Below are 72,089 nucleotides of genomic sequence, written 5' to 3'. Positions count from 1 at the left end.
ATTTATTTGTAAAAATATTTGAAAACCATTTATCATTTTCCCTCCACTTTACAATTATGTGCCACTTTGTGTTGGTCTATGACATAAAATCCCAATAAAATACTTTTACGTTTTTGATTGTAACATGACAAAATGTGGAAAATTTCAAGGGGTATGAACACTTTCTCAAGGCACTGTACACAAAGGGTGAACTGTACTAGTAAAGTATGCTTAATTCTAAATCAGAGTGCCACCTTAACGATGACTTCACGTGACAGCGACCCCTGCCTGTAAGTACAGGCATTAGCAAATGCTACAAGTGAGTCCCCACTTGGGTGCATTAAGCCCCACCCACAGACTTTGCAACTTGATGGAATATCTCCTGTGTGATAATGACCACGGGAATTGCCCAGCCACTAGGACAGAAACAACCCAATTACAGCAAAAAAATCTGATAATGAGGGACACTTGTGAATGTCAGCATTACACATGTTGTGGTACCTGATGTCGTCAGTAATAATGTGGTTCAGGCACTGCTTATTAATTCTGCCTGAAGCCGGGTTTGGCCAATAGGGTTTAAAAAAGATCTTAAAGGTGACACTGAGGCAGCCGATGCCACTGCTGCTCCTCCTTTCAAGGATCAGAGATATATTGGTCATCACAAGGAATCCTGACACCATTGAGACCTGTGCCAAAGAAGTTCTTATGCAAGGCCTCCTCAAAGTCTCACATTGTGGGCTTCCCCAGGGGTGGTGGCAGGAGATCCAACATTTTACACTTGATGGGCAGTCTTATATTGTGGCTAGCCAGTAAGGTTCCTTAACTTCGATGATTCAAATCCTGGAGTCCTTGTGCAGGCATTTGAGCAGAAGGCCGGTTTCACATTCAGGTTGTATAAGATCAGTGTGAACTAAAAACTTTTAAAAAGCATTTGCATTCACACCAATTAACTTGTGATGGATGACTTTTTTCTCTACGTTTGCTACTCTATAATCGGTTCCCTTGTGTGTGCTGGATAATAGGATTCTATGTTCCTGTCTTTTGGTCCATCTGCAGATCCAGCTTCAATGTACTAAGTAATGTAAATCCATGCTGCCTAAAATGATACACTTGTTACTTTTTGTTTTCTTCCCAATAAAAAATGTAAATAAAAGCATTTGCAGAGCTTTCGGCAAGCTTTGTTAACCACTTGCCCACCGCTCACATTGAGCGTACTGCGGCAAAGTGGCACGATCCTACGTCGCTGGACTCCTCCCCCTGTAGGCGGCGCTCCCGCTGTTTTCATTCACCAGGGGAGGAGCAGCGGCGATCGCCGCTGCTCTGCCCCGATCGTCGGGGAATCGAGTGAGGAGATCCGCCCGCTTGTGTAAACAGAGCGGGCGGATCTCCTAAGTGACAGGGACTGACAGATCGGAGTGTTCAGCATAGGTGGACATCCGATCTGTCCCTGTCTCACAAAGTCACCTCCCCCCCCACAAGTCAGTAAGCACCAGGCATACATTAACCCCTCCCTCTCCAATAAAATTAACCCCTTCACTGCCAGTGTCATTTTTACAGTAACAGTGCATATATATAGCACTGATTACTGTAGTAATGTCACTGGTACCCCCAAAAGTGTCAAAAATGTCAGTCAAGGGTCCGATCTGTCCACCGCAATGTCGCAGTCCCGCAAAAAAAAACGCAGATCACCGCCATTACGCGTTAAAAAGAAAAAACACCAAAAATGACAGAAATCTTTCCCTTAGTTAGTAAACGCAATAAATTTTGCGCAAACCAATCAAAATACGCTTATTGCCATTTTTTTTACCAAACATATGTAGCAGAAAACAAATTGGCCAAAAATTTAAAAAAAATTAGATTTTTACATTTTTTTGGGGGGGAATTTCATATAAAAAATGTTAAAAATATTGTTATTTTTTCAAAATAAACGCTCTTTTTTTGTTTATAGCGCAAAAAGTAAAAATCGCACAGGTGATCAAATACCACCAAAAGAAAGCTCTGTTTATGGGAAAAAAAGGACGTAAATTTTGTTTGGGTACGGCGTCGCACGACCGCGCAAGTGTCAGTTAAAGTCGCACAGCGCCGAATCGCAAAAAGTGGCCTGGACGGAAGACAGCAAAATCCTCCGGTGGTAAAGTGGTTAAAGTTGTAAACTGTCCTTTAGCCCCAGTTTGTAAATATTGATGTAGCCCCCTCAAGTGTGCTACTAAAATATTGCAGGCAAAGTTATTGACTCGTTTTAAAGTGAATCTGAATCAGGGTTTATTACAGATCAGGCTGTACGATTGAAATAGGCAGGTCTCGGGTGCCTACCCCTTGATCTGGAAGTTTGGAGAAACTTTAAAAGTTAGTGGGAGGAGGCAAGGAGGTTTGATCTGCATACTTAAGGGAACATGGCCAATCCCCAGGTGTACTGTCCTGGCAAGGTGGCTAGGTCAGCCCCTAAAAATGTCATGAGTCATGCTGCCAGGTGAGTCGGGTGGAAGATGAAGTGCTGAGGAGGCTGTCAGAGGCCTAGGAGGGATCCCCTATGTCTAGGGAAGGCCCCTATCTCCAGGCTGGGCTTGGAATGGCTTAGAAAAACCCTTACAGCATCACGGTGCTTAAAACGTCTTGTGTGGACAAGTGGAACTCTGGTTTTACAAGGAAAACTGCAAGAACATAAATACATAATAAACATGTAAACCAACAAGTTATTTAACTTCATCTGATTTCCATAGAAACAAAAAAATTATTATTTTTGAGCCTGTAGCAGAACTGTTCCAGAATGATGCTGCTCCAGTGCAGGTCTGACACCAGTGAGCCATCACAGTAATATAGATAGTTTCAGCTGTCAACATACCCCAGTCCACTAGCTGCTGAGAGGAACAAGAAGTAATCTGCAAGTAAAAGAATTCAGATTCTCCTGCGGCTTACAATTAAAAGAATCTGGAATGTAAATAACTTGGAATCATGTGAATGTACTGGTAATTTTTATCCTGATTCTTGTTTTCCTTTAATCCACTGCCTGCTGCTTCCTAACAGCTCCAGTAGGAGGTCCTAAACCCATTTTGCTTTCTTTCTAGCTTTCAGTCAGCATAAACCATTTAATAACTAAAACGGATTTAGTTTGACCTTATTTGCACTACCAGTGTGTGGAAGCCCCGTATAAATCTGTCTGCTTTCATGAGGGTGTTATACCTTAAAGCAATCTTTGTACAAATCAAGTAAAGGTCATACATCATTTAAATTATACTATTTCAGCATCCCTAATAATTTTACTTTGCCTAGGAACGGTCATTTAATTTATTCAGTAATGCAAAGAACGTGCAAAGACTTTATTAATTCTCAGCCAGAGAGGGAATTAATTTTTATGGATTTGATTGCAGTGAAATTAAACTGTTATTTATTGTAGGTTTTGGGGCTTTGCACCGTTTTGTGAGCTTTCATCAACTGAATGATGGGAAGTAATCTCTGGAAGCTAGGAAAACTTCAGGCATATATAAAAAACAAACAAACACCCATTCTGGTTTAATTAAAAATTAAAAATCAAATGTTTTTTTAAAAAGCACCATAGTTACATCGTTTGGTTGAAAAAAGACACAAGTCCATCTAGTTCAACCAATTACAACGAGTGTAAATACCTAATTCTGGTATCAGTCTTCTGTAGCTCTCTGTATAGTAGCATTGGGAGCGGGACGGGCACAATCAGTTAACCACTTTACCACCGGAGGATTTTCCTGCTAAAAGACCAGGGGGTTTTTTGCGATTTTTTACTGTGTAACTTAAACGGACAATTGCGCGGTCATGCGACGCTGTACCTAAACGAATTTCATGTCCTTTTTTTCCCACAAACAGAGCTTTCTTTTGGTGGTATTTGATCACCTGTGCGATTTTTTGATCACGCGCTATAAACAAAAAAATAGCGTAATTTTTGCAAAAATAACAATATTTTTCACTTTTTTTTATATGAAATTCCCCCAAAAAAAAAATGTAAAAATCAAAATTTTTTAACATTTTTGGCCAATTTGTTTTACGCTACCTATGTTTGGTAAAAAAAAATCGCAAAAAGCGTATTTTGATTGGTTTGCGCAAAAGTTATCGCGTTTACTAACAAAGGGAAAGATTTTTGTCATTTTTGGTGTTTTTTTTTTAACGAGTAATGGTGGCGATCTGCGATTTTTTTGCGGTACTGCGACATTGCGGCGGACAGATCGGACCCTTGACTGACATTTTTGACACTTTTGGGGTACCAGTGACATTACTGCAGTAATCAGTGCTATATATATGCACTGTTACTGCAAAAATGACACTGGCAGGGAAGGGGTTAACTGTATTGGACAGGGAGGGGTTAAGTGTGTCCTAGGGGCGTGCTTCTAACTGTAGTGGGACATTGCTATTGGTGTAAAAACAAAGATCAACGGTTCTACATAGTAGAACTGACTGATCTTCATTTTTACACAGGGAGAACTGACAGGCGGCTTGTTTACATAAGCCGCTCTGTCTTTCTCCCGCTGTGCCGGCGATCGTAGTGTGACCGGCGGACATCGGGTCCGCCAGTCACACTCCCGCACTCCTCCGTGAACGAGCCGAGGCGGGTGCGCGCTCCCCCGCTATTGGCTCTAGAAGGAGTGACAGGCGAGCGACGTAGACTTACATCACTCTGCCTGGCCGGGGCCGACTGCCGCAGTAAATATACTGTGCGCAGTTGGCAAGTGGTTAAAGTGCAATTAAACCCAAAAGCAAATATTTATTATATTGCAACTTACTAATTCTTAGGTGTGATGGCTGAATTGGTTTTTATGTTTAGCCTTTTTTTCCCTTTATTTTCACCTGGTGATCTGGCCAGTAAGCCTGTTGTTTTTCAACAGAACAAGTTATTCTGCAGATGTAGCAGTTACAGGATTGAGACAAACCATTTAACACAGACCGGCTTTTATTTATATAAAACCTTTATCCAAAAAAGAAAAACACTGTTTGCTGTAACTGCTTAGAAAGTGTTAGCTGGAGTTCAGCTTCAATTTGTTGTCTAAATCTGCTAGTACATATTATCAACCCCCCCCCAGAGTAACATCTTTCTGCCTGCTGCCTGGACAGATCCTTTGCCTGTTTGCTTATCATGTTTCTGCCTGTTGTCTGAACTGACCCATCTGCATGTCCAACTGACTATGTTTCAGCAAGACACCAGTCCCAGCCACCCCCTGCAGACAACTACACTCCTGGAACCACAAGAACTCTTTTGTTATTCCATTCTTTAGCCTCATGTACTTTCTGGTCAGTGAACATGCCAATTCTCATGTCAGCCACGTACCAGTAAGCTTGGCCTATAGGAATGTAGACTGTTATAGGTGACACTGCACTAAGCTATATTCCCTGACCATTACAGTACATTGGTTTTGATACAATTGGTCTCACATGTGGTATTGCCATACTCAGGAGGAGTAGAAGAATGTGTTTTGGGTTGTAACTCTAAGACTCACAATGCCTCTTAAAAAATACCCTGGGCTGTTTATTCTCCAAAATGTGGTCATTTTGTTGGTGCTTTCACTGTCCTTGTGCTCCAGAGCCTCCAAAAATGTGATAGGTAGTCAGGGAATAAGGTGTAATATTTATGCCTCGGAATGATTGAAGGTGCTATCTGTCTAGGGACAGGAAGTAACGTCAGATGTTGGACTTGAACCAGAAGTGGGGTAACCACTCTATTTGTTGTACTGATTTTATGTGCTGTTATGTCTACCAAATCTTTAGATGCTTGTAAGCAGAATATTCTTTGAATAAATTGATTTAAATAGAATACTACACTATGGGCTTTGCCTTTTGGTATTCCCTGTAACATTTCTTGGAGCGATTTTAAGGTGCTGGTGGAGGCTTAAAGAGCAGACCTAAAGGGAGGAAAGTGGTACTTGGTGGCTGTTTCATGGCATCATGCCTGAAATAACTCATTGGGATCTTATTATTTGGTGAGAGTCCATTTGCATGTGGTTTGCATTGCACAGTGTGAAGTGGATTGATGGTAATATTTATTTGCAATCTTACTGGTTGCTAAAGCTGTGGCACTTTAAATTTATGTAAGCATATTTTTATAATAAATATTTTGTTGTAATAACTACTGCACTGTGGATATGGCATTTTGGTCTTTCCATGACATGAATGAGGTGGAAGGGGTGGAGGAACTTGACTGGCCTGCACAGAGTCCTGACCTCAACCCGATAGAACACCTTTGGTATGAATTTGAACAGAGACAGTGAGCCAGCCCTTCTTGTCCACATCAGTTTTCAAAAAACAACAATATCTCTCCTGCGCTCAAGTGGTATGCGGGAAGGTGAATCTTCTGGGCGGTTTTATGACACAAATGAAGTGGTCTTGCTGCCCCCCTCAGGACCAAGGGTATCAAAAAGGCACTACAAGAAAACAATAAGAGAAGGGCGCACCGACCTTGTGCATTACCACTTAAAAGTTTATTAAAATCAAAGAAGGCTAGCGTACAATATACTCACAAACTCAGAGGCGATTTTGGCTCTGAGGAAGAGGGTCCTCCCTCGAAACGCGTAAGCCACATCAGGTTTTGAGGACGCCATCACGCTATCCAGCAGTAGAGAAGTGTCCTGGAAGCGAGCGGTGCCCATTTCCTATATGCTTGTTCATATGCTACGTTTGTGAGTATATTGTACGCTACCCTTCTTTGATTTTAATAAACTTTTAAGTGGTAATGCACAAGGTCGGTGCGCCCTTCTCTTGTTGTTTTGTTGTCCACATCAGTGCCTGACCTCACAAATGCGCTTCTGGAAGAATGGTCAAACATTCCCATAGACACTCTCCTAAACCTTGTGGACAGCCTTCCCAGAAGAGTTGAAGCTCTTAAAGCTGCAAAGGGTGGCCAACTCAATATTGAACCCAACAGACTAAGACTGGGGTGCCATTAAAGTTTATGTGCGTGTAAAGGCAGGTGTCCCAATACCAATACTTTTGGTGATATAGTGTATATATAGTGGGGGTCGAAACTTTGGGCACCCCAGGTAAAAATTTGTATTAATGTGCATAAAGAAGCCAAGGAAAGATGGAAAAATCTCCAAAAGGCATCAAATTACAGATTAGACATTCTTATATGTAAACAAAAGTTAGATTTTATTTCCATCATTGACACTTTCAAAATTACAAAAACAAAAAAAATGGTGTCTGCAAAAGGTTGGGCACCCTGCAGAATTTATAGCATGCACTGCCCCCTTTGCAAGGCTGAGACCTGCCAGTGTCATGGATTGTTCTCAATCATCGTCTGGGAAGACCAGGTGATGTCAATCTCAAAGGTTTTAAATGCCCAGACTCATCTGACCTTGCCCCAACAATCAGCACCATGGGATCTTCTAAGCAGTAGTCTAGAAAACTGAAACTGAAAATAGTTGATGCTCACAAAGCTGGAGAAGGCTATAAGAAGATAGCAAAGCGTTTTCAGATGTCAATATCCTCTGTTCGGAATGTAATTAAGAAATAGCAGTCATCAGGAACAGTGGAAGTTAAAGCAAGATCTGGAAGACCAAGAAAAATATCAGACAGAACAGCTCGCAGGATTGTGAGAAAAACAATTCAAAACCCACATTTGACTGCACAATCCCTCCAGAAAGATCTGGCAGACACTGGAGTTGTGGTACACTATTCCACTATAAAGAGATACTTGTGCAAATATGGTCTTCATGGAAGAGTCATCAGAAGAAAACCTCTTCTACGTCCTCACCACAAAAATCAGCGTTTGAACTTTGCAAATGAACATATAGACAAGCCTGATGCATTTTGGAAACAAGTTCTGTGGACCGATGAGGTTAAAATTGAACTTTTTGGCCGCAATGAGCAAAGGAACGTTTGGAGAAGAAGGGGCGTAGAATTTAATGAAAAGAACCTCTGTCGAACTGTTAAGCATGGGGGTGGATCAATCATGCTTTGGGGTTGTATTGCATCCAGTGGCACAGGGAACATCTCACGAGTAGAAGGAAAAATGGATTCAATAAAATTTCAGCAAATTTTGGATGGCAACTTGATGCCATCTGCGAAAAAGCTGAAGTTAAAGAGAGGATGGCTTCTACAAATGGATAATGATCCTAAACACACCTCGAAATCCACGGGGGATTACATCAAGAGGCGTAAACTGAAGGTTTTGTCATGGCCTTCACAATCTCCTGACCTCAAAATAATTGAAAATCTATGGATAAACCTTAAAAGAGCAGTGCGTGACAGACAGCCCAGAAATCTCAAAGAACTGGAAGACTTTTGAAAGGAAGAATGGGCAAAGATACCTCAAACAAGAATTGAAAGACTCTTGGCTGGCTACAAAAAGCGTTTACAAGCTTTGATACTTGCCAAAGGGGGCAGTACAAGATATTAACTCTGCAGGATGCCCAAACTTTTGCAGATGCCATTTTTTTGTTTTCTGTTATTTTGAAAGTGTAAATGATGTAAATAAAATCGAACTTTTGTTGACGTATTATAAGAATGTCTAATCTGTAATTTGATGCCTTTTGGAGATTTTTCCATCTTTCCTTGGCTACTTTATGCACATTAATACAATTTTTTACCGAGGGTGCCCAAACTTTTGATCCCCACTGTAGCAAGCACAAATAAAAATATAATCTTCTTTTATTTACACCCATCACATACAGGCATGCAATATTTATAAAAGGTTTGACACATTAGTAAAATTTAAAAGAAAGCAACAAAAGACAAAAACAACCATTTTACGTTTTTTTATTTAAAAGGAATAGACTATCAATACAACAAATTAAATTAGTACAATACTAGTGGCAGTAAAAATTAGCCCTTTTTTTAACAATCTAGTAAAACCAATGGCAGGGATCAAGGAGAATTTTCCATGTATTTTGCAGTAAAATTGTATTCCAATTGAGACCTTAGGGTATGCTCCATTAAAAACTGAAAACTCTATTTTGGATGCCACTCAAAAGAAGAAAAAAAAAACCCTAAAGACATGCATTAAAAGGTGGCTGCAGAGAGTGGTTGATTAAGGAAACCCAATCCAAATACCTGAAGGCATCAGCAGTTCCCCAAACATGTATACTTAGAAAACCAACAAGAACATGTTTAAATGAAAGGAAAGAGAAGGAGGCAGAGCAGTGCCGTTGATTATTTAAAAAAAATAATAAAATACCATCAAAAAAATGTTTTCACCTAGGTCATCTTCAAACGCATCACCAGAGTTAGGGTCTAGCACATTTTAAAGCCAGATTTAGGTTTATAGTCAGTTTATGTCTGACATCTAAAGTGGCCCCTGGAGGTGCCCTGATAATGTGCACACTGAAGTTTCTTGCTCTCCCATGGTTGCTGTAGGATGAGCTGGTGAAGTGTAAGAACACCAGAAGTCAAGATTAATGTAGAAATAACTCCTGCTGCTTCTACTCAGACAATGGGCACTCATAAGATGGCTTGCAGGGTAAAGCACACCAGACACATTTGGATATTTTCCAAAACCTTGCCAGACCCGGTAAAGCAGATATGCCCATTTGCTGGCACCACTGCCAACTTAATGGAATTGTAGAGCCCAGCACATTCTGTATCAGAAATCTCCCCAGATACCTTAAGTTTAGGTACATCGTAATTTTAATCCTAAAACTACAATAAACACCATCTTAAAAAATGAAAAACAAGTAGCTTGAAATTGTATGTGGTTTTATTCAAAATCGATTTTTCAGTTTTTAGTGGAATTCTCTTTAAATGATTATTGGAAGAAGTAAACTCCTCCATTACCCTTCCCTTCTCAAAGCTTATATGTTATACTCTGCCACTATGAGAAGTTCAAGTAAGTTTCTATGCAACAACCTTTTCACTTACCTTAGCAATGTGAGTAAAAATCACACAATTGCTATAACTAGCCTTGGTGGCTCAGAATCTTTTCCACAAAAAAAAAAAAAAAAAATGCTGACAGATCAGTGTGTTTCCCCACCGATGTCTACAATCAATGGCTGAGTGTGGAATGGAATCTATATGATGCGGTTTCAAAATTAGGTTAATGAATACTTCTAAAGCTTTCCTTTTCCTTATTCTGTCTTATTCCAGTAAGACCAGTGAGTTCACTGGGACAATTTGTGCATACAAGACCACCTGAAAGTTGCAGGTCAGATCTGAATGGGAATTTGTGACCACTAAAGTGAGTTATGTCTAAGTTACTCTATATAAATAAATTGTGGCTGGGCTACCAATATTGACCTAAACTGATATAAAAACAAAAAAAAAAAACAAAACCACAAAATGGCCATTTCATCATTTCATGCATTGCCTGTCTTATATTGTTAATTGGGATTACTGCACAGCCGGTCCCTAGTGGTTTAGATGTGTACTCTTCAGCTCTTTTGTTAACGATTATTATCCCTCTATTTTCTATTATTTGTGTTGGTGCTCTCGCCCAGGAGAATTTAACCACTTTACCACCGGAGGATTTTGCTGTCTTACGTCTGGGCCACTTTTTGCGATTTGGCACTGTGGGACTTTAACTGACAATTGCGCGGTCGTGCGACGCCGTACCCAAACAAAATTTATGTCCTTTTTTTCCCACAAACAGAGCTTTCTTTTGGTGGTATTTGATCACCTGTGCCATTTTTACTTTTTGCGCTATAAACAAAAAAACAGCGTAAATTTTGAAAAAATAACAATATTTTTCAATTTTTTTTTATATGAAATTCCCCCAAAAAAATATAAAAATCAAATTTTTTTAAAATTTTTGGCCAATTTGTTTTCTGCTACCTATGTTTGGTAAAAAAAAATCACAATAACCGTATTTTGATTGGTTTGCGCAAAAGTTATTGCGTTTACTAACTAAGGGAAAGATTTCTGTCATTTTTGGTGTTTTTTTTTTAACGAGTAATGGCGGCGATCTGCGGTTTTTTTTTGCGGGACTGCGACATTGCGGCGGACAGATCGGACCCTTGACTGACATTTTTGACACATTTGGGGGTACCAGTGACATTACTGCAGTAATCAGTGCTATATATATGCACTGTTACTGTAAAAATGACACTGGCAGGGAAGGGGTTAATTTTATTGGAGAGGGAGGGGTTAATGTATGCCTGGTGCTTACTAACGTGTGTGGGGGGAGGTGACTGAGTGACACAGGGACAGATCGCATGTTCAGCTATGCTGAACCCTGCAATCTGTCACTGTCTGTCACTTAGGAGATCCGCCCGCTGTGTTTACACAAGCAGGCGGATCTCCACACTCGATTCCCCGACGATCAGGGAAGAGCGGCGGTGATCGCCGCTGCTCCTCCCCTGCCCCGACTCCCGCTGTGACTGAATACAGCGGGATCGATAACGAACCACTTTGCTGCAGTAGAGCTCTAGTGAGCAGACGGCAAGTGGTTAAAGTTGAGATCTTCCTACCTGATAAGATGTACTATAGTTTTTGGTCTTTTGAAAGAAGTGCATCTTTGTATTTGCAGTGACCTGAGCACCTGTTTGCACTATTGTACTAATGATGTGCTTTTTATGATAATATCTTGTTACTTCAATAAAAAAAACATGAAATATAAAAAAAAACCACACACAACTAATACAAACATGGAAATTCCATGAGTGCAGAGGTCCTATCCTTTCCAGAGAGCTCTCACTGCTGTATTTTACCTGCAGTGTCACCCGCTGGTAAAAGCTGGCACTGTGGGGAAACAATACGATCCAGTGACGCTGGCCTTTACAAAGCTTTATTATTCCAGGACTAGATCTGCCCAGACGTAGTCTCACCCAAAAAGGAGCCTAATCATAGAGATCTTTTGGTTGAAACAGGTCAAGAGTAAAGTGGGGTACACACTAGAAATTCCCGTCCGAGGTAAAATCGTACGATTTTCAGCTAGTGTGTACACAACTCTCAGCAGCCGATGCCGACATTTTCAACGAAAAAAAACGGAGGGACAAACACCAAAATTTTTTTCGTCTGTCCCCAGCACGACCAATTTTCGTTTAACGTGTATGCAGTACGTCCACGAAAAATCGGATACGAAAGACCGCGCATGATCTGAAGTTGCTGACGACCCGCAAGTCTAGGTACAAACGTACAAAAAAAAAAAAAAAACTGTACGAGAAATTTCATAAACATTATGCACTGTCAACTAAAAATGATTAGCTGAGCATGAGAGAGAAAAATTGGAGGACATTTCGTCCGATTTTAGTCAAGTGTGTACGAGTCTTACGGTTTGGTCTGGGTGAACTCTTCTGTGATCTAGTCCTGGAATAATAAAGATTTGTGAAGGCTCATGTTACTGTAGTGTGGCCTATTTGTTTGTACATTCTATGTGTGGTGCATTGGCCAGCACCTGAAACAACATAAATGGGTAGATTGTGGGCTATAAGCAACTGTAAACAGTGAGATGGGGGGGGGGGGGTCCTGCTGTTTACAGGTTAGGTTATGATCAGGACATTAGTGTGGGGCCCGGGCAAGCATGGAATCCATTTGACCCAAAACCCCCCCTCCCTTAAACAGATGGCAAATCAGCTTTCAAACCAGTTGGGCTTTAAAAAAAAAATGGAAAAAAAATTACAAAAAACTATACTTTTAGCTGAAAACAGCTATACACTCTTATTCAGACACTTCACTGGATATAACAGCTGTTAATATTCAAAAATCTAACACAGTGTCTTACAGTATTCACAGTATTTCAAAAGGTCAAACAACAGAACATATATCACTTTCAGGCTGTTACCCTGATTTTAGATCCTACGGCAGTACAAAACCCAGCTGGACGATAAAAAAGCTAACATTGGAACACTATTCATCTAAAAATAACATGTTATAAAACAACTAAAAAAAAATTTATTTTGGTGGAATCTTAAGCTTTTGTTTTGTGGCACTTATGTACAACACAATAGGTGTATATAAAATGAATATATTTCTTTGCTAATGACTGATTCGGTTTTATTTCGTCTACACGCTGTGATCGCAGCCACGGTCTAAATTACGACAAATAGCCAGAAAATTGTCAAGTAATCCAGGAACTTACTTGTGCTTAAAAGAACTCAATGACTGCCAAAAACTATATTTTTAGTATTTAATGGGCAAGTACACCTATAAAATATAATCCTCATCCCCTCCAACAGCAAATTTGTAAACTGAAGCACACAACCCATATGTGGATTATATACAAGTAATAATAAAGTCTCAATTTTTATTTTAAAATAACAAACATGTTAACCATACCTGGTCTGTGCAGTGGTTTTGCACAATGCAGCCCAGATTCTCAGGTCCCTTGCTGGCGTGCCTGGCCCCTCTCTCATGCTGAGTGCCCCCACAGCAAGCAGCTTGCTATGGGGGCACCGAGCCGAGTCAATTCAGACATGGAGCCACGGCCTGGCCCTGCCCCTCTCTCTCCTCATTGGCTCATTGACATTGATCGACAGCAGCGGAGGGGGAGTTTGGACACCCGAGTCTCTTGTGCAACATCATGGGATTGAGATGGGGCTCAGGTAAGTATTAAGGGGGCTGCTGCACACAGAAGATTTTTTATCTTAATGCAGAGAATGTATTAAGATGAAAAAAAAAAACTTCTGCCTTTAGAACCACTTTAAGGCTTCATGTACACTACATCTCCTAAACTTGAGTTTTGGAGCTTTTAGTGTTTTTTTTGCCAAAGCTCCTAAACACAACTCCATAAAAGCCTATGTGTCCATATACACATAGGATTTTAGGAATCATTTAGGAGCTGCTGCAGTTAGAGGAGTTTAACTTCCCTCAACCTCCCTCTCCTGAATACAAAAGAATTTTGTTCAGGATAGGAACGTTTTTACTGCCGGCCGTGGAAAAAATGTGCGATTTTGGAGGTCATAATATGCTAAGTGTAGGCTATGTGTACAGGAAGCCTTAGGTTAACACTTCCCAGGAGCAACACAGGGTTTCCTGTCCCTGATTCTTCCAGCTGACTGAGCATCTAAGCACAGTGCTGAACTGAGTCTGTTCACAGAGAATTTGCTGTGCCCAGCATATGCTCTGAGCTACAGACAGGGTTTCCCCATCATTCTCTAAAGCAGGGGTGGGGAACCTACGGCCCGGGGGCCGTATGTGGCCCTTAAAGTCATTTGGTACGGCCCCCCATGCAGCTGAGTCTGTGTCTCTCAGCTGATCTGTCAGAACAAAGCTGATGCTTCCTGTATAGTTCTGGCTCCGTTCTGACAGTCTGAGTGAGTCAAAGGCGGAGTGATATCAAATGCACTCCGCCTGTGACCAATACAGGAAACATCGCCTCTTCCTCCAGCGCAGAGCTGGAGTCAAACTGACCGACGCAAACCTGGAAAACCAGTTGCGAGTAGCAACATCATCAATACCAGCTAACATCACACACCTCACCAAAGAGAAGCAGTTGTAGCCATCACATTAGGGGCGAGTTAAATGTTTGACCAAATATAACAGGCACATTTTTAAGTTGATAATTTTGTATGGCCCCCGAATAATTTTATAAATACCCAAATGGCCCTTGGCAGAAAAAAAGGTTCCCCACCCCTGCTCTAAAGCCTAAGGCAGGCCATACACTGTTTGAATCTCGACTGGCTCAGCAGTAACTGAGTTTCAAACCCTGTAATGGGCAAGCTAAATGTACCAAGTGGATAAATCAATCAACTTGGGTACAACCAGCATATTGGGTTTTACCTGCGATTATTGCTAGTAGCTATAGCCGCTAGCAATAATCACTGTATTCTCCCAGTGGGGACAGCTTCCCCTGCCCTCTCCCGCTGGGAGAAGACATTGTCTGTGTTGATGGGGGAATGGATCAACTTTTGTGCGATTTTGAGAGTTTACATTGCAGTCTATGGCACTAAAATCGCATAAAAGTCTCATCAAACTAGTGCAGGAAGCTTTTTTAAGTGGTTGCGACATTAGGTCGCATAGGTTTGAAGGGCTTCCATTGAAATATATGAGTTGTGATTTGTCATGTCACTTATAGCACATAAAGTCGCATGACAAGTTACACAATGTGAATGGAGCCATACCCAGTGAATACACCGGATTTCAGAGACATCTGGGAGCACCAGGGGAGGAAAGCACTGTATTGGCAATGTAAGCTTTCACAATGTCTACAATGGATACATTTTAAAAATTGCTGCAGATGGTAAGGAAATCTGGATGAAGATAAAAAAGGTGCTCTTCCTTAAAAGTGTTGATTATCAAAAAATAATGGATGTCCAACACATTAAAAGGAGCTTTTCAGTATAGAAATGCAGGAGCTGTCATTGACGAACTTGATTGGAAGGTCTATGCTCTAGGGCAGGGGTCTCTGGATAAATTAAATCCATCACAGACATAGGGTCGTAGAAGAATATGCAGTTCCATAGCACACAGATTATTCTTTTTACACTCCCACAGTGCACAGAAGGAAAGGTAGAAAGGAAGAATCTGGCTGGTTGCTATGGTCAACACAGAACATCACAAGTGACTATCCATAACAACTGTGTTAATACAGCAGCTATATGACCATACTACTTTTTCAGGCAGTGTGCATCTCTGACCCATGTGTCCATTGACTGGTCAGCAGTGTACAATTTACAGGAATTTCCAGCCAATTACAGTCTATAGTTCCAAGTCCACTGACAGTCAGAATCCTGCAGCATCAATATCTTAAGTATAGACACACCTATGCCCTGGGGTATGTAATGTGGTGCTCGAGAAGCAACCTCTACTGCATGCCACTAGAAGGTGGTGTCCTGCATAATGCATCAGTCTATGTCAAGGGTCCAATCAGGACAGAAGCCACAAAATTCCAAAAAGCAAGTGAAGCTTTGGGGAACATGGACTGCAGTGCAACTATACAGGATTTTGGTGTGGTTGGGGTAATGAGATCCACATAGGTGTCTGTTCTGGGAAATAAGAGGACATTTGCACTATGTTGCTGTCTCACTGCCTTCTTGAGACCCATGCTATGAACAGGGGGTGATAAAAGTAGATGCCATATACAGAACTAATGTAGGCTCACAAATCCGATGCACCATGACCTCACCCATGTGGGCCTCTGTAACTAATGCATAATATTCCACCACCTCTTATTAGGTAAAGGCATTCACTGAACTACATATCCTGGCGTGTGCTGTTCAGCCACAACTATATGTGTAAGTGGCCATCCAAGCTTGACCTTAAGACATGTGCGTTCCTTGTCAGTCTATGAATACAGGATCATTCCACCAAATGGCTTCTGTCACAATGCGTAAACTGTTGTATATCTTCATATGCATATTCAGTAGAATACATTTATGGAACATTACTTTCCCATGTTTAAGGACTATCATTAATACACTATTAACTATTCCAAGTACTGTTACCTTCATTTCCCTGAGTTTCCAATAAATTCTATACTGTGGGATTGTTAGTCTTATAAACTTGTGGCTACAAAATCTTGTAATGCCCATTAGAATTACAATTCAGACTTCAGTGTTCATGTTCTATATTAGCTAAATTATACCTGTCATGCGTTTTACTTTACCTATGGCTGAAGCATGCAAAATGACATGCTTGTCAGCACAGGCCATCCTGCAACCTTTTATCATGGAATTTCCCCCCCTGCATACATGCGACCCTTTCTAGGGAGACACAGAAGGGGCTGAGCAAGTTCCTATTCATTACAGAGGACCTGATAACTTGGCTGCTGTGCTACTACAGGCAGATCCTGACAGGTGCTCCTAAAATTTCTTCCCGATGACAACGTTTTCATATTCCATTTTCAGTCAGACCAGTCATTCTCATCAAATTCTGAATCATCTTCAGAATCGCTGTATTCAACAGCAATCCGCCTGGAAAGGATGGTTGCTACATCATTTCCAACTGGCTCCCGCTTGGCTTCCTGTTCACGCTGTTCTTGTACTTTTTTCAGCTGAATTCCTGTAAAAAAGTAATTAAAAGGTGTTATGGTAAAAAAAAAAAAAAAACACTGTAATATTATATTTATGCATGTCAGCCATATTTTTATTTTGTGTATTTCCCCATAGTAGTGTGTCACTGACCAACCATCTCTGTACACTCAGTGATAGATTTTATGTGTATGTATAGCTAAAACTTTTAGCTTATTAGCTTTGTATAGAGCAGTGGTCTCCAAATTGTGGCTTACAGGCCAGATGTGGCCCTTTGCTTGCCTTTATTTGGCCCCTAGTTTAGGATGACAGCCATGTCTTGGTAGGTTTGCAGTTATGCCATACTCTTTCCATGTTTGGATGATGGATTTACCAGTGCTACGTGAAATTTTCAAAGCCTTGGATATTTTATTATACTAACTCTGCTTTAAACTTCTCCACAACATTAACTCTAACCTGTCTGGTGTGTTCCTTGGCCTTTATGATGCTGTTTGTTCACTAAGGTTCTCTAACAAACCTCTGAGGTCTTCAAGTGATTGTAAAGTCTCATATTTTTTCTTTTTAAATAACAAACATGTTATACTTACCTGCCCTGTGAAGTGTTTTTTTTTCACATAGCAGCCTGGATCCTCCTCTTTTTTGGTCCCTCTTTGCTGCTCCTGGCCTCTCCCTTCAGTCAAGTGCCCCTACAACAAGCAGCTTGCTATGGGGGCACCCGAGCCGAGCTGCATTCAGACAAGGAGCTACAGTTCGCCCCATCTCTCTCTTGATTGGATGACTGACTTTGATTGACAGCCGTGAAAGCCAATGATGCTGCTGCTGTGTCTCAGCCAATCAGGGGGGGGGGAGAGTCCAGGACTGCCGAGGGACTCGTGGATATCGCTGGACAGAGATGGGGTTCGGGTAAGTATGAGGGGGTGCTGGGGAGGCTGCTGCACACAGAAGGCTTTTTATCTTAATGATTAGAATGGACTAAGATCAAAAAAAACCTTCTCTTTAACAACTCCTTTCACATAACAGCTGTATTTAAGCACTTTTTAGGACATGAAAAGCTACGTTTACCTTTACGGAAAAAACCCCACAACGCACATATATTTTTGCAGAAAAAGGGTCTTTTATTATTTTTTCTGGGATTATATGTTCTCCAATTTTCAGCACATACCTGTTTCTGTTTGAAAGTTGAAAGACATGTCAGTGAACTACAAGAGAGCTCATCAGCCCCCGCACAGCTCACTGAAATTACAAGTCCGCCTGCTGCAGTGGAGGTAATTGGTTTATTCATTTACATGATTCTGTGAATGAATGATGGGGCTTTGTGGGCGGAGGCCTGCACAGCCACTTCGTTTTTAAAAAGTGACAGCGGGTGCAGGGAGAAGAACCCCTGCCTGCTGTCATGATTTAGGGTTAGGAACTGGAACATGTTACATGTTCCACCCTAAATATGAGTTTCAAAGGTGAACTTTAAACCACCCTATGTTTTTACAAGCTTTTATAACTTTATCAAGTCTTTATTGTTGCTATTCTCCACTGAGTAGGTTTTTTATTGTCTGGTGTCGATTGTTTCAGAGACCGAAAGTGATGGGAAATCCACAATTTTACAATTATCACCAGAACAGGGGGTCAAGGGGTGAGGGTAGATCTTCTAATAAGAACATATTTCTAGTGGCAACAGTCTAAAGTTGGCCATAAATGGTTCAAGATTCGGTCGGTTCAGCGGGGACCAAATTAATTTCCATCTATTTGTTGCTACTGCGGTTGAACAAAAGTAGAACAATAGACTTCTGTTCTACCAAACTTTGCCACCTTCTCCACTAACATCAGATAGACTCATCAGTCTATAGGTTTGCTGCAGAGCCAGTAGGCCCCATCTTCACCCATAACGGCAGAAACCCTAACGGAAGATCACTGTCCTCTCTAGAACTCTGGATTCACTGTACCCTAGAAGATTGATGCCCTGCAGGATCCAGTGCCAACCTACAGGCAATCCCCAGTCTGGCAAGTCATCCCCAGTCTGGCATCTAAGGTCCGGGTATAGTCCCTCCTGGCCATTAGGCATAGTGACTGATCCAAATAAAGCTTTCCTCTATTCCAAAGGATCAAGGGTGCTGGGTACAGGCCAGGGAATTGGGACTTACAAAGAAAATCTTTAGAGAGACATCTGTTGGTACATCCATCACCTAAAGACACTAGCTAAAACTGAGGCTTAGCTAAGCGTGGAGGCATAGGCATCCACAGGTAGGGGCAAGGGGGGGCAAATGCCCCTCCTGGAATCTCAACGTCCCCTTTAAAGTAGTTGTTAAGCCACTTTATACTATCCTGTCTGGTCTGTTTAATAATCCTGTGTGCCCCTGTGTCTTTGTAGGTGTCTTAAAAAATAAGGCGTTCAGAGCGCCAAGCACCGCTCACGTGACCCGTCAGGTCTCTCCTCTCCCTGTCTGACAGCTGCCTGCGTCGGGTGGGGCCGAGGATTCCGAACTGTCGACAGTCAGGAGGGGAAGAGGAGGGGAGGGAGAGAAGAGGGGAGAGGCGGTGGGTCACGTGAGCGGTGATTGGCGCTCTGAAAACTTGTAAACAATGGCTTATTTTTATACAACACAGACACAGGGGCACACAGGAATATTAAACAGACTGTAGACAGGATATGAAACTTTAAATTAAACTATAGCAGCTGGAGGGGAGGGGGGGGGGCACTGACACAGGAGCAGACAGGCAGGGAGGGAGGGGGGAGAGAGGACAGAGGAGGACAGGTGAGCTGCAGATGAAGGAGGCACATAGACTGACCATGGTGTCAGGGCTCAGCAGCCATGGTATACCGGGGGTCAGTTTACAGAGGGGAGGACATAGCCAGGCAGGATCAGCCAGGTATTTTAGGTAATACGGGGGGGAGGGGCAAATTACACAGCACAAGCACTGTGCTGTATAACATGCTTTAAGGGAACAGGATCAATTTTTTTTTTTAATAATTACTTAAAATAGGTATAATGACTAAGCCCCTCCCCTTCACGACATTGTTAAAAAGGGGTGGAGCATGGGTGACCTTAAAATGATGCCCCCCCTGAAAAAAGTTCTGCAGATGCCCATGCATGGAGGGCTGGAGGGCTTATATCTTGACCGGGATTCTGGCCTTTTTTTTGGCCAGTGTCCATTCATCTGAAAGCAGCATCATAAGCCAAGTAGTCACAAATAGGACTGTGTCCTGAGATGATTGATTAGGAAATTTGCCTTTGCACTTATAACTACTGTGATTCTATCTTAAATAACCTTCATAAAGAGTGGGCAAAGGTTAGGGGCTGCATAAGAAGGTGAGGTTACCAAGCATTTTCTTTTTACTTCTTACTGGTAAAAGTATAATACAGTATGCTTTTTTAATAAATGGGGCTTATTTATATACAACATTTAAAGTAATATTGGCACTAGTGATATATAGCCACATATAGCAATTTCAGCCTTGACCAGTCAAGTAATTTCAGCTTTGTCACAGCAACGCTTTCTGATTGCTTGCTGTAGGTTAATGCATTTTACTCATTTGATACAGTTTAACTCTAAAACAATGCAGTAATTTCAAAAGAGTAGTAAATCAGTGAAGGTTCTTATTTAGTCATGCTATGGTATGGCTAATAGTAATCATTTACATTCAGCTAGACTTGTTCTGTAATGATGACAATAAGTTACTCATCTAAATACCTTTCTCAGTACTAAAGCTACCCAGTACATTTTACTCACCCATGCGGATAGCAGACAGCAAGTCGCTCCGAGCATCGCTGGTCAGGCCAAGCATATGAGCACCATCATGCCGCTTCGCTTCCAGTACTTTGGCAAAGTGCATCGGAGATGAAGAGTGAGATAGGACAGGTGCAGGAGGTCCCGGTGGTGGAGGAGGAGGTCCAGGTGAGGCTGAAGCACTGTTTACAGGAGGAGGAGGAGATGCTGCATAGGGAGACCCAGATAACTGTCCCCCTGGTGATCCTGGAACCGGGTGCTGGAGGGGACTAACAAAAGCAGTCTGAGCTGAAGGAATGACGGGTGGAGGTGGGGGTGGGGATCCCGTGGGGTAATACTCCATCATCTGAGGAGGCAGCACTCTCCTTTAAGACATAAAAACATTTTTATAGTGTATTACAGTACTTTACCAAAAGCTAAAAAACAATAGATACCCCAAGGTCGCGTTACGGTTTAAAATGCTGTGATCATGCATCTTACCTATGGTGCAGTTCATACATGCATCTGTATTATTACTTCCCACAGGCCTGAAGAAAATGGCGATGTGGGAAAGTCACTACATAAATAGGATACATGGAAGGAACCAATAGACGGTTTTAGAATGTGAGTTCACAAATCCTGCTTAAAGCGGAACTTCATTCTCCCAATCAACATTCATTATTGTTAATTCTAATACTGCTAACATTAGGAAATTTTTACTTTGCTTCAGTAACTTTCTGGTTAATTGCCTTGGCAAATTATGTCATACATCCCAGGATTCCTCAGGGGTTTTCTCAGCTAAGCACACTCACCTGCCTGCATGCCTAAGCTAAGGGCATGAATTATGTTCCCTTATTCAAGATGGCCACCGCCAGAAATGCTAGGGGGGTGTTTTTCAAAGTGATTTCTCAATAAAAAAAAAGCATGGAGATATGAATAGATGGGGGGAGTTTGCTTTGAATATTAAAAATTAATTAAACTGTGTTTTTGGTTTGTGTTGCTCAGATGCAGTGAAGATCCACTTTAATTTGGTTAAAAAGTATTAGATGTCCAACATTTTAATCAAAATATGTCAGGATAGAAACATGGGAGCTGCCCCTGCCAACTTGTTTTTGAAGGTTCACTAGCTTAACCGCTTGCCGACCGCCGCAAGTACATATACTGCGGCGGTCAGCCCCTCACAGGCAGAGTAATGTATCGGTACGTCACTAGCCTGTGAGGCTCTGGGGAGCGAGCGAGCGCGCGCCGCCGGCGGCGCCCTCCCGCGCGGTCACGGACCCCCCCCCGCGCGTGTGACCGGCGGACCCGATGTCCGCCGCTCACTCTGCGATCGTCGAGGGAGAGGGAGAAAGGCAGGCAGCTTGTGTAAACAAGCTGCCTGTCATTCTCCCCTGTGTAGAAACACTGATCATACGGTTCTACTATGTAGGACTGTTGATCAGTGTTCCTACAGCTCAAGCCACAGCCAATCACAGTTAGAATCACGCCCCTAGGGACACACACAGCCCCTCCCTCTCAAACAAAGTTAACCCCTTCACTGCCAGTGTAATTTTACAGTAACAGTGCATATATATATATAGCACTGATTACTGTAGAAATGTCACTGGTAACCCCAAAAGTGTCAAAAATGTCAGTCAAGGGTCCGATCTGTCCGCCCCAATGTCGCAGTACCGCAAAAAAATCGCAGATCGCCGCCATTACGCGTTAAAAAAAACAACAAAAATGACAAAAATCTTTCCCTTTGTTAGTAAACGCGATAACTTTTGCGCAAACCAATCAAAATACGCTTTTTGCGATTTTTTTTACCAAACATATGTAGCATAAAACAAATTGGCCAAAAATGTTAAAAAATTTTGATTTTTACTTTTTTTTGGGGGGAATTTCATATAAAAAAATGTGAAAAATATTGTTATTTTTGCAAAATTGACGCTCTTTTTTTGTTTATAGCGCGTGATCAAATACCACCAAAAGAAAGCTCTGTTTGTGCGAAAAAAAGGACGTCAAATTCGTTTAGGTACAGCGTCGCACGACCGCGCAATTGTCCGTTAAAGTCACGCAGTGCCGAATCGCAAAATACCCCTGGTCGTTTAGCAGCCAAATCCTCCGGGGCTTAAGTGGTTAAGAGGCCCCACAGCACAGTGGCTATCTCTGAGGCTCTCTTTTTCTGATTACATCCAATACTGAGCTGTCTAATCAGGGATAAGTCACTCCCCTAGTCATTCAACAAGCCTGATTTACTAAAGGCACATAGACTGTTGACTTTGCAAGGACATTTCCCCCAAAGATTAACAAATGAGGCGAAGAACATCCAACCAGGTGCAAGCAAAAAAAAAAATTAATTAAGCTCTGGGGAAAATTGCATTGCAAACTGCAACTCCCCTTGCAAAGTGAATAACCTATTAGCATCTAGAAAATTAGCCCCAATGAGTTTGGTAAACAGCATTTTTTTCAGCACAGCTGAAAATTAAAATATCTTATGGAATAAAAGAGCTTCATCTGCAGGCTAGATAGAAGATTGCACAGTAATAAATATGTTATAATCTATATCTATAAATATTTATCCAATAAAAATAAAATATTTTTACAAATTTTATTTTCATTTTTTTTCATTTCTGAGAATATATGTACACATACACACATACACACAGACACACACGCACACTGCTAGCAGCATTGCTACAACCAAAAATATTTATCACAATTATAAAATATGATGCAACGATCCTTTTTTTTTTTTCCAAGGAATTGTTAGAAGTTTATTTTCTATAGGATTGCTAATTTGTTAATCTTATAGTGATTTGTAGCTCAGCTGATTAGAGATTAGATCTGTGCAGAATTTCATGTCTGGAACAAACTCGCCAGCAACACTCACTCTGTAATCAACTCTATGGCTTAGCCACAAATGGCTAAACAGCGATTTGTAGCAGAAAACATTAGACAAATACAACACAAGTGGACATGTAGCTGCTGGAAAACCACTTCTCAGCAAAAAAAAAAAAAATGCCAGCGACTATTGTGATTATGGCTAGACAACACAGCATGGAATTACTGTTGCTGACTATAGAGATTTGTACCTGCGATAATTTACTGCTACAAAATTGATAAAGGGGTGTGTTATACACTGCTCAAAAAAAAATGTAAGGAACACTTTTTAATAAGAGTATAGCATCAAGTCAATTAAACTCCTGGGATGTTGATCTAGTCAGTTAAGTAGCAGAGGGGGTTGTTAAAGAGTTTAAGCTGCTTTGGTGTTAATGAAATTAATAATGGGTGCATTAGATGGGCAACATTGAGACAACCTCCAAAAACAGGAATTCTTTTACAGGTGGAGGCCACTGACATTTTTGACTAGTTTTGTATTTGGCTAGGGTCAGTGTCACTACCGGTAGCATGAGGGGATACCTGGACTCTATAGAGGTTGCACAGGCAGTCCAACTCCTCCAGGATGGCACATCAATACCTGCCATTGCCAGAAGGTTTGCTATGTCTTCCAGCACAGTCTTAAGTGCATGGAGGAGAGTCCAGCTGACTGGAAGTTATTCTAGGAGAGCTGGATAGGGCTGTCAAGGTCATTACCCATCAGCAGGACTAGTAACTAGTTGCTCCTTTGTGCAGGGAGGAACAGGATGAGCATTGCCAGTGCCCTATAATGAGACCTCCAGTAGGCCACTGGTGAGAATGTCTCTGACCAAACAATCAGAAACAGACTTCATGAGGGTGGCCTGAGGGCTAGACATCCTTTAGTGGGCCCTGTGCTCACTGCCCGGCACTGTGGAGCTGAATTGACATTTGCCATTGAACACAAGAATTGGCAGGCACTGGCACCCTGTGCTTTTCACAGATGAGAGCAGGTTCACCCTGAGCACATGTGACAGTGGTGAAAGGGTCTGGAGAAGCCATGGAGAATGTTATGCTGCCTGTAACATCGTTCAGCATGACCAGTTTGGTGGTTGGTCAGTGATGGTCTGGGGAGGCATATCCATGGAGTGACACACAGATCTCTACAGGCTAGACAATGCCACTAGATATCGGGATGAAATCCTTGGACCCATTGTCAGACCCTACACTGGTGCAGTGGGTCCTGGGTTCCTTCTGGTGCACAACAATGGCCAGCCTCATGTGGAGAAAGTATGCAGCCAGTTTCTGGACAATGAAGGAGTTGATAGGCCCCCACGCTCGCCTGACCTAAATCCAATAGAACACCTCTGGAACATTATGTTTCAGTCTATCTGACGCCGCCAGTTTGCACCTCAGTCTGTTCAGGAGCTCAGTGATGCCCTGGTCCAGATCTGGGAAGAAATAGCCCAGGACACCATCTGTCATCTCACTAGGAGCATGCCCTGACGTTGTCAGGCATGCATACAAGCACGCTTGAGTCATACAATGCAATGAAATTTCAGCAAAATGGACTAGCCTGTTGCATCATTTTTTCACTTTGATTTTCGGGTTGTCTTTGAATTTAGCCCTCTGTAGGTTATCCATTTTCATTTCCATCAAACAATGTGGCACCCTTTCGTTCCTAACACATTTCCCAGTCCATATTAGTATAGATATCCAGCATGATATTTTTCTCCATTGAGATCTGAATTGTTTTCAAAGTGTTCCTTTAATTTTTTGAGCAGTGTTTAATTAACACCTTCTTTAAACATAAGATATCTACACATCTCAAATAATTCCTTACTTGACCCTGGTGCCAAAATAAAATAAAATGTTTTTGTTCACACTAGTATGACTTGTCATACGACTCTGGACACAAAGACGCATGACAAGTTGTAGCCAATTGATTTCAATGGTACCCGCTCCAAACTAGGTCACTTAAGGTTGCAGCGACTTTGAAAAGTTTCCTGCACTATTTTGATGTGACTTTCTTGTGACTTGAGTGCCAGAGAGTGTAAAGTCACACTTTGGAGCCTAAGGGTCCTTTCACACGGCCGCTCCGTGTGTCCGCAAATCATCCCATCCGTTTGCGGATGATTTGCGGACATAATGTAAGTGAATGGCACTGCGGGTGTCAGCGGAATACCATCCGCTGACACCCGATTTTCCTCCTTTCAGTTCTGTTCCGTTTTTACGAATGGAACAGAACCCCATTTTTTCTTCTGTGTAAAAAACGAAAAGGAAGGAAAATTGGATGTCAGCGGTGTCATCCGCTGACATCCGCAGTGCCATATACTTACATTATGTCCGCATATCATCCGCAAACGGATGGGATGATATGCGGGCACACGGAGCGGATGACAGAAATGTCATCCGCTCCGTGGAAAAAAAAAAAAAAAAGTCCCGCAGCGGACCTTTCACACGGAGCGGCCGTGTGAAAGGACCCTTAGCCTACTTCCCCTGTTTCGTTGTACAGTCTTGTTCAGAAGTTCTACTCCACAGAAGATGTCATTTCTACATACTACATTGATTATGGTCAATGAGCCTTAAGTGGCTGTATGCATTTTAGAATAAAATGATTTATATTACTCTGTACATGTACTAAAAAAAAAACAGCCTTTCTGCATGTACAGTTGGCCCCACAGGCAAATAAGGAAAGATTTGCATATCTATGCTCACTTTTCTGGAATAAAATGTGATGGAAGTGAGACATACAGATACCTGCTGTTTTAAGAAGGCTCTGCTGTGTTGCCGACTTGGTAAGTGGGGGGCTTTTTTTTTTTTTTTTTAAACACTGGTCACTTTAAAGATGAGAGAATGGGGTCATTTACAGAGACTAAAAACAAAGATGAATACTTCACTTTTAAATGTAGTATTGGTAGGACTGATTGCTCTGGGCAACGACTTTACACCAGTTTTGTCACTCAGCTCTACTTAGCTGATATTTAGGTTACCTGCACTCTGCGGATACTAGTGGAGGTGGGTGCAGTCCATCCATGATTGGTGGGGGTGGTGGTGGTGGTTGCTGCGGTCTGCTTAAAGTGCCATGTCTTAGTGTTCCAGTTGAGCAGCGGTAGTCGTGTTCATGAACCTGATTAGCACCTATGTGATGCAGTGAATCTCCTGACCCAACGTATGTTGGTGTCATGGGATGCTGGTGCATGGAGTGGTTTGGTGTTGCAGGATAGGAATATTCTGTAAGATCTGATACATGTGACCTGTGACAAAAAATAAATACATAAATAAATAAATACCAACACCACCTACTTTTTTTCCAAGTCTGCAACCTTTTAGTAAAAATGTCAACACATGCATTGCCATGAAAATATCACTTAAAGTATTTCTAGAGCCAAAACGTTTTAACTTGTTCTTGAACAAAGAAGAGAGTGAATAAAACCCCTGTCAGGTTTTGGGCTTTAGATACACTTTGATAACTATTATTCAAATATTATTGTGTTAAGGTTAAAGGGAAAGCTGTAAAAATAAGCAGTTTATTTTTATACCACACACAATAAAAGCAAATTTGCATAAGATTGTGCCAAGGAAAGAGTTCAGTTCTGGATTATCTCCTTTGAAATGCTAATAAAAGCCAATACAAAACCAGTGGTATAAAACAGATTGCTGTATTTGTATTAGGAAGAAAATGCATTAGTTACATTTAAATTGTGTTTCTGCATTTCATATAAAAAAAAAAACAACATGCAATTATCCCATGCTGTGACACTTCAGAAATGATGGACATGCCACAGCATTTCTAATTAAATAAAATGTAACTAACCCTTCTATAATTTTTATCTTCTGCAGTGTGGTCACGTCCTGTATATCTGTAATAACTTCATACATTATTTGCAACACTCTTAAAAATTCTGATTTAAGGTTTTGTAAAAGTAGAAAGAAAACATTGCACCTGATTAAATCTGTATTTAAACTCAAAAGCCACTTGCTTATAACCAGGCCGGTCACATAACTCATCTAAAATGTGTTAAAGATTAGAATGCGTAGTGCTCCAAGGGTACAGTAGTATTTAACATGTAGCTGACTGGAGCCAGGAGGGACTTTCACTACTGCACATTTCTACCTTTTGGTTGAAGAGAATTTTGCTGAAAGTCGAAACTCTACTTCAATAGGGGATTAAGATGTACTGTATATGATGATTTTTGCTTCTAAAACCCTAGGTTCACAAGAAAAATGGGATTTTTGACTTACCGTAAAATCATTTCTCTGATGTTCATTGACAGACACAGCTTCTGGTATTCTTTACCATTGGGTTATACTGCCCCCTACAGGAAGGGGAGACTAGGCAGAAAAAAATTCTGGCTATACCCATGGGCAGTCCCAGGGGGTATACTCCCTCTCTCTGCTACAGCCACTCAGGTTTGTTACAAGCAGTGTCAGGAGTATTATAACTCCACAGAGGGGTGGGTGCTGTGTCTGTCAATGAACATCAGAGAAATGGTTTTATGGTAAGTCAAAAATCCCATATTCTCTTTCGTTCATTGACGGACACAGCTTCAGGTATTCTTACCCATTGGGACGTCCCAAAGCAGTGTTAAACATGAGGGGTGGGAAACAGCAAAAAATTCCCAAGGCTAAACTTTATCCAACCAGACAACAGGGGCTCAACCAAACAACTGGAGCCCATCTGAAAAAAACAAAGAGGATCAGGTCCTCTTAAACAGCAGCATGCAAAACCTTGCCAAGGGAAGCATCCGCAGATGCCAACACATCCACTTTATAAAACTTTGTAAAAATGTGCACCAACGACCAGGTGGCCGCCTTGCAAACCTGCGTCACTGATGCTGAAGATGGAAGGCCCAGGAGGCACTGAGCACCCTAGTAGAGTGCGCCTTGACAGGGAAAGGAGGAACCTAACCCCTGATGGAATAGGTCTGAACCACCATCTCTCTGAGCCATCTAAAAATGATCGTAGAGGAAGCGGACAACCCTTTACGAGGCCAACCGTGAGCACAAATAGAGAGAGTCTGATTTCCTGAAAAACTCTGTAGCTGCCAGGTACACACCAATTGTCCGGACCACAACAAAAGGCGTGCAAGGCAATTTACTTCGGGTGCTTAGGCCTAGGACACTGGGAACACAACACAATGTCTATATTCAAATGAAAATCAGAGACCACCTTAGGAAGGAATGATGGACAGGAGCGAAGCCCCACCTTATCCCTTGTGAATCACAAGATAAGGTGAATGACAGAATAGAGCCGCCAAGTCCGACACTCTGCACGCAGAGGTGATAGCCACCAAAAAGGCCACCATCTGGGACAGCGTAAGCAGGGGAAACTCCCGAAGATTTCAAAAAGGAGACTTCTGGAGAACCAAAAAGTACCAAATTGAGGTCCCAAGGCGGCAAAGAAGACCACACCGGAAGGACCAAGTCCCGAACACCCTGAAGAGAAGTACACAGCAGTGATGTAGCCAAGGGTCCTTGGAAGAAACCCATCAAGGCCGACACCTGGCCCTTGATAGTACCCAAGGCCAACTTCTATTCAACCTCCCGTTGAAGGAAGGTCAAGACTTGAGCCATCAAAAAAGAGCGAGGAGGAACCCCAAGGGATTCACACCACGCAATGTACGTCTTCTACATACGATGGTAGATCTTCCAAGAAGTAGACTTACTAGCTTTTAACAGCGTAGGAATCACTGATTCAGACGATTTCCTATACTTCAGCACCTAGCTGTTAACAGCCAAGCCGTCAAAGCCAGCGACTGTAAAGCAGGATGGAAGATTGACCCTTGGGACAGCAGATTCTCCCTGAGAGGAAGCCTCCAAGGAAACGTTGGCAACCAGCCGCACCAGGTTGGCGTACCAGGCAAGGTGGGGCCAGTCCAGGGGCCACTAAAATGACTGGAATCCCTTCTGCCTCAAGGCTGTAAAGTCTTGGCAGAAGTTTGAGAGGAGGGAAGGTGTAAATCAGATGATACTGACCCCACGGGGCCACTAGCGAGTCTGTGGCATCCGTCAGAGGATCCCTTGACTAAACCACAAACCTATGTACCTTACTGTTGAGCCATGATGCCAACAGATCAACCTCAGCGATGCCCCACCGGAGACACAACTGAGGAAACACTTTCGGATGAAGAGACCATTCCCCAATGTCTAACGCCTGCCAACTAAGGTAATCCTCCTGCCAATGCTCCAAACTGGGAAAGATAACAGCAGGAAGGGCTGGAAGGAAATTTTCTGCCCATCTGAGAATGCCGGATACATCCAGAGCCTCCAGGACACTTCTTGTGCCCCCTTGGGGATTGACATAAGCCATAGTTGTGGCATTGTCTGATTGAATGCGCACTGGACAGCTTTGTAGATGATCCAGCCAATGTTCTATGCACAGCCTGACTGCACATAATTCTGGACATTGAGCGGTAGTCTGGATTCTTCCAGGGTCCAGACCCCCTGAGCAGAACTTCTGCCGAGGACACCTCCCCACCCGGACAGGTTGGCATCCGTGGTGAGCACTGTCCAATACAAGGGTAGGAAGGATTTTGCCCTGCCAGAGAGAAACCACCACATCAGGGACTCTCTCGTATCCCAGCTCAGCTGGATTTGATTGTCCAGAGACTGCGGATTCTCGACCCATGTGATTTTGAATCTCCGCATAGAACTGCACAAATCAGACCGCCTCGAAGGTTGACACCATCAGGCCCAGTACCCACATACAAGTCCGGAAGGATGACCATCTGCTGGTTAGCAGGAGATGAACTGCAACCTGCAGTGTCTGAAGTTTGTCCAGAGGAAGAAATACTTTGACTAAGACCGAGTTCAGAGTCAGCCCTAGATAGTCTAGTTTCGTAGAAGGGACCAAGACTGACTTCCAAAGATTTAGAATCCTGCCGAACTCCTTCAGAGTTTGTATGGTGGTCTCTAGGTTTTCCGCCAGTGCAGCAGAAGACTCTGCTCGTAGAAGATCGTATAAATAGCCCAGGAGTGTGATCCCCCGCTAACGTAACAATGCCAGTACGGGGGAGCAACACTTTAGTGAAGACCCGGAGAGCGGAGGTGAGACCAAATGGTAATGCCCCAAACTGATAATGTTCCTCTCCCACTGCAAAGAGAGGGAAGCGTTGGTGACCGACACATATTGGAATGTGAAGGTAGTCATCTTAGATGTCTATGGAGGGAAGAAAATCCCCCTGATGCAGGGAAGCCACCACTGTGGGAATGGATTCCATCCTGAACTCCTGCACCTGTACAAAGCAGTTCAGCTCCTTGAGGTCCAGTATTGGACGCACTTTGCCCTCCTTCCTCTGGAACTGTAATCAGGTTGAGTAAAAACCCCTGAAAAACATTCCGCAATTGGAACCGGGACGATCACCTCTTGAAGCAAAAGATCTTGCACTGCCCAAAAGAGGGCCTGTAAGCGGATTGGGGACAGTCGCAAGTTGGAAGGGAAAGAATCTTTCCCGAAAGCGAGCACGAAACTCGATCTTGTGTCCGGTTCGAATGACTTCATAGACCCACTTATCATGTACCAGGGAAGTCCACGGGTCTGGGAACCAGCGAAGACTTCCCCCCCACCCCAGATACGGGTGAGGGCGCACCTTCATGCTGAAGGAGCCTTGTCTGCTGATCTGGAGAAGCCCGTTCTTCACTTGCCAGACCAAGTTCGCCTGGATCCATCAGAGGAAGCCCAGAAAGCCTTTGATCCCTTGTTAGTCAATCCTGAGTGACGAAAAAAAAAAAAAATAATAATTCTTATGAGCCGAAAAGCTTGATGTCATCCAGGATAGCTCCAAACAGGTGATCTCCTTGAAAAGGAAGGACAGCCAGGGCAATGGTGAACACCAGCCTCAATGCCGAGCCAGCCAGGGTGAACATATTGTGGGCCACAGCCTCCGCCTTTTTTGTCAGCTGGGTCCTTAAAGGCCAAAGATTCTTTAACCGGAATCATGGTTGCTTTGTTTAACCTGGAAACCGGAGGGTCCACTACAGGTGGAACAGACCACTTTTTGCAAAGGGACTCTTCATAGGGGTATTGCCTAGAAAACCGCTTAGGAACCCCAAAGGGACACTTCAGTCGTCCTCAATCTTTTGCGACAATTCTGTCATAAAAAGGCAAGGAAAGGAACACCTTTTGCTGCTTTGAGTGGTTTGCGAGTGTCCGTTGGTTTAATAAAGAAGCATCATTATATCTGTTGGAGTGCGGCCATTTTCGTTGGTATTTTCAAGTTTGGCGGTGGTGAGCTGAGGTGAGCACCCACAGTTATTTGGAGCCTTCCTAGTCGGCCTGAGTGGTGTGTGCACCTGTTGTTATTTGGTTTGTGAGTGCCAAGGGAACCTGCGCCCCTGTCACAGTCGCAGCTGCGTCCCTCATGTTTAGAGGCTTACGCACAAATGCAATCAGTGCATCCACCAGCGGAGGAGGAATCATCGTCAGGGCGCGTGGTTGCAGACATATCAGGGTGACCCACATCCGCAGCAGCTGAATCAGATTCAGGATCTGATGAGACAGATGAGACAGGAAGGCAAGGGGTGCTTTTTGCTGGCATGTCGCCCAAAAGCCACCTCCACCTGGGAGACAAGGGACTCCAGGATCGCCGTCAGTGCATGGATGGATGGTCGGGCCCTTAGAGAGAGGGGATCAGATGGGGAGATGTGCTCCAAAGACTCCATTAGCCACCAAGGGGGCCCACAGAATAAGTGTAAAAACACTGCTAAGGGACACACCCATCGCGCTGGCAGCACAACCCAGTCACCAGCTACAAGCAACAATCAACCCTCAGCAGAGAGTGAGAGGGCCCCACCAGACTCACCAGCTGCTAGTCACCAGAAGAATCAGGAATCATCATGTATGCGATCAGTAAGTGAAAAATATCCAGGAGTCAGCACTAAGGGATGATTAGGGGCTCCCACTGTCGAAAACGCCACCCTCGGGCTCCACTGTCATTGCCGCCGCAGTTTCGAATGGCAAACCCCAGCAGAATGGCCGCCATGCATTGTGGCCTATGGGCTACAAGAAAATGGTGGCACCACAAGGCTCTCGGGGACCCAGGAGGTATCCCTAGCCACAGGACAGGCACAAGGCAGAATGGGGGACTCTGGCAGGAGCCCCCACCAGGTACAACCGCCCATCGCCAGCAAGGCACCAAGCTCCAGCTCCAGGGGGGTGTCCAGATCACCCACACAGACCCCACAATAGTGGAGGGGGGTAGGATGGGGGGGGGACAGGTGAGGGGGAGGAGGAGAACCAGGGGGTCCGACCCTCCCATGGAGGGGCACGCGTCCACCCAAAAACCCTCCAGGGGAAGAGGGGGGACAGCTACTCACCATACCAGATACCAGACGGGCACCGCTCCAGACAGATCCTCCTCCCCATCTAAATGGGGGGGGGGGGGCTGTCGGCCAGAAGGAATGCTGCTACTCAGGCCGAGGCCAGGTCGTATGCGACCTCGTGAGATATTTGATTGGCAGGGTTAGCCTCCGTCCAGTGGGGATATGTCACGGCCCACCTAGCGTGGAGCTGAGGCATACTGGGGTGACCAATGGTTGCTGTAAGGGGGCAGTATAACCCAATAGTTAAGAATACCAGACGTTGTGTCTGTCAATGAACGAAAGAGAAACAAAATATAAAGGCCCTGTTTATTATTATGTATAAGCATCTAAAGGAAAATGGTGCCTACTGGTCAATGTTGTTTTACTTTTTTGTGTTTCCAGGTTCTTAAACTGATCTTTTATTTAACATTTCATTACCTCCTTAATTTAAGAAATAAACCTTCAAATACGGGATGCTTTCCTGACAGAGTGCCAGCAGACAATTCTAAATTTTGAATAGGAACTGTCCAGGAACAGCTTCTTGCTTTTGGACTGATTGCTTTTATTGAAAAAGCTGTAGAAAATAAGAGGGGTGTTTGTCAGAAGCTACAGTTTGTAAATATTCATATGTTGTTTCGTATTTACCTGACTAAAATAAAACATTTCCTGAACATAATAAATAAAATATGTTTAAGTGCCGGGTCACACTTATGCGATGCGGGAAGGCTGCGAATTCGCAGCCTGTTCCCGCATTGCAAACGCACCCTTGGCAGTTCACACTGCCATATGCGATACGCTGGGGGTGTCAATGAAATGTTAACGACACCCCCAGTTTGATCGCATATCGAAGTGCGATCTTTACAGTTCGCACAGGATCGGATCGCACAAGTGTGAACCACTGTGCGATCCGATCCTGATGCGGCTGAAAAAAAGGGTCATGTGCAACTTTTGTGCGGGTGCAGTGCGAATTTAGCCATACAAAGTGTATGGCTGAATTCGCACCGCACAGCGGATCGCATGTAATGAAGGAGCAGTGCGCTCCGATATTACATGCGATCGCCGCAACCGCAAGAGTGTGAACCGGCACTTAAACTCACTTTACCAAAGTCTGGTATTTAAAATTAGGGTAAATGTGTTGGCTTCTTATATCACCAGGGGTCACCAGTAGTGACATCTCAGCTAATTTCTGGTTCAGGGGTCTCACTCATCTTACTTCATTCTTCATAAAACAAAGAAAACTCAGGCAGAGAGTAGAAGCTGTTGCAAGTGGGTAGAAGCTGTTGCAAGTCGGTTAATCTGGGGACGTATCCCAGATCTTGCCACCAGAAGATACATGAAACTTCTGGGTGATTTAAAACAAGAACCTTGAATTTAGGTGGTTGGAGCCTTTACATACAAGCTTTTCCACATTTTACAAATACCTACACTAAAACAAAGGCATTTTAAAGCTAAAAGCCAGCTAACATAAAAAGTCACCGGTCATGTGTCTCAGTTGTAGCCAACACTTTGAAACTGCACAACTTCATGCAAAGATTCTGTTGGGAGGACCTAACAGAAGGACAAACAGACCTAGTGTCGGGTGACATGGATCCCTCAGAAGAGGCTCCTTGGTAAATATTAGGAGATAGCCTGTTGTCCGGTCTTAGTTCTTTGTCGTAGGCCATTATGTTCCATTCTTGGCGTCTATTCCTGGCTTTTCTGACTTTCTTCACCTCACGGGTGGTGCCATCCACGCGCTTTTGCTCCTTAGGAGATTTAAAAAAAAAAAAGAAAAAATGATAATTGGTAAATAAAGGAGTATTAAGTGGGTAGAATATAAATCCTGTCATTGTTTTCTAAAAATATAGCTCTGGGTCATTTACCATGAAAATAGAGAAGTCATTGGGTCAACATAACAGCCAAAAAATACTACACATTTTGGGGAGAGGGGTAGAGTCCGAAATCTGTATCTGGACTTATTACAAGATACAGTATTAATGTGTAGGTCAGCTAGAGGAACCAGAGAGCTGCAGAGGACCTAGAAGATCAACACCCAGAAGCGTTGGATGGGATCTTTTACTAGTAACATATGCATTTTGGAAGCCTACAAAGACATTAGACAAGGTTCTCATGCTAAACGGGTCACACCAAATCACAAATCTATAGGAGACAAGGAAATAATGGGATTTTTTACTTACCTTAAAAATCCATTTCTCTGAGTCCACCGACGGACGTAGCTGCTGCTTTAAATCATAGACGGATGGGTAATAAGTCCCTCCCACTAGGAGTGACTAGGTAGAGCCAAAGACTTTGACACGCCCAGGGGGGCGGGGTCCCTGGGTTATTTCCCCTGGCCTCACAGTTGCATCTTCAGTTTAGTTGCAAGCAGTGAATAATAACCAAAACCCAAATTTTGAGAGAAAAGAGGGGTGGGAGTTATGTCTGTCGGTGGATTTTACGGTAAGTAAAAAATCCCATTTTCTCTTTCGTCCACCGACGGACATAGCTGCTGCTTTAAATCATAGACAGATGGGAAGTCCAAATGCAGTAACCACTGTGGGGTGGGGAAAGGACAAACTTAAAAGAATGCAATTCCCACGGCTAACATAGCCAACTAAATAACATGGAGCCCAACAAGCAACAACTGGGGCTCAATTGTAGCAAAACCATAAAGGAGAAGGAAAAGTAGACTGCTCCTTAAATGGCGGACTGCAAAACCGTGCAGCCAAAGGATGCATCCGAGGATGCTAACACATCCACTCTGTAAAACTTGGTGAACGTATGTACAGACGACCAAGTGGCCGCCTTGCCAACCTGCATCACTGCCGCCTGATGGCGGAAAGCCCAAGAGTCACTCAACGCCCACGTAGAGTGAGCCGTGACACAGGAAAGGAGGAACCTTTCCCTTTAAGAGAATACGCCTTCACCACCGTTTGTCTGATCCATCCAAAAATGGTCGCCGCTACGCAGCCTGACCCTTACGGGGTCCATCCATATTCACAGAGAGTACGAATTACGAAAGGACTCAGTAGTCTCCAGATACACCCTTATCGCCCGAACCACATCCAAGCAATGCAAGGCAATTTCCTTAGGATGTGAAGGCTTCGGACAGAGTGATGGAAGCACTATGTCTTCGTTCAGATGGAAGTCTGAAACCACCTTAGGAAAAAATGACGGATTAGGCCGTAACACTACCTTATCCCTGTGTATTACCAGATAAGAAGAGCAGCAAGATAGCGCGGCTAAGAAATGTACGAATCAGAGTGCGTAGCCAAAGGGCATTGGAAGTACACAGCCAAGGCTGAGAGTGCCCAACGCCAAATGTTGGTCAACCCCTTTCTGTAGAAAAGTCAGGATCCTGCTGCTAGCAAAGGATCAAGAGCACCAAGCAATGTACACTTTCCACGTACGATGATAAATCTTCAGAGAAGTGGACTCCCTAGCCTTGAGTAAGGTAGGGATCACAGAATCAGATAGACCCATGTCCTTGAATACCTTGCTCTCAACAGCCAATCCGTTAAAGCCAGCGACTGTAAAGCAGGATGGAAGATCGGACCCTGAGATAGACGATCTTCCCACAGAGGAAGTGTCCACGGACCTGCGACCTTCAGCTGAATCACGTAGGCGTACCAGGATCTCCGGGGCCAATCTGGAGCCACCAGAATTACCAGAATCCTCTCCAACTCGACCCTGTGAAGCAGACGAGATAAAAGTTTCAGCGAAGAAAACGCATAAATTAGCCCGTACTGGCTCCAGGGAGCCACCAGGGCATCTACTGCATCGGCCAGAGGATCTCTGGACCGAACCACAAACTTTGAAAATTTCCTGTTTTGTCTGGAGGCGAACAGGTCCACATCCAAAGTGTCCCCCACTGGAGACACAGTTGGTGGAACACTTGTGGATGCAGGGACCACTCTCCCTGATCCAGGGTTTGACTACTCAGGTAGTCCACCTGCCAATTGTCTACGCCGGGAATGTACACAGCGGATAGGGCTGGGACGTAGTCCTCTGCCCAGTGCAGGATTTCGGCTACCTCCAGAGCCGCCAGGGAACTCCTGGTGCCCCCTTGATGATTGACATATGCCATGGCCATGACATTGTCGGACTGGACTCGGACAGAACATCCCTTGAGATTGTCCGTCCAGTGGAACAGGCTCAACTTGATTGCTCTCAGTTCCAGAACGTTGATTGGGAGCTTGGACTCTTCCAAGGTCCAGGACCCTTGAACATTCAGGGTGCCCAGCACTCCCCCCCCAACCTGTCAGACAGGCATCTGTCGTCACCACCGTCCAGAATACTGGAAGGAAGGATTTCCCGTGGAGAAGATTCGGAGAGCTGAGCCACCAAATCAGGGAGTCCTTGGATCTCTGACTCAAATGAATCAGACTGTCCAGGGATAGAGGATCCTTGCCCCAGTTGACAAGGATCTCCTGTTGCAAAAGTCTTGTGTGGGCCTGAGCATATGGTACGGCCTCGAAGGAGGACACCATCAGGCCCAGCACCTGCATAAATTACCTGAGAGAGACCAGGTTGCAAGCCAGCAGCGAAAGAATCACTGCCCTTAACTTCTGTAACTTCACAGGAGGTAGAAATACCTTTGTCGAAGCTGAATCTAGGATCATCCCTAGATACTCCAGTCTGGTTGTTGGAACCAGGGCAGATTTCTGAAGGTTGAGATTCCAACCGAACTGCTTCAGAGTGTGAATGGTCACCTCCAAATCCCATTCCAATGTCACAGACAAGTCCGCTCGGAGAAGAAGATTGTCCAGGTACCCCAGAATCGCTATTCCTCTCTGTCATAGCAGAGCCAGAATAGGGGCTAACACCTTGGTGAAGACCCTGGGAGCAGAGGTGAAACGGTAACGCCACAAATTGAACACGGTCCTTGCCCACCGCGAAGCGGAGGAATCATTGATGACCCTGGCAAATAGGGACATGGAGATAGGCATCCTTGATATAGATCGAGGCCAGCAGGTCTCCCTGATGCAAGAACGCCACCACTGACCCCAGGGACTCCATGCAAATTTCTGGACGCGCACAAAGCGGTTCAGAGTTTTGAGGTCCAAGATTGGACGCAATTTGCCCTCCTTCTGTGGAACAGTAAACAGGTTAGAATAGAACCCTCAAAAGCGTTCCTGATGAGGAACTGGTACAATGACGCCTTGTGACAGCATATCCCGAATCGCTTTCTGCAGCCCCACAAGGCGGTCTGGGGACAGCTGAAGATTGGAGGGAAAAAATCTGTCTGGCGGACGAGAACGAAACTCTATCTTGTACCCGGACTGGTACATGGACCCACCTGTTATGCAACAGTGAGGTTCAAGGATCCGGTAATAAACTGAAACGTCCCCCCTCCCCTGAAGTGGGTGGGGGTGCCCCTTCAGGCAGAAGGGGTCTGCTTGGAGGTGCTGTAAGGTAGAGGATTTCGGCTTACCAGCCCACCGTTTCCCAGATCCTTTTCCGCCCGAAGTCTGTTTGGTTTTCTGCAACACGCTCGCACGAAAAAGACGCTTCTGGGCTGTAAAGGAAGGACCTCGCTTACGCGAGGGAGACTTACCCTTAGTTGATTGAAGAAGGAGTGTGCTCTTTCCCCCAGTGATCATCTTGATCAAGTCATCCAAGGGGGAACCAAAAAGGCGATCACCCTGAAAGGGAAGATCTGCCAAAAGCTTCTTAGAAGCCTGGTCAGCCGACCAGGACTTTAGCGAGATCGCGCATCTGATGAGCACACTTACCACTGATTCCCTGGCCGCGAACAGAAGAACGTCCAGGTTAGCATTTCATACAAATTGCAGAGTATGCGATAATATGCCAGTGAGTTCCAGGGCAGATGACGGTAACAGGGTTACCGTTGGTGCCTCTCTCAGAGCCTTTACCCATTCAAATATAGTCTGAGAGACTAGAATGGTAGTCAGGGCAGGCCTGAGAATAAATCCCACTACTGTATACAGGTGTCAGGAAAATACCTCAATACGTCTGTCAACTGGATCAGGGAGAGATGAGGATTCTGCCACCGGTAAAACCGTGGCCTTGTGAATACCGCATATCTGGGGGTCCACCTGAGGGGGACCGTCCATTTGCGTAAGATCTCTTCCTCAAACGGGTAGCATCTAGCCAAACGTTTGGGAATTGCAAGCGTGCGATAGGTCGCCGCCATTGTTCCTCCACTAAGGCGGACAAGACTTCAGGACAAGGGAAAACCTTGGCCGATTTCTTTGCCCTGAAGGATACCGAGGCTTCTTGCGATTTAGAAATCGCATCCGTGATTTTTAGGGCGTCCCTCACTGAGGATATCAAAGCATCTGCCAGCGCATTTTCCTGTGCCAAGGCGGGTGTGGAGACATCTTCTTCTGCGCCAGAAAAGTCTGAATGCGGGGACGCATCCTCCAAAAGGGGGTCTGCGTCGCCGGCGACCATATCGGCCTCAGAATCTGATGTCTGAGATGAGACAGGCGAGGGCCGAGGGCATTTCTTAGTAAATGCTGCCGCAATCATTTTTCAATTTTTCTGGTCATGTCTTGCATCACAGACAATAAAGTCACATCAAGAGCATTAGAAGCGGGCCCCAACAATCAGAGATGTATAGTAACTAAGTAGAACTACTTCACTACTGTACTTAAGTACCGAAAGGCGGTATCTGTACTTTCCTAGAGTAGAATATTTTTCTCCTACTTCCACTTTTACTTCACTACATTTTTTCGATGATTTCAATACTTCTACTCCAATATTTTTTTTTTTGTGCTGCATAGTTACTCGTTACTATTATAAAAATTACCACTGCCAGAACAGTAGATGGCAGGTTTCATGAAGCTCAAAACATGTGTATTATCAGCGCATACGAAAATAAATGCTACTGTATGTATAAATAAAAGCTGCATTTGAAATAATAAAAAACAATATGATGTTCAAACTTTTGACTTCTTTCTTTAATAACTAAATAACACAGTACTTGTACTTTTACTTTCAGTACTTGAGTAGCATTTTTTTTTCAAAACTACTGGTACTTTTACTTTCAGTACTTGAGTAGCAAAATTTTTAAAAAAACTACTTGCAATACTTAAGTACAAAAAATGTTGAATACTTTAGTAGTTCTACTCAAGTCACTTTTTGATCGAGCACTTCCACTTCTACTCAAGTCACTTTTTGATCGAGCACTTGTACTTTTACTCAAGTATGAATTTCGAGTACTTTATACAACTCTGCCAACAATACATGGGGGGGGGGGGGTCACAGACAAACTTGGGGAATCCATGTTAGACATATGGCCAAAAAGTAGGATTGCACAGTAAGAATGTAAAAAGCAGACAGGGAAACGAGGAAACACCGGAACCTGCACTGCAAGGGGTTAAGCAGAAGCTTCTCCAGAAAACAGGAGCAATCCACGCCCAATTGCCAAATATTAACGCCCGAGGCAAAGTGAGGTTACAAAGGCACTACAGGTCCCAGCAAGTCTGCCGCTACCGGCGTCCACTGCGTCTTTAAGAGGCAATCACGATGCACGCAGCGCTACTCCGGGGATAATCCTAAGCCCCTAAAGGCCTGAAACTCCTCTGAAGATGAAAAGGTGAAGGCCAGGGTAATTAAACTCCTCTAGAGTAGTTACCACATGGAGAACATAGCAAGGTCCATCAGCAGCATGGAGAAGAGAAGAAAAAGGAAATGCCTGCGCCCAAAAGAGCCAGAAGCTCCTGTGCTGTTCTGTCTCCAGCTCCAGCAAAATGGCCATCGGCATTACAGTAATAGGGATACCCAGGCAGGCTGCTGAGGCCTGTTAAGGCTGCCGGGTACGGCAAAATGCCTGCTGCGCGCCGATGAGCACGTGACCTCGGGCCTAGTGAGGCCTACCCTAGTAGCAGGCCCGGGGGCCCTGGCGGAGGTCATCCTGGCGGATGAAACCCGCCCCTCAATGTAGCGGCATGCGGCGCAACCATGTACCCCCCTCCGAGCCCCCCCCACCGTCCACTACCTGGTATAGCACCTGAGGCGACTTACATAGGGGACCCCCCACTAAAAGTGTCCCTGGGGTCCGGAGCCCAGGGTAGGGAGAGGTCAGGGCAGGAGGGGAAGGTCCTAGGTGACCCCTCATAGTGGAGGAGGGTGGTAGGAGGTATGGGTACCCGAGGGTCCTACTCACCTATGGAGGAGCCCACATCCACCCCAGGCCCGCTAACCAGATGGGGGGACTGTACTTACCGGACCATGCTGCTGTGGGTGGGCGTCCATCCTGAAAGATTGTCTCTGCACCGCAGTGAGGGCGCTGTCGGCCAAGGGGCACGCTGCGACGCTGGCATGCCCGGTGTGTGCGTCCCGACCGGGTGTTTCACCCGCAGGCCAGTTCCCGTCCCTGGGACTATAGTCGCTATGGAGACCCAGCGCGGAGCTACGGTCTGCAAGCTCTCACTGGCACAAACTGGGAGACCGTAAGGCTCTCATATAGCCAGTCCGAAACCCAGCCGGTATTCCACAGCAACAAAAATTTAACAGCAACAAAAATCGTCAACAGCAACAAAAATTAAAAAAAAAAGGTTTAAAACAGAGCTAGGACAAAAAGGTACCAGCAGTGAGCTGTTTGGCCACTCCTAAGACAAGGCAGCTAAAACTGAAGATGCAATGGTAAGGCCAGTGGTAATAAGCCAGGGACCCCGCCCCCCTGGGCGTGTCAAAGCCTTTGGCTCTACATGGTCATTCCTAATGGGAGGGGCTTATTACCCATCAGTCTATAATTTAAAGCAGCAGCTACGTCCGTCGGTGGACGAATGAGAAACTAAGATTATTCCTTAACACAAGGTGGAGAAATCCCATAAGATACGACAGCCACAGTAAGAAAGTTAGAAATTGAAAAAGTAGCTGACAGCTGCCAACATCACTTAAACTGTAGAATTATGGAGAGATACCCTCATAATGGGACTTTTAACAGCAACACATGGTTAAACATAAAGAGTTGTGATTTTGAGTTTTCAACTCAAAATCACAACTCTTTATGTTTAACTACTGTATGTGTTGCCGTTAAAAGTCCCATTATGAGGGATTCTCTCCATAATTCTACAGTAAGAAAATGATGTGGTTCTATTGGATTTTCTATTCTTTTACAGCAACCAGTATGAGATATAACCATTACCTTCTGTCTTCTTTTCTCTTTTCTTTTATCTTCAGTGTCTTGCAACATTTTTTCCTTCCAAAGGTCAAAGAAATATGATGGATCGGTGTAAAATTTCAAGCCATCTTTCTTGTCATCTCTAAGAAGAAAGTTAGTAGAAACAACTTTTAGCTAGACAATAGTTTCTCACAAAGCTGTATCAATATCATTTGAATTCTGATTTCTATAGCACAGCTAAGCAAATCTGAATAAAAATCTTTAACGTGGTTACCCGAATCCTTGAGAAGTCTGGGTGTAAAGAATAGGCTCTTTGGTTCTGGATACAAGCCGAAAGAACCAGTCTTTCAAGCACAAGCACCCATGTATTTTACAGGGATCTGAAGCTGTTTAAATACCACTACCCCTAGACAACAAAGTAAAACACCCCCCTCCACCTGTGATTGGATAGCCATTTTCATCCTTTCACATCAGGAAGTTCTCTATGTTAGATGAAAATCACTGTGTGCACTGCTACAAAAACTTAATGGTTCAAAGTGCTGTCACTTTATCTATAAGTGCTGCTGTACTGGAGATTACAAATGAGCATATCAATTTACAGATTTCAATATAGAGCTATACAGCCAGCTGTATGCAAAATACATGTTAATGGTTGGTATTAGCCCTTTTCTGCAATTTATATATAAGCAAATACAAATGGGGCATAATGCTGGGGACACTTTTATAAATGTCTTTGAGGGGCCAGCTAGTTTTCCAATCATGTGATCACTATATCAACTTTGAGAGTGATCACAAGCAGATAGGAGGCTTCATCTGTTTAAAACTGTAATTGTTCATAACCATCCTACATAAAAAACAGGATTTTTGTTACATATCGTAAAATCCCTTTCTGAGTTTGATGGACACAGCTCTTTTGATTCTTGACCATTGGGTTTTATAGCACCACCTACAGAAGTAGGATACTAGGCAGAAAAAAACTCACTACCTCCTATGGGCAACCTCCTCTGGTATAAAACCACCTCTCTGCTATAGGCAAAAAGGTTAGTCAAAAAGCTGTGTTTGAAGCAAAATCTCCAACAGAGGGGTGGGTGCTGTGTCCGCCACAGTAACAAAAATCTAGTTTTCTCTTAAGTTAATTGACTAGCACAGCTGTTCTGATTCTTGGCCCCTAGGAACGTCCCAAAGCAGTGCCTTGATGTGGGGTGGGCAAACCAAAATAATCAGAGCAACCAGGCAATACATGTCAAATAATAACAATCCCGAAGGGGCCAATAGGGGCCTTAATCCCTTGCTGGCAGCTGCAGACTAAGCGATGTACTGGACATAGCAGATCATAGTGCTTGGTATCACTGTGAGCGGCCGGGGCATCATGTGATCGCTATGACCAATCACATGATTACATGTAAGAAAAACTGTCATGAATGGACGTACTCCCCCCTGGTCCAGCATCTGATGGTGAAGAGAATCCGCCTGGCAATTTTAATGCCAGGGATGTGCACGATGGGGAGAGCCAGAATAAACCTTCTGCCCACAATAGAATGCGAGATGCCTCCAGCACCATTGCCACACTTCTCGTGCCTCCTTTATGACTGACATAGGCCACTGTGGTGGCGCTGTCTGATTGAATGCTGACCGGGAGCCCTCGGAGAAGATATGTCCAGTGCTTCAGACAACCAGATCGCTCGCAGCTCTAGGACACTGATTAGCAGTCAAGCTTCCTGCAGCGACTTTGAGCCAATCTCGAGCCCAGGACTCCTCCCAAGTAATACTGACTGGCTTCCTACCATCCAGCAGAGGAAGACAAAAGGACTTCCCTGGCCTGTAGAGAAGGAGACCTTCCCAAATCAGGTTCTCCAGGGAAGCAGGCGACTTTTCCCATTTGGAAAGGATTTCCCTCTGCAGACCCCCTGTATGGAATTGTGCATACGGAACCATCTCAAAGGTGGACATCATGAGACCCACCATCTGTATGCAAGTCAGAAGGAGGACCACTTGTGGGATAGGAGCAGTCAGACCGCTGTCCGAAGCTTGCAGAGGTTGTCTGCTGGCCTGTGAGGAATAGAGAACCACCCCCAGATAATTCAGCACTCTGGTTAGGGACAGGGCAACTTTATTGAGATTCAAGATCCATCCAAAGTCTTGCAAGGAGCGTATCAAGATCTTAGCACTGTCCATCAAGACCAGGCAAGTCTCTACTCACAGGAGCAAGTCATCCAGGTAACCGATGAGGGCAATCCCCTCTTGTCTCAGTAATGCAGAGACCAGATCAAAGGGAAATGCCTCTAACTGATAATGTGCATCCTCTATCACAAAGTGCAAGAAAAGCTAATGTCCCCCGCAGTTAGGAATGTTCTGGTATGCTTCCTTGATGTTTATGGAAGCCAGCAAATACCCCTGATGAGGGCCAACACTGAGCTAATGGATTCCATCTTGAATCACCCTGGAAGGTCAGGTCTGCCAGGGCCTTCTTAGAAGTCTGGTCAGCAAACCAACACTTGAGCCAAAGCGCTCGCCGAAGCACCACCACCGAGATGGAGAGCTTGGAAAGAAATGGAGCAGCATCAAGGGATGTGTCATAGAGGTACTTCAAGGCCTGGACCAACTGGTCCATTACTGTAGTTCCATGTACGCCTGGGGCACCTGTCCGGAGAGGACACAAATGCTGACCAGCAATGGTGAACATAAATTGCAATTGATTCCACCTTGCAGTCCACAGGATCCTTAACAAAGGTGGACGTGGACTCCACTGGAATCATAGTGGCTTTGTTCAGCCCAAAATTGGGAGGGATCCACCACAGGAGGTGAGTCCACTTCTTCAGAAGGGACTCCTCAAAGGGATAATGTACCTCAAAGCGTTTAGAAAGCATAAAAGGCAGCTTCAGATGTTCTCAATCATTGTAAATGAATTTGTGAAAGCACTCGGGGTAAGGAAAAACCTTAACACACCTAGCCGGTTTGTGCACACCAAAAAGGACAGGGACCATGTAAGCCACCCCAATGGTGTCCTCAATTTCAGGCATCTGTCGCATGGAAGTAATCAGAGCGATGACTAACACCTTTTCCTGCATGGCTGCAGAGGCAGAGGACTCATCCTCACTATTTCAGGACTCAGAGGATGTGTCATCAGGACCCACAGAATGCGTAGAGCCCATCCTCCGGGAGGATCCTCTTTAGCTCTGTTGGATCGCACTGATGCAAACGGAGGGAAAAAATGTCAAGCTGTCGGTGTATAAGATTCTGGAACCTCTGGTACCCTTATTTTCTATTTTCTTTCGATATGCGTCCCACCTTTCTAATTAGGTGGTACGCATACACCTTTAAGACGGATGACGTCATCGCCGAGCGCCGCAGATCGGCTATTTCAACCGCCGGCGTTCTCTCTCACATTGTTCGTTCAACCTGCCTGTGTGTCCACATGCTTACAAGCTTGCCTTGCTACCGGAACCTCCAGCTATTTTCTTTTACTTGGAAACAGACCGGAACCTCGCTACTGATCCCTGTATCTCGCTACTGGATCACTCCCTCACTACTGGACCCTTCTACTACTAACCTTACTAGTGATAAGTACCCCACAGGGGAATCCTCCATAACCTTACTTACACTATCTCCCTCTGCACATTAAGGACTGTTACAATCTATGCATACTAACTCTATCATCTGCACTGTTACATAGATTGCTAGCTCTTGAGTCTACTACCATCTATCCTTGCACTGGGTTAGTCTATCCTGTATTTGTCATCTGCTGTCCTTACCACCTGTTACCATACTCGATTACTAACCTATCTGCATTCTACCTAATACCATCTAATACTCTCCTGAACATTTCTATCAAGTGCTTACCATCTCTGTCACTGTTCACACCTGTCCCTTGAGCACATCATCTTCATACTATCATATACATCCTATCACTCCAGGAACATCTTATTGAGTGTGTGTATATCTGTATGCTGAAGCTGACAGGCCCACAGTGATGAGTCTGGAGAGTTGGATCTGGTTATTCAACACATCTCTACATGACTACTGAGTGGAGATTCTGCAGCTGCAAATCCAGCCTACTACAAAAACGCAGGAGCGTTACAGATTGAACGAACCTAAAAAATGGATTCAGCAGAATTACCCACTCAAGTGACACAATTAACACAACAAGTAAATGCATAATTGCTTGCTCTTACTGAAGTAAAAGAAGAAAATCAGACTCTGATACAGCAGGTAACCCGTCTTTCACGGCTCACTGCTGCTCAACCCCCTGAACCTAAAATAAACCCTCCTCTAGTGTTTACAGGTGATCGGAAAAAATTTAGTGAATTCAAAAACGCATGTCAATTGCTTTTTTTGTTAAAACCTCGTACATACCCTACTGATCAAATTAAAGTCTGTACCGTTATCTCATACTTAACGGGTGACCCACGGGCCTGGGCAGACTCTCTCTTTGAGAAAAATGATCAGCTTCTCAACTCCTATTCTTTATTCCTAGCGGAACTCGCTAGTTTATATGATAACCCAACAGGCAGAGTACTACTGATATTCAATTGAGGGCTTTAAAACAAGGAAGGAGACCTGTAGAAGACTTTGTAGCTGAGTTCAAAAGATGGACCCTTGATTCAGGGTGGAATGATACATCTCTGCGAACTCAATTCAGACTCGGGTTGTCAGAAGCTGTTAAAGACGAGCTCGCCCGAGCGGATTTACCTGGCACCTTGGATGCCTTAATACAACTCAGTATCAACATCGACAGGCGACTGCGTGAAAGAAAGGCTGAGAAAATGGGAATGCCATTGTCTAGTCCTTCTCAGATTTCGGCCGTTGACCCTACTCCCATGGAGGTAGGAACCATACGCCCACCTTTATCAACTACTGAACGAGCCAGAAGAAGATCCAGAAACCTCTTCATGTACTGCGCATCCCCGGATCATTTGATAAGCGTCTGTCCCCTTGTCCGCAAAAAAGAGGGTGAGTGTTCACATGTCTTGCTAGGAGGATTAACGACTTCCTTTTCTAACCCCTATCTCTTTGTTCATTTGACATTACAGTGGGACCAGACTAGGATTACCACCAAGGCTATGATCGACACCGGATCTTGTGGAAACTATATTGATACATGTTTTGTTACCTTAAATAAAATACCTATTATTTCAAAACCTAAACCTGTTTCTGTTAGTTTCATTAACGGTATTCCACTATCTTCTGGTCCAATCACCAACCAGACACAAGCACTCCTCGTCACTACTAACGAGTCTCATATGGAGACCACCACTTTTGATATAATATCTTCACCCCATTTTTCTATTACTTTGGGACTCCCCTGGTTACACACACATCAACCAATCATAGATTGGAAAAGACGGACTTTGTCTTTCCCTTCTCACTATTGTGAGATTACGTGTAACCTCCCATCTTATGGAAAGATCCTGTCTGTGGTGTCAGATGAGATTGCACCACTATGCTATCAGGATCTGTCCGAAGTATTCCTTGAAAAAAATGCTCAAATGTTGCCTCCCCATAGGGATTATGATTGCACTATCGATCTACTCCCTAACAGCAAATTGCCTTTCGGTCATGTTTATCCTCTTTCACAAGATGAACTTTCTCATCTCAAGGAATACTTGGATGAGAATTTGACAAAAGGGTTCATCAGACCCTCTACTTCTTCCACAGCTGCAGGACTTTTCTTTGTCCGCAATAAGGATTCAAGTCTTAGGCCTATTATTGATTATAGGCAATTAAATACGATTACAATAAAGGATCGCTATCCTTTACCGCTCATCCCTGAACTCATTGAACAAGTGCGTGGGGCTACTTACTTCTCTAAATTAGACCTGAAAGGGGCATACAACCTAATCCGAATCCGTGACGGAGATGAGTGGAAAACAGCATTCAGAACCAGATACGGATTATTCGAATATCTTGTGATGCCATTCGGGTTGTGTAATGCTCCCGCAGCTTTCCAAAGGTTCATAAACGACATCTTTAGAGACTTACTTGATGTCTGTGTTGTAGTATATCTGGACGATATACTTATCTATTCTCGATCTCTCTCTGAACATATAAAACATGTAAAACTTGTGTTATCCAGATTACTCGCACACAATCTATACGTGAAATTAAAAAAATGCCTATTTCATAAAGAAGAAATATTATTCCTAGGATACATCATATCCAAAACCGGAATTAAGATGGATATGAGCAAGATATCCTGTATTCTGGACTGGCCTATACCAACAACTCGTAAGGCATTACAGCGATTCCTTGGATTTTCAAACTTCTATAGGAAGTTCATCAAGAACTTTTCTGCCATTGTGAGACCTCTCACACAACTGACAAGTATAAAGAAACCATTCAAATGGTCAGAAGAAGCAAATCGAGCTTTCTGCTTGTTAAAATCAAGCTTTACTTCTGCTCCCATACTACGCCATCCAGACCCATCCCTCCAATATATTCTGGAGGTAGATGCGTCAAATATGGCAGTAGGAGCAGTTCTCTCCCAACGACCAACAAATACTTCACCACTCCACCCAGTTGCTTTCTTTTCAAAATCATTAAGCAGCCCAGAGGTGAATTACCCAGTGGGTGAAAAGGAGTTGCTTGCCATAAAACTGGCACTGGAGAATTGGCGACATCTACTTGAGGGTACCCGGTTACCAATACTCATATATACAGATCATAAAAACCTTCAATACCTCCAGACTAACAAAACTCTCTCCCACCGGCAGGTACGATGGTCATTATTCTTCCTAAGATTCAACTTTCTAGTGACCTACATGCCTGCAGACAAAAATAAAAAAGCGGATGTGCTATCACGATTAACCGAAGATAACTGCGCTGAAATCCCTTCTATTCCTATAATACCATATGAACGTATTATTGGGGTTATTCGTTCCCTGAATGAAGAGATTTTGCACAGTATAGGATTGGATTCACCTCCACCACAACTAAGTACTGATGCAGAAGGCTTCCTCTACTACAACGACAAACTCTACATACCCCCTACTATGCGCACCAAGATCTTGGAGTTATCACATGATGTGCCCATGGCAGGACATATGGGTATGACGAAAACCCTTAATTTGCTTACTAGGCAGTTTTGGTGGCCTGATATGAAGACGTCTGTGCAAAAATTTGTATCCTCATGTGACATCTGTGCAAGGTCCAAAATTGACACGACAAAACCATCTGGTCTACTCTGCAGTCTACCAATACCCCAGGTTCCATGGGAAGTTGTGTCCTTAGACTTTATAGTAGAACTACCACCTTCTAAAGGATTTAATACCATTCTAGTGTCAGTGGACCACCTGACAAAGATGGCACATTTCATCGCTATCCGTAGACTACCTTCATCTAAACAAACAGCGGAACTACTGATGAAACATGTGTTCAAGTTACACGGAATTCCAAAGACTCTTTTATCCGACCGTGGTTCACAGTTCATCTCCAAATTTTGGCAAGCTCTTTGTCAAATATTACGGATTGAGCGAAAGCTCACTTCTCCCTACCACCCTCAGACCAACGGACAGACTGAAAGAGTCAACCAGTGTATAGAACAATATCTGCGTTGCTACACATCATACCTACAGGATGATTGGGTGGACCTTCTCCCTCTGGCGGAATTTGCTTATAACAACGCAACCCACAGTACTACTAAGCAAAGTCCGTTCTACTTGAACTATGGGTTTCATCCCACACTTCTTCCACCACGCATCCTACCATCAAGTAACCCAGTAGCCTCAGACTATCTTACCCAAATAAAGGACTCTCTGGGTTTACTTAATACCACTATCTCACACGCCCACAGCCAACAAAAAAGGTACTACGACCTACGTAGAAGACCTTATCCTCAGTATGCTATTGGGGACCTCGTTTGGCTATCGACAAGAAATTTAAGATTAAAGATCCCTAGCAAAAAGCTTGGACCTTTATTTCTGGGACCCTTCCCAATTAAGAAACTTATTGGAAAAGCTGCAGTACAGCTCACCTTACCAGCAGATCTCAAGATCCATCCCATCTTCCATGTGTCGCTACTGAAACCCCATGTTCCTAATCAAGGAATAAGGCCTACCATCTTGCCTCCACCTCCAGTACAAGTTGAAGGCGGAGAAGAATATGAGATTAAGGAGATTTTGGATTCTCGCATCCACAGAGGAAGACTCCAATATCTCATAAGATGGAAGAGCTATGGACCCCAAGACGACACCTGGTTGGATACCACTGATGTTCACGCACCTAGGCTTATACGAAGGTTTCACTCAAAATACCCGGGGAAACCAGTGCTATAGGCCTTCCGGAGCCGGCCTTAAGGGGGGGGGGGGGGGGTACTGTAAGATTCTGGTACCTCTGGTACCCTTATTTTCTATTTTCTTTCGATATGCGTCCCACCTTTCTAATTAGGTGGTACGCATACACCTTTAAGACGGATGACGTCATCGCCGAGCGCCGCAGAGCGGCTATTTCAGCCGCCGGCGTTCTCTCTCACATTGTTCGTTCAACCTGCCTGTGTGTCCACATGCTTACAAGCTTGCCTTGCTACCGGAAACCTCCAGCTATTTTCTTTTACTTGGAAACAGACCGGAACCTTGCTACTGATCCCTGTATCTCGCTACTGGATCACTCCCTCACTACTGGACCCTTCTACTACTAACCTTACTAGTGATAAGTACCCCACAGGGGAATCCTCCATAACCTTACTTACACTATCTACCTCTGCACATTAAGGACTGTTACTATCTATGCATACTAACTCTATCATCTGCACTGTTACATAGATTGCTAGCTCTTGAGTCTACTACCATCTATCCTTGCACTGGGTTAGTCAATCCTGTATTTGTCATCTGCTGTCCTTACCACCTGTTACCATACTCGATTACTAACCTATCTGCATTCTACCTAATACCATCTAATACTCTCCTGAACATTTCTATCAAGTGCTTACCATCTCTGTCACTGTTCACACCTGTCCCTTCAGCACATCATCTTCATACTATCATATACATCCTATCACTCCAGGAACATCTTATTGAGTGTGTATATCTGTATGCTGAAGCTGACAGGCCCACAGTGATGAGTCTGGAGAGTTGGATCTGGTTATTCAACACATCTCTACATGACTACTGAGTGGAGATTCTGCAGCTGCAAATCCAGCCTACTACAAAAACGCAGGAGCGTTACACAGTGTTGGGCCCTTGCAGGGGGTGCACTGCAGGCATGCTGGAAGTAGGAGGGGTTATACCAGGATGGCTACCCCTTTTTGTTTGACAGAGTCGAAATCATCCTGCAAGCAGAAGTTTATCCAGACAGTCTCTGAATTCCTGTAGCTCTCAATGAATGAGAAAAAAAACTATTCATATTTAGTCTAACACATAAAAGAAATCTGAAAAAAATATACATTCTTTATAAAAAAAACAGGCAGTAATTCACAAACCTGTACGGAGTGAGTATGTTAAGGGGAGGAGGTTTATCACAAGTATTATAGATCTCTGTCACTGGGTTAGGGATGCTGTCCTTAGAAACCACTTGTTGGTCTTGGGTGGTGGAACTTTTGAAAGCTTTCCTCATGTTGATGTCTTGAAGTGAAACTATCAAAAGGAAAATAAAATTAGTAACAAATATTGCCAAGAAATATACAAAAATTTAAACATTTCTGAATTCTCCAATGAGTACACATGCCATCACCATTATTGGCACTTCACACTGCCCTGCCCACTGCAGAGAGTGGACAACTACTTAGAATTAGATATGAGCAATTTTCCTGCTGCTAACTAAGGGCAGGTATTTTATCTATGTCATGTACAGCCTATGGCCTATTAAAATAATGATTTTTCCTCTCAACTACTTTACCCCCCCCCCCCCTAAATACAAATCATAATACACAGAAGCTATTACTGTACCAAAACAAAGAAAAGGCAGAAATATGACTGAACATGGAGATATACAGGAGGCAGTATGGCAACTGGTTGTTGAGCAGAGGGCATAAAGGAAACAGTATGGAAGCTGAGGGTGAAGTAATGCAACTGAAGACATAGGAATATTGGGAAAAGCAGAAAAAGCTGAGTTGGAGCTGACCAAAGAGGAGAAAGGACAAAGCATAAGCTGATCATGTACCAAGGGACATAGGAAGACAAAATTAGATCATCATGAATGGAAGGGGTTTGAGAAAGGAGTAGGACCATAATCTGATAAAGGACAGGGGACGTGAAAGACTGGAGGCAGTGAAGAGATAATCATGGACCAGAGAAGAGACAAAAGGCAGTAGGAACTGATCCTGGACGAAGGTTTAAATGAGGCTGAGGGTGATCTCACCATAGACCAGGCATGTCCAACCTGCGGCCCGAAACCACAGGCAATGCGGCCCACTGCCCCCTGACAATTATTTTTTTTTCTGGGGAGGAAGGAAGTTGAGTCGGGGGCATGGCCACAGAGGCAGCCTCGGAGGGGGTCATCCACTAGTTGTGTTAAATTAGTGCTGGGGGGAGGGCACGGCAGCACGGGAAGAGCGCGGCTGCGTTTTATTACCTATATACCTTAACTAATAGTATATATTTTATATGCGGCCCGAGAAAATTTCTCTACACTCAATGTGGCCCAGAGAAGCCAAAAGGTTGGACACCCATGCCATAGACCATTTGAGAGAATACGCAGATTAAGGCACAGCATAGCTGGAGGGCATAGTTAGGCCTCATGTACACTGCTGCTCCTAAACGTGAGTTTAGGAGCTTTTGACGTTTTTTTGCCAAAGCCCCTGAATTTAACTCAATAAAAGCCTATGTGTCCAAGTACACATAGGTTTTTATCAGAGTTTAGGAGCAGCAGAGTTTAGGAGCAGTTAAACGTCCCTCTCCTGAATGCAGAAGAATCGCATTCAGGAGAGGAACGTTTTGGCACAAAATGCAAACAAAATCACAGTATCGCTCTTTTTTGCCACGTTTAGCATTTTTCTGCTGCCAGGAGAGTTACATTTAGGGTTGGCCAGTGTACATGTAGCCTAAATATGACTGCGCCTGGAAAAAGAAGGTAGAGTGCAAGCTGAAATTTGACTGGGGAAAGAGTGGGAGCTGAGTGTTGCCGATGGGTGTTGGGGGAGCAACAGCTGATTGTGTTGCACAAGGAGAGGATGCCGAGGAGGAAATGGTCGATTGGTAATTGGGGGGGGGGGGGGCTTGGAGAGAAGAAAATTGAGGGGGGGGGGTGATCCTGGGGAGCATCTTGCATGAAGTGGCATATACATTGTGTTTGCTAGAGAATTTAGTCAGCAAGATTCTACAGTATACATTGAGATTTGAGACACAAGCTGGTGCATCTGGGGAAGGGGGGGGGGCATACAACATAGGTGTGGACCTTGCTAGATGAAACACTAATGATAAAATAATGTCTACACAAGGGCATGGCAATTAAAGACTAAATATGTGTGCTAGAGGGTCAGACTGGATGCAGCCACTGTTTCGCCAACAAAAAGCCCAATCCCAATTGCTGTATCATATATGTGTCATATTTGGCAGGGAAAAACACTTTTAAAAGGAACAAACTACACATTTTCAAAATGGGAGTTTTTATACAAAGGTCCATAACAAGAAGATCAAACTGAAACTCCATTTCAGATATCCCTAACCTGCATGCACTGATTATTCTGTGCCATTATCGTCAAAGCTTTTCCCCACATGCTATAATTTTCTTCTATCCATCCTCCCCCAGCTTCCTGCCTCCGATTTGGCTTTTATACTTGGTGAATAAGCCAGACGTGCTAGTGGGGTGTCTTTCACCTTCTAATTTCATTTCACAGCTTGAAGATGCTCCAGAAAGCTTCCCTACCTACCTCCTCACAGATGTGACTACACCCTGCTGCTAATCTACTCTTCGCATGTATGAATGGCATCAAAGATTTTAGAACCATTTTCTATAAAACTGTTCTTTATCACCAGCCACTGATGTAAAGAAAAGGCTCCTAAGACATATTTTTCTGCACAGCCCATCCTCTATCAGTAGTCCTTTAAAAGAACAAAGAGGACATCAGCGGTTTGATGGAAAATAATGCTTTTTTTGGCCAGGACTTTATTTCAAACACTGGTACTACTGTAACAGACATCAGTTGAGTACAGCACCCTGAGCTGCTTTTTTATTTTTACAAGGAGGTGGGGGATTTTTTTTTTTTTTCTTCAATTTAAACACACAGCTAAACCCAGGTTTTAAACCTGAAATGTATTCTGCTTATAATTTACCTTCCTAGGTTCATCCATTCCCCCATCATCAAGATGCTAATGAATTTTGCAAATTAAATTGGTTAATATTATATACTTTTATACCCAGTGACATCATCATTGAGTTTCAGTGCAAGGCAATCAGTTCATGGCTGGTGGGAGGGTCCAGTGGGGTGCTGTATGTAGCTTTCTTTTTTTTTTACCAGATCCGTGTCGTAATCCAGTGTGAAACTTCGTCCCTGTATAGGGGATAGAATTTTCTCCTTCTTTGTGCAAGGTGACTGGTCCCATCACTGCCCACTCCTGTAGTTTTCTGCAGGTTGACTATAGAGGGTGGGGCTTGATGGGTTCCTCCCACAGGTCTGGATTTAAAACGGCATTTAGTGCACACAAAGTGGATATATATCCTTTGTGGCTATTAGAGCCGTTCACACATAAACGGACAGCTACTGCACTGTAAACCACAGTGGTCTACTGCACAGCAGCTGTTGTGAGCCAAGGATAGGGGGTGTGGGGTGCATGATTTAGCACATCACACAGCTCCATTATAAAAAAACTTTTTTTGAAGCACACAAAAGGGACACTGCATTAATCTCTTTGCACTACTGTACAGCGACATGTGATCCTGTCCAGTGCACTGTGAAATGCAGCATGTCTGCTTTTTATCGCAGATCACTGCAGTGCAGTTCCAGGCTGTGTTTCAGTGTGAATAGGAGACAGAGAAAACACATTTTTGTCTGTGTGTCCTAGTAGTGGCTGGTGTTCTTCCAGTGTGAAAAAAGCCACTGCACCATGTGTGGCCCTTAAAGTAGTTCTAAAGGCACAATGTTTTTTTACTTTATTGCATTCTGTGCAATAAGGTAAAAAAAAAACCTTCTGGGTGCAGGCCCCCTCAATACTTACCGGAGCCACATCTCAATAGAGTGATGTGCGCACAGCAGTGGAAGCCATTGACTCCTGGTGCTGTCAATCACAGCCAGTTAGCCAATGAGGAGAGAGTGGGGGTGGGGCCAAGCGATGCTCTGTGTGAATGGACAATTTCCATTCACAGGAGTGCAGCTCAGGAGCAAGCCTGATTGAGTGCCCCTATAGCAAGAGGCTTGCTATTCAGGGCACTCGGTAGGGCGGTGGAGCCACGACTGCTGGTGGGGGACCCAAAAAGAAGAGGATCGGGGCTGCTCTGTGCAAAACCATTGTTTGTTATTTTTTCTCAAAACAGTGATATTTATTAAGGTTTCATGACAATACAACAAAAAATTTAAAAAACTGTGCAAGTACAGAAAATGCTCATCAAGACAAAATTCAACAAGGTGCTTGGGTTAACAACAAAACAAATACATTCGTGGATCAGTGGCCATATATGGGAATGGTTCATAGCAGATCACAGTAACATTCCTACAAACAGGTGTCCGGACACTGTACCCATCTATCCCGCATTTTGTCAAACTTGAGGGGGCAACCCCTCTGCTTGTATAGCTATCTATGAAAGACATGTTTATTATTTAAAAAAAAATAAAAAATATTACAACCTTTGGATTCACTTTGAGGAATATATTTAATTGATTTGTTGTGCTCAGAGTTCAGCTATAAAATTTGCAGCGTACCCTTTTTGTCCTATTTGGAAATTTCAGCCCTGAAAAATCCTACTAGTTTACCTTGATTTTGAGGGGGCTGGGCGACTGTGTTCATCGTAACTAACCGTGTCTGTACTGTGCTGGCAGATCTTATTATCAGTTTTAAACTAGATTTTAACACTGTCATAACAAAGGGTTAAAGGTTTAGAAGCCAGGCTTCTTGCATTGTATAGTAATGAGAGAAGACTCAGCCTGTCCTTAGGACAGATTCCCTCTTACACTGTTCAAAAATCCCTGAAGTGAGACATGTGGCCTTCTCATAAAAAACATCTAAAAAAGATAAGAAATATTATATATATATATATATATATATATATATATATACATACAGTATCTCACAAAATTGAGTACACCCCTCACATTTTTATAAATATTTTAATATATCTTTTCATGTGACAACACTGAAGAAATGACAATTTGCTACAAAGTAGTGAGTGTACAGCTTGTATAACAGTGTAAATTTGCTGTCCCCCTCAAAATAACTCAACACACAGCCATTCATGTTTAAACCACTGGCAACAAAAGAGAGTACACCCCTAAGTGCAAATGTCCAAATTGGGCCCAATTAGCCATTTTCCCTCCACGTTGTCATGCGACTCGTCAGGTGTGAATGGGGAGCAGGAGGGTTAAATTTGGTGTTATCGCTCTCACTCTCTCATACTGGTCACTGGAAGTTCAACATGGCACCTCATGGCAAAAAACTCTGAGGATATGAAAAAAGAATGGTTGCTCTACATAAAGATGGCCTAGGCTATAGGAAGATTGCCAAGACCCTGAAGACCCTGAAACTGAGCTGCAGCATGGTGGCCAAGACCATACAGCAGTTTAACAGGACAGGTTCCACTCAGAATAAACCTCACCAAGGTCGACCAAAGAAGTTGGGTGCATGTGCGCTCAGCGCCATTGCCAGAGGTTGTCTTTGGGAAATAGACGTATGAGTGCTGCCATCATTGCTGCAGAGGTTGAAAGGGTGGGGGGTCAGCCTGACAGTGCTCAGACCATCTGCCGCATACTGCATCAAATTGGTCTGCATGGCTGTCGTCCCAGAAGGAAGTCTCTTCTAAAGATGATGCACAAGAAAGCCACTAAACAGTTTGCTGAAGACAAGCAGAGTAAGGACATTGATTACTGGAACCATGTCCTGTGGTCTGATGAGACCAAGATAAACTTATTTGGTTCAGATGGTGTCAAGTGTGTGTGGCAGCAAACACGCAGGTGAGGAGTACAAAGACAAGTGTGTCTTGTCTACAGTCAAGCATGGTGGTGGGAGTATCATGCTCTGGGGCTACATGAGTGCTGCTGGCACTGGGGAGCTACAGTTCATTGAATGCCAACATGTACTGTGACATACTGAAGCAGAGTATGATCCCTTTCCTTTGGAGACTGGGCCACAGGGCAGTATTCCAACATGATAACGACCCCAAACACACCTCCAAGACGACCACTGCCTTGCTAAAGAAGCTGAGGGTAAAGGTGATGGACTGGCCAACCATGTCTCCAGACCTAAACACTATTGAGCATCTGTAGGGCATCCTCAAACGGAAGGTGGAGGAGCGCAAGGTCTCTAACATCCACCAGCTCTGTGATGTCATCATGGAGGAGTGGAAGAGGACTCCAGTGGCAACCTGTGAAGCTCTGGTGAACTCCATGCCCAAGAGGGTTAAGGCAGTGCTGGAAAAAAATGGTGGCCACACAAAATATTGACACTTTGGGCACAATTTGGACATTTTCACTTAGGGGTGTGCCAGTGGTTTATACATTAATGGCTGTGTGTTGAGTTATTTTGAGGGGACAGCAAATTTACACTGTTATACAAGCTGTACACTCAATACTGTATTGTAGCAAAGTGTAATTTCTTCAGTGTTGTCACATAAAAAAGGTATAATAAAAACTTCACAAAAATGTGAGGGGTGTACTTACTTTTTTGAGATACTGTGTATATATATATATATTTATATAATATTGGTATGCTTTGTAAATGGGAACACATAACAAACATGGTGGTGTATTCTTAAATTTGAATGCAAAAGTGCAATTACAATATCAAGGACTCTTAAGGTGACCTCTACACCTGACTTTCTTTAACAGCCGGACTACCATGACCGTTACATGGGGATTAATCTGTCTTTGCATATAATATAAATTACAAACTAGGGCAGTGAGATTCCCTTGTCTGCATCAGGAGGATTGAGAATTAATGAGTAGGGCAAGAACTGTTGCTGAAGTTTCAAAGATAAGAGGCCAGCCTGCTAGCACCAAATCCTAAAAACAGCAATAACCGTTTTAGTTAGACCGACCCCTAAAAACACAGGTGGGGCAAAGTTGTGATGACTATTAATCTTCTTTTTTTTTAAGGGCAATTTAAAAAATAAAAAATAAAAGGAACAAAAAAAAAATCACATAAACAAAGAAAACAAAAAAAAAAAGCAAACAATAAAAGACTAAAATGCAAAACAAAAATATATGTCTAAGCAGTAAAGTACGGGGTCTCCAATAAAACACATGCAGCCCTCACAGCTTGGGTACAGCCGTTTCAGATACACGATAAGCACTTAATTTTCTCAAGCCAGGACAATTACACATTGCTATAATGCTTCCAAATGCAATTATAAACCAAACCATAAAGTGTCATTATACAAATGTGTGTAGGCGAGAACTTGGCCGTTTCTGAACCAGCCAGAACAAGTTTTCATACAAATTATGAAGAGAGGGTAAGCTGCAATATGTTGCTAGCCAATTAATACTTAAGATAGCAACAGCACGCTCAGAGGGACAGTGGCGATCTCCTGCTAGGAGCCAGCCGTTGCCAGGTAATTAATAGTGTCTGTACGTGTCACACTTCTAATAGAGCGGCTTCTGTGCAATCACCCACCCTCTTCCACTGTTGAATCCAGCTGGGTGACTTTGACAGCAAGCCGATCAATTCTGTCTTGAAGAGAATTTGCTCTGATGTAGAAAGTGTTCGCCTCATTAAACAACTCGCCAAATATGTCTTCAGCATGCTTGCCTGCCAAACAGAGAAAAATATGTCAAAACACACACATACACAAACCCTGCTCATCTGACAGCCACATAGTTCATACAACCAGCAGCAACAATTATTTCTACTGTTGCTGGTTTGCTATTCAGATTGCTGTGTCTTACAGCCCAATTGAAGTAACAGAAATAGATATACAGTCATGTAGCCAATGTATTCACAACCTCCATTTTCACGGTATTCCGTCCACTTTTCTTTTACAGCAGGGTATCTAAATATGATTGTGCAGTCTAAGGTCTTGTTCACATGAACGAGCCAATCAGGGTTACCTGTCAGTTTTTTAGGCAGACCTGATCAAATGGTCCATTAAACCCTATGAACTGGTGGATGGGTATACACCTGCCTGCTCCAGTCTGATCTGGGAGATCTGCCTTCCTCCATCTAGGCAGATCGGAGGCAGTCGGGTGGAAACGTACATTGGGGTCCATTTACTCTCAGCCGCCAATAAGGCACAGTGGGATCTGTCCATGTCTGCTCTATAGCAACTGAGCAGACACTGACCTGTCATCCACCCACTCTGCTCAGATCAGCAAGGTATCAGCTGACAGATCCCCTGCTGATTGGAATGATTGGAACAGAGTCCCCCCCATGTGAAAGGGACCTAATAGACACCAGAGTTAGATCCAGCGCACCTGGTAATTAGCAATCAGTCAGAACCTTTAGGTTGGCCTTACACAGTTCGAATCTCGGTCGATTTAGCAGCAACCGATCAAGTTTCGAACCAATTATCTGCAGGCTGAATTTACCAAGTTGATCGATTAATCAACTTGGGTACAACCAACCTTTCAATTTCGCTTGCCATTATCGCAAGCGGCTGCTATAGCCGCTAGCAATGATCACTGTCATCTCCAGCTATCCTCTGCCCCCCCCCCCCCCCGCCGAAGAAGACAATTGCTCGGCAGGAGGGATTCCCCTGTCAGCAATGTCTGTGTTGATGTGGGAATCGCGCAAATTTCTTTCCTGCAACCAAAATTCAATTCAGACCATCTATGGCACATGTGTCAAACACAAGACCCATGGGCCAAATCCGGCCCTCCAGGCTATTTCATCTGGCCCTCACACCTCTCTTGCAGCTGTGGCAACCCCCTTGTTTCTGATTCAACCTTGTCTCAGCAGTCAGCAGCAGGGAGGACAGAATTCCTCTGCAAGACCCTGCTCTACCAAAAGTCAGGTTTATCTTGCTGAACCGGCCAAATTTCGGTATTGGCATACCAGGTTTTTCATGGGGTGTCTGCATGCAGCACTTGGCGGCTCCAGCTGCATGAACAAATTGACGATGTATGGGCTTCTGAACCCATGAGAATGAGGCCTAAAGGTATACCAAGTCTGTTAAAATTTAACATTTTATCCATTCAGTTTTGTTAGCTTAGTATACTTGCCCAATGTGATAATGCCAAAGCAAACAAACTAATATTATCAGACCATTGGCTTTGTAAATGTTTGCCATTGCTCCATTAATGGTTCATAAAAAACTGAAATATCAATTATCTAGTGATCTCTGTACTTCACAGACAGCAATGAGCAGACATTCTAAATTAGATGTGCATGATGCGTGAAGAAAGGAAGGTCCAAGAGTTCGATTTTTTTCCACACAATCAGATATGGCCAGCCATGTTTAGTCTTGTGCATACATTGAGGGGAATTTACTAAGACTGAGGAAGTCAGAATTTTGAGTGGCTGTCCATGGCAAACAATCAGCTTCTAGCTATCCTTTTTAAAGCTTAAATTAGAACTATAGGCAATTTTTATTTTTTATTTTTTTCATTTTGGATAGAGCAATGGAAGGTTATCCCTGTCAAATTTTTTTTTTTTTGCCATTTGTGTCCCATTGCACAGATTTCCCTTCACTTCATGTCCCATAGCCAAGCAGAAAGTGAGAGGAAATCCCTGCAAATTAAGGAACTCTCTTGGGGATCCCCAGGTCACCAGAAGTAGTGTTCCCATTGGAAAATTTCCCCTCTATTACTTTTCTGGGGAACCTCCAAAATTTTGGATTTTCTTTTACTTTCACTTTCAATGATAATGGTAATTATGACAAATAGAGAGGGTGAATCACCTCAACAGGGCCACAGACAGCAATAAAAACCAACAAGTGTTCTAATCCATCTACACTCTATACAAATCTAAAAGAAAAAAAGAAAAAAAAAAGGTTTTCCTTTAGTTATACTTTATTTGAACAAACTGAGAATAGAAGCTGACTGGTTACTATGTATAGTTGCTCAATATTCTATCTGCTCCAGTTGTACTAAATATGCCCCCCCCTTTTAATTAAGACTTGGTAAACTGCATAGTTTGTGGCAAGCTGCTTTGATTGGTTTGGTCATTTTTGTTATTAACAACTTCAGCTCTGGAAGGTTAATGACCAGGCCATTTTTTGCGATTCAGCACTGCGTTACTTTAACGAAAAATTGCACGGTCATGCGATGCTGTACCCAAATACAATTTATGTCCTTTTCCCCCCCACAAATAGAGCTTTCTTTTGGTGGTATTTGATCACCTCTGTTTTTAGATTTTGCGCTATAAACAAAAAAAGAGCGACAATTCTGAAAAATATTTTTTACTTTCTGCTATAAAAAATTCCCAACAAAAAAATTTAAAAAATCTATTTTTTTTTATCAGTTTAGACCAATTCATATTCTGCTACATATTTTTGGTAAAAAAAATCCCAAAAAGCGTATATTCCTGGCAGGGAAGAGGTTAACACAGGGGGGTGATCAAAGGGTTAAATGTATGCCTGTTTGTGCTTTCTGACTGTGGGGGGGGGGGGATCTGTGACAGGCACAGAGAGATCGGGGTTTCAGCTTAGCTGAAACTCATGATCTCTCTCTGCCTGTGTGACAGTGACTGCTTTGTTTGCATAAGCAGGCGGGTTTTCTGTCAGTTTCTGTGAAGAACGCCGCTGCTCCTCCCACGGTCTGGCTCCTGCTGTATCTAATCACAGCGGCAGCGCGGCTCGGGCAGCACGCGCGCCACCAAGACCGTGTGCACATAATCCTGTAGCTCTACATGATTATGCGCAGCTGAGCCATCCTGCCGCAGTAAATCTGTGTGGGGCGGTCAGCAAGTGGTTAAAGCAACTCTTTTGTTACCCACTGTATTAGGCATTATGCATACCTCTCTGACTTCTGTGTACTCCTGTATGCACTATGGTTCCATCCACCGATCCTTACATCACTGCTGTGTTCTGTAGTCATACAGGGATCAGAAAATGAAACCAAAGTGTGCAATGGGGACACTCAAGCACCAGACACTCCATGAAGTGTCAAATGCTGAAGAGTGTGACGGAGGCTGCAGAGCTTCTAAGGAGTCAAGAAAGAGGACATGGGCCTCCTCAAATGGGTGTTAAAAAACTATTTTGCTGCAGTAACTTGCTCTTTAGATTTTATTATTTTTAATTTAATGTTAGACAGTCACTTTAACAGCTGGTTGAAAGTGATTGGATTTTTGTAAAGCACGCACCACTAAACTGGACAGCATGTACCTCTGACTGTTCAACAGAAGCCAGTCTAACGACCAGCTTCTGTCCAACGGTCATGCTTGAAAAACAGCATTAGATCAGCGCTTTCAGCCAACGGGTCCAGCGCTGATCAGTGTATGCTGATGGATGAAGGGGGGCAGGGGCTCAGTTTTTTTCGTTTAGCCCACTGGCTGAATTAGAGCAAGTAAATGCCTATACTGTACCATTTCTACTCAAAAATAATCATCTGCATTGGTTTATATAAGAGAAAAAGGGAAATAAAAAGTTTTTACTCAGGCTGCTAAGCTGTCGGATGATTGCTGCAAGTGTATTATTGGTTACACATTCCAGTTCACTGGTGATCCCGTCTGGCACAGTTCCCCGGCACAGATGCCTGGGCTCTATGTTCCTCTTGACCAGCGGCATGGCTCATAGCTGTAACCAAGAGAGAGAAGAAAAATGGGTTATACTCATCAACCTAACCAAATAAGAAATCAATGACATGTTTGCTGTAATTTACTATCGGTCTGTTAGAGAATCACCCCTCCCAATAGGTTAGATTTACTTTCCTTTTAAATCTCAGTTAGCAGTTTATAGAGCTCTGCTAAATCAGATTTGAATCCTGAAGCAGTTAATAGGACAAACTGATGAATCAGCTTCATCAATACCAATACAATGGGACAATGAATGAATCAATAACAAACAAAACAAAAATAATTACACTAAATCCAGTGCACAGTCAGCAAGAAGATATACTGTACATAATACTATGCAAGATAAAAACAATAAAACATGTTTCATGAAGTTAGCTGCAATCATTTAAATAATAGAGAATACCACGCTAATGTCCAAAAGAAGGCAAAGATAAGCAACCAGCATTACAGAGGACAAAGGTATAAAAATTATAACAATCATAAGTATCAATCATGATTTCAATGATGAATATACACACAAAATAAATCACAATGTTTAAGAAACTTGTGTGAAAAATGTTATGTGCAGTTAGTAAATAGTCAAAATTAGGTATAAATAATAACTAATAGCACCACATTTATGTTGAGTATATGAGCAGTGGTGTATAAACACCTAGTATATGATGTCTAAGTAGACGAAACATGTTGGGTCAAGTCCTGTATGTGCCATTGCGTACCTATGATGTTTACTGAATATTAACTTGAAAGCCATTTTTATCTACTGAATTGCAAGTGTTGTGAACTTTTAATAAACCCCTTTATTGTATGGTTTTACACTATGTGGAGGTTTCTTGTTTTCCTGTTCTGGATGATATACCTATTTGAGCTTTATTAGAGAAGAAATGATCCATGCTTGACTGTGATGCCACTGACCCCCTACTGAGTCATTCCATTGAGGGTGGAAGTCAGGCTTTCTGTTGTGTGGACAGTTGTACGGAGAGTGGTGGTAGAGACAATACATTCCCCCCCCCCCACTAGATGTTTATACACCACGGCTCATATTGATCCAATAGGCATAAGCCAAATTGGGTCCACTTGTTCCAGGAAAGTTTCACAGCGGTGTCCTCTGGTCGTGGGTTTCGGAATTATCCAGTATCCACTTGGATCACGCTTTGGAGATTTGTGTTTCACACACTTGTTTGGACTTTTTAGGTTTATGGACTAATGGAATAATTTTATATAATTTATTTTATAATTTTTGAGTGTGGATATGTCACGTTTATTATGATTTGCTGTACTATTATTCAGTTCACTCTATCACATATAATAAGGTCATCTGTTTTGTTACCAATGTCTTAAACACCCACTCAGATATACTCAACATATTTGTGGTGGTATTAATTATTATTTATACCTAATTTTGACTATTTACTAACTGCACATAACATTTTTCACACAAGTTTCTTAACCATTATGATTAAATGTGTGTGTATATTTATCATTTAAATCATACTTATGATTTGTATTAGCACTGCACATATTGTTATAATCTTTATTTTTTACCTAAGAAGTGGAATGGGTAGGATTCATGAGAGGAGAGGAGGCAAACTTTTTTCTTCAGTTGCATTTAAGTGTGTCACATGCATTTATATACATTGTGAAAAAAATGCAGCACTGGTCTGACTTTTCATTCGGGTACACTCCCTATTCTAAAGATGACTTGCACCTAATTGGAAGGGAGTCTGCTGTGCTCGGAAAAAGGTTTCCAGGAAAGCTGGTGGAGTATTTAAACCAGGATCGAGGAGGAAGGGAGAATTAGAACATAATGGGTCAGACAAGTTAAGATTAAAGCTGGCCATACATGGATTGAAATTTGGCAAGTTCAGTAGGGATCAGCCAAATTTCTATCCATGTACAGACACTGTGGTTGAACAGAAGTTGATCTACTTATCGACTTCTTTACAACCACCCTGTTGAAAACAATATGCTCGATCAGTGCTGCAGGCTATAGTAGGCAGTGCTGATCAGTGTTATCAAATGGCGAGAAAAATCTCCCTGCTGTCAGAATGCAGTCACAACAGTGAGGATTTCACCATCATCGAGTGTGTGGATGGGGAGATCAGGTCAGTTTTTTTTTTATTAAAACTGCTAGTTGAATGAAAAAAAAAAAAAAATAGACTCGGTTATGGCTAACTTTAGACAATAATTGGGGTATGGAATGGGGAGAAAGGCTAAGGCAGGTGTTAGGGAGATTCCCATGTTACAAGCAACTATTGGCAGTTTCAACAACCATTGGCAATTGCAATCTGGTATTGCTGAATCTTGGCTTCATTCTTCTAATGACTGGGCTATTAATATTCCTGGCTATGCTCTTTCAGAAAGACAGGGTAAAATTGTGTTTGAAGTGATCCCAAAGTGAGTGTGAAAGAGAACCTTGTTGATGGAGAATATGTTGGAGCTGAGGCATTATGTGTGGAGCTGCAACTGGGTGTGCATACCCATAATTATTGGCATTTGTTATAGCCCCCACCTCCCTCAGTGTTAATGGGAGGTGGAGACTCAACTCCTTGTACAGATAAAGGCTACAGGGGCTGGGACAGTGGGAACAATGGGAGACTTTAACTACCTGGAAATTGACTGGAGTAATGACACTAATGGAACAGTAAGGCCTCTTGTGCATGGTACTGATGATTGAACATCAGCATTTCTGGAGATATTTTCTGGAGTTTATTTTTTGTTTTTACAAGTATTTGTGCACAATACTGACCAGGAACTTTGCATTTTTTTACTGATACTTTGTTTGTTTGTTAATCACTGATCAAAACACAGCGCCTTTTTTACGTCCCTGTGTGTACAGGCACATTGTTCACAATGGACTGCATTTTAGATCAGTTAAAAAAAAAAGCCTGTAAACCTGAGCATTTTCATGCAGCAGTGTGCAAGAGGCCTAATAAGGCAGGCACTTTTAAATCCATTACAAGTCAATTTTATTGTACAGTTTATAGAAGCCTCAAGAAATAATGCTCTGCTGGACCTAGTCAAAACATGCAGCTTATTACTAATGTTCATATAAAAGAACATCTGTGTAGCAGTGACTGTAACACTATTTCATTTAACATTAGCTGTAAGCAACAAGCACATACTGGAAAGATAAATACATTTAAACTATAAGAAGGCAACTTTTTTGAGCTTTTAGAGCCCATTCAGACAGGGGCGACATGACTTGCTGGGGCGACCTGTGAAGTCGCAGTGCACAGCGTGCACCGCGACCTCGGCGCGACATGCACGGACTTCATATAATTGAAGTCAATGCAAGTCACCTCCAGGTCGCCCCAAAGTAGTACAGGACTCTTTTTCTAAGTCGGAGCGACTTGTGTCGCTCCTATTAGAACGGGTCCTGTGCTAGTCAATGGCAGGCGACCGACCGCGACTTGTCAGGCGACCAAGTCACTTGACAAGTCGCGCTAGTGTGAATGGACCCTTATAGCAGGGGTACCTAATTAAAATTTATGGAGGCCCAATCGATAAAATTTTCTTTCACCAGAGGTCCAAATTGCCTTTTTTTTCTTTTTAAGCCCTCTCCTCTTATATCACAGTCCCTTGTATCGTTGTTCTCAGCTGTCCTCTGCCCCTTCAAATCCCTCCCCCCAGTACTGTCCTCTGCCCCTTCACATCCCTCCCCCACAGTTCTGTCCTCTGCCCCTTCACATCCCTCCCCCACAGTTCTGTCCTCTGCCCCTTCACATCCCTCCCCTACAGTTCTGTCCTCTGCCCCTTCACATCCCTCCCCCACAGTTCTGTCCTCTGCCCCTTCACATCCCTCCCCCCACAGTACTGTCCTCTGCCCCTTCACATTCCTCCCCCACAGTACTGCCCTCTGCCCTTTCACATCACTCCTCAGCAGAACAGTGCCTTCGCAACCCCTTACAACACTGTCCCCCCTTTACATCTCCCCCCACCGCACTGCCTCCTTTACATCTCCCCCAAAGCACTAACCCCTGTGACATTACAGTCCCCCCCAAGTAGTATGCTCTGTCCTCCTCACATCAACCCCCCCCCCTACAGCACTGCCCCCTTCACATCTCCCATCCCCCCCACAGCACTGTCCCCGTTTTCATCCCCCTCCAGAGCACTGCCCTCTCCCTGAACACCCCCCCCCCACAGCACTGTCCCTCTTCACATTTTACCCCCCACAGCACTTCCCCCCTTTTACATCAACCCAACCCCAGCACTGCGCTTCTACACATTTTACCCCCCCTCTCCCCACAGCACTGCCCCCCATTACATCACCCCCCCATAGCTCTGCCCCGCCTTACATTTTATCCCCCACAGATCTGCACCCCCTTTACATCAACCCCACTCCAGCAGTGTCCTTCTTCACATTTTAACACCCCCCCCCCCCACAGCACTGTCCCTCTTCACATTTTACCCCCACAGCACTTCCCCCCCTTTACATCAACCCAACCCCAGCACTGCGCTTGTACACATTTTACCTCCCCTCCCCACAGCACTGCCCCCCATTACATCACCCCCAAAACAATGCCCCGCCTTACATTTTATCCCCCACAGCACTGCACCCCCTTTACATCACCCCAGCAGCGTCCTTCTTCACATTTTACCACCCCCCCCCCACAGCACTGCCCCCATCACATCACATCACTCCCCCCCTCCCACAGCACTGCCCCTCTTCAGATCATTCCCCTCACACACAGCAAGAGTAGGGTCCTCTGGCCCCTTCTCATCCCTCCAGTACTGTCCTCTGCTGATTTTACATCACTCCCCAGTAGAACTGTGCCCCCTTAACATCTCCCCCACAATACTGCCCCCCTTTACATCTCCCCCCCTCCCATAGCACATCCAAAGTAAAAAATGAACTATATTTAGAGAAAATAAAAAGGAATTAAATGTAATAGTAACTGAGGCCTGAACATGTAGACAAAAAAGGGGGAGCTCAAGTCCATAATGGGGATAGTATTAACATAGCCCCAAAGGCCATCATCCCGGGACCAAAATTTTCAGCAAGCATGTGCTTTTCTGTAGAAGTGATCTGAGCGGCCCATGACTTCTACAGGATGCCCTCTCCCACCACTGCCTTTACTGGCCAGAGGAGAGATATGGGGTCTAATAAATCTCAGATCACTCCATAAAAAGGACCTGTCAAAGCCCATGCTTTCACAAGGGAAGTTGAAAAAGTTGCCCGCATGCAAATGCGATTGCATACATAAGTCCCTCACGTATGTAAGCAGTGATCACACCACACATGTGAGGTATCGCCACGATTGTCAGAGCAAGAGCAATAATTCTAGGGACAGCCCTCCTGTTTAACCCTAAACTAGTAACCTGTAGAGGGTTTTAAACTATTACAGAGATTTTTAGGTACCGTAGTTTGTCTCCATTCCATGGGCATGCACAATAATAAAGTGCAACATGTTAGGCATCTATTTTTTTGGGCACAACATCATCTTTTATATTTAAAAGGGGTTAGTTTAACTTCTGTGGTTGAAAAAATAATTGGGAGTTTGATAAAAAAAAGACTGCATACAAAAGCTTCTGCTAGAAAACAATATTTGAAGCAACAGACAGCATGGAATCATAAAAAACTGAAGATGTCAAACAAATCTGCTTTCTTTTTATGAGGAAGTAAGTAAAAACAGATAAAGGAGTGGCTGTGGATACAATATACAATGACTTTATAAAAGCATTTAACACAGTTCCCCACAAATTGCTAATGTGTACGTTAAACTGGAACTTAACTCTCTCAAACATTAACTATATTAGTCCCTATGCTGCTAGAATTAGTAAATAGATAGAAATGTACTATATATTATATTTTCTTGTTTAAAATGTTTTTTTTTCTTTACATTATCTCAGTTGCCTAATTTTTTCTTCCCTGGTCTGGTGGGGGGAGGGGGGGGGATTTATCAGCTAAGCACGCCCTCCTGCCCACATGCCTGAGCTAAGGGCAGATGGATGGATTCCAGAAAGTAAATGCTACATGAATCAGTTGCCTTTACTCAAGACAGACACAGCTAGAAATGCTAGGGAGTGTTTTTCAAAGTGATGGCAACATGCATAGATGGGTGAGTTTGCTTTGAATATTAAAATTAAATTAAATAGTGTTTTTAGTTTGCAGTGCTCAGATAAGCAGTCAGCTGCAGAGAGGACAAAGCTCCTCCTCATCTGTTAGATGAGAAACTGTAAGGCCCCTTTCACACAGGTGGACCGTTCAGATCCGCCTGTCAGTTTTTTTGGCGGACCTGAACGGTCCCCCCATGCATCTCTATGGGGCATCGGATGTCAGCGGAGACATGTCCGATGACATCTGATCCAATCTGTCAAATCTGGACGGATGGAAACCCTATTTTCCATCCATCCAGCAGATCGGATGGGATGGGATCGGATGAGAACGGACCGACGAATCGTTCCCATCCGATTTCCCCATAGAGATGCATGGGGATCTGACAGCTGTGTCTCCGCACACAGCGCAGAGACACAGCTGTCATCCGCCTGCTCAGCGGGGGATTGGCGGATGGATCCCATGCTGAGAAAAATGGAGTCCACCTGACCGACTCTGTGTGTGAAAGGGCCCTAAGTGTCACTAAAGATCTAGTTAGGCCACTACTCTACGCTGCTTACTGAAGAGGAGTCTGTACCTGAGAACCTGCATTGCAAGATCTTTCCGCTGGTCAGAAAGTCAAAGTGCTGAAATTTCAAGCACTATTACCAGCACTGCCCAGTTCTCTCTGTGGACTACAGATGACCTCCACACTCTGGAAATATGGAAAGGGGATTGATTCTGTGGTCAATATTAGGAATGATCAACCTAAGGTGACCACTGCTCTTCTAAAGATACAGTACAGTGAGAGAGCATATTACTCCTAGGATAAGTGGTGTGTTACTAGCAGGATTACCAGCAAAAAAAAAAGGAAAAATTAATACAACGACCACATCTATGAGATGCTGAGCTAGAATTTATTATATTTTGTTCTCTGTTTTAGATACAATTTAGGGGCAGGATGTCCTGTCACCAGCCAACTTGTTCCTGAAGCCATGGGGACCTGGCCACTGGCATTCCTGGGGTGAGCGGTGTTAGAGGTGAACCTCTCCATGGCTGCATGGAAAGCGTAGGATCTGGCATAGGGTTCTGTTCTCCTCTCTGCTCTAAACTGCTGAGACAAGGTGGGGACGGAGACAAGATGGGGGAGCAGCAGCTGCAGGAGAGGTGCGAGGGCCACATGAAAACCTTCAGCCTTTACAACCACTTTAATGCATTGTACAGTTTGTTTAAATTTAATTGTTGAAAATGCAAAAAAAAAATCACAAGTAAGAAAAACAGTGGAACAGAATAGTATGTAATATGATGTGCTCAATATAACATTTAAAAAAAAAATCCATAAAAGAGTATCATATAGCACATCAAGGTAAGTTATTAGTCTGTTACAGCATTTCAGAATGTGCACTAGAAATACCAGACCCAGAGATATTTCATCCCTGGATTGGAATTGTGGACAAAATTTATTTAAGATAGAAAAACAACCTCTGTGGCTCAGAAGCGAGCACGCACAAGTGCTCCCAGAACAAGGAGCTTGCACTGGGGGCACTCAGCAGGAGGGAGGGGGCAGGAGCATCGTGGGGGGACCCGATAAGAGGAGGATCGGGGCTGCTCTGTGCAAAACCATTCCATAGAACAGGCAAGTATAACATGTTTTTTTTTAAAAAAAAGGTGAACCCTTATGCAGGCCATACATGGGTTGAATACCAAATGAATTTTCTTTCGAAAATCAGAAATTTTACACCTTTTGTGATCCAATGGTGCCACAATTGATTTCAAAATTCGACTAACCAAGCCTTCAATTTCCCCTTATGTTGCTACAGAAAATAATTTTCATGGCTGGGAATCTTCTTTTCTTTCTGGGCATTTTCTTTTTTTGCACTCATTCGCATTTCTTCGTTTTTCAAAAAATTTCTAACATGCCTGATCACTCAAATTTAATGGCTGCACGAAAATTGGCCATTGCTGCAGCCCACTAATGGTGCAAAAATTTGAATAAAAATTCTTAGATAAGATTTTCAAAAGAAAATTCTTCCGAAATTCAACCGATGTTTGGCCGGCCTTAGTATCACTTTAAATACCCAGGAAACAGACTCATCTAATCACACTGAACTGTCTGAATCATTTCTACAAGTATCCAAAAGCAGCTGCAAATCTCAAACTCTGTCAAGGGAATTGTGTTCCACGTGTCCAGATTGAAAATTAGCTTGTTTAGCCATGACTGCCTAATCAGATACTTTAATATGAACATAATTACACTGGCAACCTGAACTGTATTGCTTTTGAAAATTGTATTATTTATATACTATGTGATATATCAGCAAAGGTTAGCTGTCATGTGTCTCAGTTATTTAGTATACGTGCTTCAACATCCATCAGACTCCCAAACACCGCTCTCTGTATAATTCCACAAATAAAGAGGATGGAGCACTGATCTTTCTGCTTCTTTTTTAGTCAAAATTCCATGTTACGCTGTTCTTATTTCTATGTAGATATGGAATTATGAATAAAAATTAAACAGAAAGACCAGTGCTCAATCCCCTTAATTTGTTGGATTATAAATCGCAAATTGTTACAAGTTACATTTGTCCCCGCTCCAAACAAGTTTACAATGTAATGTTCCTTCTGCAGTCATCAATACGCACTTTATGGTGCCAATTTGTGTGGAGGCCTGCTAACCTGTTTCTGTGTTTTTGGAGGACACTAAAAACAAAGCAGCCTACGCTCCTAGTGGGAACTCAATGTAGGCCATATGGCAAACCATTAGTCACCAAGCAGCTCTTTGTGGTCTTGTGTAAAACATGTCAGGAACATCAGGAATGAGGTTCTAGCTGTCATATTTTTAAGAAAATCCCTTGATCCCTTAAGTTGGAAAGGATCACCCTTCTCTTAAAAATGACTTAATCAGGTGTAGCTAATCACCTTCTCAATGGCACACAAAGCCATTTTACTTTCAACTGTGATCATTTGATTAGCTCAGCAAGAAAACAGCTTTCCTGGAGCATTTTAGTCCCTGGTAATGCAACAGAGGCAAATAAATATGTGTGACAAGTCACTGTCAAAAGATCTCTGGGATAAAGGACAGGAGACGGATACAAAACAATGTCAAAGGCTTTATCAATGCCTAGAAGCACAGTGAAGTCTATTATTAAGAAGTGGAAGGTATTTGGTACAACACAGACCCTCCCTGGATCAGGATGTCACTCCAAATTGAATGAAGGAGCTAGGAGGAAACTGGTCACAGAGGCTAGAAGGGGCCTACAGCAACTCTGAAGCAGTCGCAGGAATTTTTAACAAAGAGTGGTCAGTGTGTGCACGTGACAAAGTATATCACAAATTCTCCACATATGTGGCTTGTAAGGGAGGGTTGCAAGAAAAAAGCCACTCCTCAAGAAAGGCCACATGCAGTCACAACTGAGCTTTACCATGGAAAAGTGTTATGGTCAGATGTGACTAAATGTTATTATTTGGCCTCAAAACCAAACAATATGTCTGGGGGAAATCCATTACAGCTCACCATCCACATAACACCATTCCTACAGTAAAGCATGGAGGTGGTAATATCCTGTTATGGAAGTGTTTCTCTGCATCAAGGACTGGAGCACTTGTCAGGATAGAAGGAAAAATGT

The 72,089-nt window shown here is 43.5% G+C and overlaps 1 protein-coding gene across 1 annotated transcript; it reads right to left on the bottom strand.

Moving 5' to 3' along the window:
• Positions 1-16,477: 16,477 nt before the first annotated feature.
• On the bottom strand, positions 16,478-62,421 carry WASF3 (WASP family member 3; the record flags this gene model as incomplete). The annotated part of the gene is made up of 8 exons (XM_082245067.1): positions 16,478-16,803; positions 20,496-20,857; positions 26,303-26,566; positions 34,182-34,357; positions 41,710-41,827; positions 51,098-51,251; positions 58,374-58,508; positions 62,289-62,421. 8 exons carry the CDS (start codon positions 62,419-62,421, stop codon positions 16,646-16,648), a joined length of 1,500 nt encoding a protein of 499 aa, XP_082101193.1. The 3' UTR covers positions 16,478-16,645.
• Positions 62,422-72,089: the final 9,668 nt, after the last annotated feature.

Source organism: Pelophylax lessonae, assembly GCF_965119305.1.
Source record: "Pelophylax lessonae genome assembly, chromosome: 2".
Lineage (NCBI taxonomy): Eukaryota > Metazoa > Chordata > Amphibia > Anura > Ranidae > Pelophylax > Pelophylax lessonae.
The sequence above is the reverse complement of the archived record's forward strand: the minus strand, read 5'-3'. Positions and strand labels throughout refer to the sequence as shown.